Genomic DNA, 61,679 nt, shown 5'->3' with positions numbered 1-61,679 from the left:
GAACCTCTACAACAAGAGTATGCAAGTAATTTTTATTTTTTATATAAAACATTAACGTGATGATATTATATGATACATGAGTGTGTCTTTCGATGAAAATACATGGAGTCTCACAGACAACGTGGGTGAGAGCAACTCAAATATATGGAGAGAAAGTGTTACAACAAGCCTGAATGAAGACCCTTTTGGAGAACTTGTGTAGGCTTGTGTATGTATGCAGTCTGTACCTATTTCTGGGGTCTATCTTGTTCTTGTTTGTATGTATGTTCTTGTTTGTGGGGCTCATGTATGTATGTAACAATGTAACAATGTAAAGGGTCTGTGTGAGTGGTCTAAGCCATCATCTTGTTCTTGGTGTGAGGTCTCTGTGTGTGAGGGTTTTAAACCATCTTGTTCTTAGTGGTATGTAAAAAATCTCAAGTCCAGACGATCTACTTCATCTGGTAGCAAAGCTCAAAGCCAAATTGGAAGGAGTCGCAGCAGCGGCTAGGTCATGCTAGTCTCGAAATTTTTTGGCACGTTGTCAAGTACCCTTTTTTTACCTCCTTATTAATTCTCATTTTTTTTGTCTATCTTCAGGTTAGTTTTAGAACTCTCTCTCATCTATTCTAGTCATTTTGTAGATGATGGACTAATATCTGAAGGTGCTGTTATTTGTGCAGGGCTCACAAGGCCATCTGAGGTATATCCTCCATACTATTACTTTCAATGGGTCCTAGGCCGCTATGTCTAGGCCATAGGCCCGAGCCCACGGTCAATCAAACCATATAGGTTCATTGACCCTAGAGGCCCGGGGCCTAGCCCCCTAGTAACCCATACAAGCAAGGTAACCATGGATCCTAAGGGTTTATTCAATATAATATTACTATATTAGGCCTAGATCTTTTAGTTTCGTGTTGAACCTCACAATTTTCATTGGCACAGAGTGCGGTGTAACCACCATTGGTACAAGCATGGTTTATCCATGTATTGTAGACAAGCCCCACAGAGAGATCTGTTCATTTCATATTATGTGAACATATTGTGAGTCCAAAACCAAATATTGGACTCAAAAGTAAACGTAAATTTAAGTCCAATAATTGGTTCTTGGGATCCTAATCGGTTGAAAAAACATGTCCTTACTCTTCTCGACGTGAATAGGCACACATGTTATACTTCCAACATAAATACATGCCCAACAAAAAACATGTAAAGTGTGGTCCTCACCAATAGGCCTCGTCCCAAAATTCCATCTCCATATGATGATTCAAACCCTCAAAATATATTTCATGTCACATAGACGACTTAAAAAGTTCAAAATAACAACATAAAAGTCTACAAAAATAAAAAAAATGACAACATAAAAACATTCACAAATCATCTTAAAGAGAAGATTTTTGGGATATGACCTATCGATAACGGGGGAATGCGTAATCTTTTATTTTTTGTCTATTATTCTATTGTTTGATAAGTGGCAAGTTTATATGATACATCAGTATACTTACAAAAGTAAAGTGGCGCCTCATATTTAGATGCGATTCATTTGTTTGTCCCCACCCTACGTAGGCAATGCCCAAAAATCTTTTTAAATTGATCTAAACCCTTAGATAAAGATGGCTTAGAAAGTTTTAAAAAATGACAATAAAAACCTCAAAAAAATTAAAAAAATACAACTTAAAAGCCTCCACAAAGCAAAGGGTTAGAATCTTCCTTTGGAAAAGATTTTTGGACACGAGAAATATTTAATTTTTATCTACTATATTGTTCTATAAGTGATGATTTTATATGATACTTGGATGTGTAATGATATTTTATGATGCGTGAGTGTGTATTTCGACATAAATACATGGACTCAAAAACAAAGGTCGGTAGATGGGTGAGAGCAAATCAATTAATTACAAAGAGACTTGGGCAGCTGAGGTAATGTACAGTAATTCATTTTATATCAAATTTTCTGACATCCAGAAAAGTTTTACTTATTAGATGGGATCCAGATTTGTGGCAATTAGTGACAGACTTGGCAATGGAGAAAAATTGTAGAACAAGCTTGAATGGAGACCTTAAAAAGCACCCCACACTAGGTTCTTTTGAGACCCAACTTATGTATGTGTTTGTGGATTTGTGTATTTGTGGGGGGCTGTATGTTCTATGAGTCACAACTTATGTAGCAAAGGTCTGTGTGAGTGGTCTAAAGTCTAAACCATTTTTTTCTTAGTGTGAGTGGTTTATGTATATAAATGTTGTAAGAGTCACAGCTTATGTAACACTGTGTAATAAGGTCTATGTGAATGTTTTAAACCATCAGCTTATGTAACACAGTAGTTCCAGCTGAAGATTTCTTCACTTCTCTGCGACTGAGAGTAAACTGAAAGTGGTTTGCAAAAAGTCCAGACTATTGTGTGCGGTTTCCATTGCTTTCTGCTGCAGCAAAGCTCACAGCTGAATTGGAAGGAGTCACAGCAGCAACAAAAGATAATGCTCGGTCTGTTGAGGTCATTTGATTCTTAATCTTTAAATTTATTTGGCTCATTTTCATGTACCCTTTTTACCTCCTTATTAATTCTCCTTTTTGTCATTTATTTTCAGGAATTCTCGCTCACAACTTCTTGAATAGAGTAAAACTGAAAAAGTGGCTATTAAGGTCAGTTTAAGAACCTTCTATTGATTTGAAGGTTTTATCTCTAAGGTATATATGTACAATGGGTCCGGACCCTAACCCAAGAAAGGCACTATATAAGGTAGGGACCGGACCCTAACCCAAGAAAGGCAGGTACAATGGGTCTAGACCCTAACCCAAGAAAGGCACTATACAAGCAGAGTAACCAATCCTAGGAATGTAACCCATGAAAGGCAGCCAATCTCCATGGGGTGTAACCACCATTGATGGTGTTTTCCATTGGATTGGCTAGGCCCTACTAGCTCCAGGCTTTACTAGCTCCAGGCTTGAGGCCGTACCTGCGTAGGGTTAGATGCGATTCATTTGTTTGTCCCACCATAAGTGGCAGTGCCCAAAAATCTTTTTAAATTGATGATCAGCCCTTTGATATATTTCAATTTAATATAAACAACTTGGAAAGATGAAAACAATGACAAAATAAAAACCTCCAAAAAATTAAAAAACAAAATTACAACTTAAAAGCCTCCACAAATCAAAGGGTTAGAATCATCATATGGAATAGATTTTTGGGCGCAACCTATCTATAGGAGGGTATGTAAGTAATCTCTATTTTTTATCTACTACTTTATTGTTTTATAAGTGGTTTATATAATATGGATGTGTATTTTAATATTTAGCCGCGCCCCAAAAATAAAAATTAAAAGTGTGGGGTCCCCATATTTAGATGTCATTCATTTGTTGGTCATCAAATATATGATGATTCAAACCCTCAAATATATTTCATTGTCACATAGACGACTTAAAAAGTTCAAAATAACAACATAATAATCTACAAAAATTTTTAAAAAAATGACAACATTAAAACATCCACAAATCATCTTAAAGAGAAGGTTTTTGGGACATGACCTATCGATAACGGAGCCCCTAGATAAATTTAAATGTAACAAAGACGGCTTAGAAAGTTTCAAATATGTTTAGATGTTATTTCATTTGTGGGGTCCCCATATTTTAGGCCCAGGGAAGAAAAGAGGGACTAATATTTAGATGTCGCTCATTTGTGGGGTGCCCATATTTTAGATGTGTATTGAGTTAGAGCCAACCCCCTCTAGTGTATTAGTTACTACTCTCTATTTACACCACAAGGGAGTGGCCCAGGGAATAAAATAGGGACTAATATATATTGCTCCTGATATTTGCACTTCAAATGTCTTTGCGTTTTTAATTGGCTTAGCTTTTTATGAAACTGTAAAAACCTTTGACAGCTGTTTAATTTATCAAAACATGGTAGTGCCAACATCAGTAGCCTTCACCTTTTCAAGAAATTAATTCAAAATCACCCCAACCGGCTACAAGTCTAAAAAGAACTTTCTAGCCCTTAGATCATCTCAAAATTAAACCATCCAAATTCAAACAAAGTTGACCGTTTGGTCAAGAAAAAATTCATAAAAATTCAAAATACCCTACAATTTCCAAAGGTGTTTTCTAGCCGTTAGCTTCTAAATATCGGATGGTCAAAATTCAAAGGAAATTGACCGTTGGCCTCTCCTTGTTTTTAATTTAAAAGGCTGGAAGAAGTTGAAATCGGTCTTGAGCCTTGATTTCATGGTGTCAAGGACAAGAGGTACTTTCTCTCACATTTCCTTTATTTTGACAACAAGTTCTAACATTTTGTTTTACATGTTTCTAAACCCAATTAACACTTTAGTTTATGATGTTTCTGTGGTTCTTCTGAAATCTTTTAAGCCTGCTAGCCCTTCGAATTCTCATTGGTTTTCTCTGTTGATGGGTTTTCTTTCTGTAACCTTTTTTAGTTTTTTTCTTCTTCTAGAATGTGTATGTGTTTTACCAGAGCTTCTGGGGGCTTTCAGGAAACCCTTTTATTCTAGGATATTATAAAATGAGAGCTGAGATGAAGACCCTAGCTCTGAACTCTCTAAATTGAAATCCATTTTATATATGCATTCCCTCTCTTTGCATCTAATTTCTTTCTTGAAATTTTATTCAGCTTACGAATAATATCGGTTCCTTTTGTCCATAGTCTCCCTTTTCACTCTCTTAGTCTGAGTTACGTTTTCAGACATTTTTGCACTTAACTTGCAAATGCCTATCTAAAATTGTTGTGGCTAAGAAGTTTAATTTTAAGACATCCTGGACTACAATTTTCAGATGTTTATGGTTTGGAACAAAAATATCATGCTACTAATATGCCCATCTTCTTCTTGTATTGGGCATCCAATGTGCATAAATCAGTTGTAGGAAAGGGTGTACATTGTGTACCCAAACAATGTACACATTGTTTCTTTGTTTGCAGGCAAATTTTCATACTGGAATTTTGCAGTGCAGGCAAATTCTCTCTCTCTCTCTCTCTCTATTGATAAATGATGTAAAAATCCTTAATGCAGAATTCGAATTGGATTCATAACTACGTGACATGGACTCACAGACAAAGGCCAATACGTGGGTGAGAAGCAAATCAAATACAGGGAGATATTTGGGCCGCTGAGGTAAACGTATAGTAATTCATTTTATATCAAATTTTCTGACACCCAGAGAAATTTTATTTATTAGGTGGGATTATTTGTGGTAATTCTAGATCATTGACGGACTCTGCAGCAGAGAAAAAGTTAAAGAACAAGCTTGAATGGAGAAACCCCTAAAGCACTACAGTAGGTTCTTTTGAGTAACAACTTATGTATGTTTGTGTGGGCTTGTGTATGTATCAATGGATGCATGTTCTATGAGTCACAACTTATGTAACAGTGTGATGGTCTGTGTGAGTGGTTTCTGTATGTATGAGGCACAACTTATGTAACACACTGTATAAGGTCAAACCATCTTGTCCTTAGTGGGGGGGGGGGGAACTGAAATTTATTTGGCGTAAAACTCACAGCCGAATTGTAAGGAATGTCGCAGCAGCGGCAAAATCATGCTTGGGCATGTTGAGGACATTTGATTCTTAGTCTTGAAATTTATTTGGCGCATTGTCAAGTACCCCTTTACCTCCTTATTAATTCTCCTTTTTCATCTATCTTCAGGAATTCTCTCTCACAACTTCTTGAAAGCAGCTGAGAGTAAAAACTAAGGTTAGTTTACGAACTAGATCATCTTTTTTAGTGATTTTGCAGATGATAGAAAGGGTTGTGCAAAGGAAGAGGAATGTTAGCACCGTTTGACGCCATGTATTCTCCAGCACAAAAGAGAGCTCTGACTAATATCTGAAGGTTTTTTCTCTGATATGTAGGGTAGTGCGGTTATTTGTCACTAAAAGCTCACAAGCTCGAACTTTATTGCTCATCTTTTTTAGTGATTTTGCAGATGATAGGCTAATATCTGAAGGTTTTTTCTCTGATGTGTAGGGTAGTTGCGGTTATTTGTCACTTAAAAGCTCACAAGCTCTGAGGTATGTGGAATGTATACCTCAACATGAATACATGCCCAACAAAAAAGGAAGTGTGCCCTCACATTAAAATGCCATTCATTTGTTGTTCCTCACCATATATAGGTTGTGTCCCAAAAATCATCTCCCTGTGATGATTCGAAACCTCAAATTTCATGTCACACAGACGACTTAAAAGGCTCAAAATAACAACAACATAAAAATCTCCACACAAAAAAATGACAACATAAAAATATCCACAAATCAAAGGGAAAATCATCTTAAAGAGAAGATTTTTGGGACATGACCTATCGATAACGGGGAATGCAAGTAATCTTTATTTTTTTTCTATTATTTTATAAGTGGCGATTTTATATGATACATTTGTTTGTCCGTAGGCAGTGCCAAAAAATCTTTTTAAATTGATGATCCAAGCCCTTAGATAAATTTAAATGTAACAAAGACGGCTTAGAAAGCTCAAAAAATGACAATAAAAACCTCAAAAAAATTGAAAAAATACAACTTAAAAGCCTCCACAAAAATCTTTTAAATTGATGATCCAATAGATAAATTTAAATGTAACAAAGATGGCTTAGAAAGTTTATAAAAATGAAAATAAAAACCTCAAAAAATTAAGAAAAATACAACTTAAAAGCCTCTACAAATCAAAGGGTCATCCTTTGGAAAAGATTTTTGGGCATACGACCTATATGGTGTGTAAGGCAAGTAATCTTTAGTTTTTATCTACTATATTGTTCTATAAGTGAAGAGGACATTTGATTGGAAGGAGTCGCAGCAACAGCTAGATCATGCTTGGTGTGTAGAGGACATTTGATTCTTAGTCTTGTAATTTATTTGGCACATTATCAAGTACCCTTTTTACCTCCTTATTAATTCTCATTTTTTTTGTCTTCAGGAATTTTCGCTCACAACTTCTTGAATAGGTTCAAGCAACTGAGAGTAAAACTGAAAGTGGCTAACCAATCCCTTAGCAGCCCCCCATACAAGCAGGGTAACCATCCTAGGGGATTAGTGAAGATAATATTAGGCATAGTTCTTTTAGTTTCACATTGAACCTCACAAGTTTCATTGGTAGGGGTGGGGTTCTCCACAAGATCAGCTAGGCCCTACTAGCCCTAGGTTTCAGAGGCCCTGGCCATGCAGGGTAACTATACAAGCATGGTTTATTCAAGGTAGAATTATCCATGCATTGTAGCCAGGCTGCCCGGAGGTCTGTTCGTTTGAGACTATGTCATCCTATTATGAGTCCAATAATTCGTTCTTGGGCTCACAATCGTTTGGCATAATCTTAAAAGGTTCAAAATAACAACATAAAAATCTCCAAAAATAAAAAAATGACAACATAAAAACCTCCCACAAATAAAAGGGTTAGAATAATCTTATAGAGAAATAAATCTTAATTTTATTTATACAAAACATTATTTATTTACAAGTGATGATATCATATGATACATGAGTATGTATTTCGACGTAAATACATGCCAACAAAATGTAAAGTGGGGCCCTTATATTTTTTAGATTTCATAAAATTTTGGTCCTCAGCATATAGGAAGCACATGCCCCAAAAATCATCTCCCTAAGATGATTCAAATTACCCTCTGATCTATGTAACATTGACGACTTAGAAAGTTTAAAAAAATAAAAATGACAGCATAAAACCAACCAGAAATAGTAACATAAACCCCTCCACAAATCAAAGGGCGAAGATATTTTCAGTCCCCCCACAGTACGCATGCGCCCCCCTTATAATGTGAACAGTGGGCAACTTTAACGCTTTTTGATGTCCGATCACGTTAAAAGGGGAGCGTATGCGTACTGCAGGGGGAGTGAAAATATCATTGCCCAAATCAAATGTTTAAACTCGACAACGAGTGAATGCAACTGATCTTAATTTTTTATCTACTACTTTATTGTTTATAAGTGGCAATTTTATGTGACAGTTTGTATTTCAACATTTATAAATACATGCCTACAGAAAAAAGTAAAGTGGGGCCTTCATTTGTCTGTCCCCACGGTGCCCAAAAATCTTATTAAATTGATGTTCCAAACCCTCAAATATCTAGTGTAACATAAAAAGTAGGGCTGCAACTCGAGCCGGGTTTTACCCGACCCGCATCGACCCGACCCGAAAATAGCCTGGGTTGGGTTCCGGTTTCATGGTTTCGGGTCGAGCCGGGTTGAGCATCCAAAAGCCAGCATGAATCTCAGGTCGAGCCGGGTTTGAAGGGGCCCGACCCGACCCGACCCGACCCGAGTTACATAAGTTATATAGTATGTACTTTTTTTTCTTCTATTGTTAGTTAAAAGTTAAAAGTGAAAACCCACGCACCCACTGTTATAGTATGTGAGTGCAATTTCTGCTTCTATGAGTTGAGTTGATTCAAGTGTTTGATTCAGCATTGTTTGATTGTCATTACAACATTGTTTGATTCAAGTGTAATGTGAGTGTAATTACATCATTGTTTGATTCAAGTGTAATGTGAGTGTAATTTCTGCTTCTATGAATTGAGTTGCTTTGCCAAACAAGAGTTTTCCTTAGAAAATTGCGTCAACGTGAAAAAACTCGACCCGACCCGAGATTTATCATGGGTAGGGCCGGGTTTGAGAATCGTGGGTTTTCCGAAAAAAAAACCCGACCCGACCCGACCCGAGATATTTCTCGGGTAGGGTTGGGTTCTCCAAAACCCGACCCACCCGACCCGAGTTGCAGCCCTAAAAAGCCTCCACAAATCAAAGGGGTAGACTATTCATATGGAAAAGATTTGTGGGGACGACATCTTTATTTCTATCTATTATTACTTTATTATTGTACAACTGAAAGTTTAATATGATACATACATGGATGAGAATTTTAGTACAATTATATGCATACAGAAAAAAAAAATGAAAAAGAAAAGTGGGGTCCTCATATTTAGATGGTCCCCACCGTAGGTAGGCCATGCCCCAAAAATATTCTCCAGATGATGATCCAAACCCTCGATCGGATATAAAACATGATCGGTACAACATTGATGACCTAGAAAGTTCAAAAAGTGACAACCTAAAAACCGCCACAAATCTAATCTAATCTAATCTAATCTAACTACTGTATATAAAGGCGGAATCGTGGGTTAAGTTCTTCCACCCTTTGCCGTTATTTCCACTTGTGTTCCACTGCCATAATTTCAATTGTATCCCACATGTAAGGGCATTTGTGTCATTTACCGTTATTTCCGCTTGTGTCACACCTTTTTACCCACACGTCAGCATTACTCTTTTACCATTAACCCCTTTGCTGATATCTAACATCTCTAGAAATTATTTGAGGGTAATATCGTAATCTACATACGAAAAGTACTGACACGGGTACCTGTCTATGACAATTACGGCAAAAAACTACCAAGAAGAGGTAAAGACATATGACAATGACGAAAGAACTGCTTTATATTACGCATGCAGGACACTTGCAAAATATTAATGGATTCCGGGCACCTTAAGAGGAACAACAATTATGGAAACCCCTATCGATTGGAGGACTAGGATCAACCTATGGAAATGGTTTTACGGGCACAACCGATTGATGTTGTGTTCCATCACATGGACGATTTAGATCAACCTATAACCATGGTTTAAAATTTCGGTTTCGGTAACCGTTTCGGACCCCACCCAAAACCAAAATTTAGGTCCAAAATTTGGTAATTTGGTTCGAAATTCCAGACCGAATTTTCGGACCGAAATTCCTATGGAAAAGATTTGTGGGGACGACATCTTTATTTCTATCTATTATTACTTTATTATTGTACAACTGAAAGTTTAATATGATACATACATGGATGAGAATTTTAGTACAATTATATATGCATACAGAAAAAAAAAATGAAAAAGAAAAGTGGGGTCCTCATATTTAGATGGTCCCCACCGTAGGTAGGCCATGCCCTAAAAATATTCTCCAGATGATGATCCAAACCCTCGATCGGATATATAACATGATCAGTACAACATTGATGACCTAGAAAGTTCAAAAAATGACAATCTTTCTTTCGTCCATGATATTATATCCAATTTGATCTCAGAAGAGCAATATGGTTCTAGTGTTGATCATTTCCTTGAAACACTGCCATTTCGTTCAACCCAAAGGTTCCATATGATTGCATGTACGGGATGGAGTTCCACAATGATTGGTCGAGCCTTCCATGGAATGCTCCCCCCAATTCGTGATAACCTTAGAGATGCTCCTCTGCATTACCCAAGTTATTCTGAAGAATCTTAAAGTTTTCATCCATATTGCGTGAAAGTACGGACAGTGGATGAATAGACAGCCGAGAGTTCACACTAGCTTGCCATGTGGATAGATCTTCTCTTCAAGCGATCAAGCATTCATGTGAAACTGTCCAAGCAAAAGTCATGATTCGATGGGGAATCATTGCTCTCCATATGCGAGACCAGTTTGAGGGCCTTCCATTGCTACTGTTTATCTCCCGAAAGAAAGATTTCACAGAGAATTCTCGCTCGGGTCCGGGGTCCATATACATCAGTTGGACACCTGCTCAAATAGATATAATGTGGCTGTAGTGTGGAGTAAAGTCACAAGAGAATTAAATCTCATCTTCTTCCTTTAGATTCCTACGAAGTCTAATATCCTAGAACATGTTCCCATGGCCACCTCATCTCACTAGATTGTCCGCCACCGTGGATTCGGGGTTATCTGCTAGTCTGAAAAGTTAGGGTGGGAATCACATAGGCATCTCTCCCCCAACTATAGGTCCTTCCATAATCTAACATTGTCTCCCCGTCCCGCCTTGAATCTGATGTAATTTAAAAAGAAAGGCCTCGCGTATGAAATCAACTTCCAGGCGCCGGATCCCTTCCTCCTAGGTGGGTCTCTGCACATTCAGTCGCCCCATCCCCTTCCGTATTTTCCGCATATGATGGTGTGCCACAAAGCCGAATTTTCAACCCCAAATCTCCATAACCACTTCCCCAACATTGATATATTACGAAGTTTGATTCCTCCAATCCCAAGCCCTCCGTTCTTTTTAGAGATGCATACCTTTTTCCACTTGAGCAGATGCTTGAGACTCCCCCCCCCCACCTCTTGCAGGAACTCCCTTTGTAATTTTTCAATTCGGTTTGCAATCTTGACAGGTATCTTGAACAGTGACATGAAGTACATGGGTATATTGGACATGGCTTAATGATGGTAATTCTGCCCCCGAACGATAGGTATTTTCTTCTTCCATGATGCTAGTTTTCATTCGATCCTCTCCACGATCATGTCCCATTGTGCCTGTTTGGGGATCCCATATCCCAAGGGGAGGCCCAAGTAAGTTACTGGTAATGTACTCTCCGTACATCCTAGAATTTGGGCGTATTTGCCGATTAAATGGTCTTCCAAGTTTATGCCTGCAATTCCACTTTTGAAGAAATTTATCTTTAGACCCGTTGTCATCTCGAACCACCTGAATAACCGTCTGAGATTTACGACCCGTGATTCCTCGTCCTTCAAAAGTAACAATGTATCGTTAGCGAACTGCGGATGAGAGACCGTCTCGGAATTACGATATGCTTTAAGCCCAGTGATGAGCTTCTATTAGGAAAAACCATAAATACAATATAGTTACGAAAGGTGACTTCTAGAGTGAAAATTTTACTTAGGCAATAGCTTGGAAATACATATAAAGAATGGAAACGAACAAATTGAGTTAGAGAAGAATTTCTAGCAATTGAACAAATTGATTGACATCATTCACACAAAATAAGGGAGCTTTTGTAGGTCTTGTTGGTTTGACTAACTATTCTTGATAGGGAACTTTTGGAATTTAGTGATGATGGTTTGTGATTTCAAAAGAAATAAAATTAGTAATTTATAGGTGTGTGTCAGCTTGTTTCGCTTTTGAGGTAGCGATTCGGGTTTTAGGGTTTTGAAAAAAGGAAAAAAAAAATTCATATCTAAAAATTTGCCCCAAATCCGGGTCATTACACACCTTGAGTAGGGGACTGTGAAACTGGATTTTCATGTCTAGTGGGAGCTGTGAAACTAAATACGACCTTCACCAGTAGGGGTTGTGAAACTGCCTATGACTACGTTGGACCGATCACCAACCTATTGCCAGTAGTAAACTTCCCTACCTTGCATGTAACAATCTATTGTCCCTACCTCACATGTAACAATCTATTGTCCAGCCATGGTTTTAAATTTTGGTTTCGGTCCCAATTCCGACCTTGGCTGAAACCGAAATCCAGTAATAGGAAAAAAAAAGTAATATTTTATTACATCCGAAATTTCCGCCAAAATTACTCAAATTTCAGAATAATACTATTTTTAAAAAAAAATGAATTTCCTGAAATTTAGATTCAAATTTTCGAAATTTGGAACCAGCCCCAATGTCTAGGTGAGTGTCCTATCTTCCGGAGCAAGCCGAATTAGAGAGAAAGAGAGAGGGTGGCAATATCAAAAGAAGAGGATGTGCTATTTTCTATTTGCACAAAGGTGTGCCAAAGACGCCCATATGCTTCGATGAAAAGGCACAAAGAGTACATTTCGAAATCGAGAAGGAAAGCAAGGAAGAACAAGATTCATCCATGGCGAGTCTTTCAAGCCTTGTTCACGAGCTTCGTGAACGCATAGCAGCTTCTTCTTCCTCTCCTTATGAGCCAGGATCCTCAGATTTCGACCCTTCAGAAACCCGATTTCGCACTGTACTTCCTAACCTCCTCCAAGCCTACGTCCTCTCTCTCTCTCTCTCTCTCTCTCTCTCTCTCTCTCTCTATATATATATATATATATATATATATATATATATATATATATACTCTTTAAATTTCCCCTCTTGTCTTCAACTTCTAAACAAAACTTTTACAGCGTTGAAGCTTTTATCTCACACCGCGAGGAATTTCCCCGGAGTTTTCTATCATGGGAAGGCTAGTGCTATTCTCCCCATCATCGGTCGAATCTTGCCTTTCTTTTCGGAGCCCGCTTTCCGGTCAGTCTCTGTATTTTTCTCTCTATATATATTCATCTATCTTTATCTCTCTAACCTAGGTAATTTCTCTAATAAAGAAGGGAACTCATAAGATTTCTTCAAAATAATGGAATCTCCAAAAACCCCCAAAACATAAAACAAAAAAAAATGTTTTGGAACACTTAATAGAACAGTTCATTTATTATGTCAATTGATTAAGCTATGCAGGATTAAGACAATGAGTAGTAAAAGTTAGAATAGAAATACACATAGAGGCTTAGGAAAACATAAAACGAAAGAATAGAAGAATTTCATCATAATAAGGATATAAGTAAATATCTATTTGGAAGAGGAGATGGCTCAAGAATTTCATCATAATAAGGATATAAGTAAGTATCTATTTGGAAGAGGAGATGGCTCAAGGCTTGGATGGAATCTTGGGATGCAGAATAAACTCCTTTCACCCACCTCTTATCGTGGGCTACCTCTAGGGGGCAGTAGGCCTAATAAGGCGAGTTGTGGCCATATAGTAGAGAGGGTAGAAAGAAGACTGGATACATGGAAAAGGAATTTAGTCTCGAGAGGAGGTAGAGTCACTCTCATAAAAGCAGTTCTAGCAAACATTCCTATTTATCAAATGTCGGCATTCAAATGCCCAATGAATGAGGGGCTCAGATGATAAGAGTAGCATTCCTTTGGTGAAGTGGGAGTAAGCGTGTAAACCCCTTAAAAGCGGGGGCCTTGGCATTAGGAGAATAAAGGAAACAAATATTGCCCTATTAAGAAAATGTCTGTGGAGGTTTGGTAAGAAAGAGAATCATCTCTGGGTTAGAGACTTAGAGTTATTGAAGGTAAATATGGTGCTTCACCGGGACATTGGGTTACAAGAGTGACATTATGGAGAGATATCTTGAAATTTAGTCACCTGTTTGCAGCTGGTGTAAGATTCAAAGTCTATGCAGGGGATAGAGTTCGATTCTGGTTAGATAAATGATGTTATGATTGACCCCTAAAAGATATGTTCCCGGATTTGTATGTGATAGCATTGTTCAAATTTGGTTTTGTTAAGGATCATTTGGAAAGAAGGGAAGATAGCGTGGTTTGGAATCCGAGGTTCAAGAGGAAATTCTTTGATAGAGAACTTGCATCCATTGCTAGGCTATTGACAGTACTTAAATAGGGATACATTAAGCAAGATGGGGAGGATAAATGGGTTTGGATCTGGAATACATCTGGTGAGTCCTCGGTTAAGTCGTCTTATCATCATTTAGTGGCTTGTCCTAAGGTTTCCAAGGTAGCTAGAGTGTGGACATTCCAAGCCCCCTTAGAATGTGCACCTTTGGGTGGGTGGCCTTACGTCAGAGAATTCAAGCGGTGGACTTTCTTCGCAAGAGGGAGATGCTAATTGTGGACCACTATGGCTTATGCATTGAGGCGGGAGAAATAGCGGACCACCTTCTCATTCATTGCAAGCTAGCTCGGGAGGTGTGGATCAAACTCCTAAGTAGATTTGGTATCAATTGGGTGTTCCTAGAAAAACTCGTTGATCTCCTTCAATGTTGGTCATTAGTCCCTTGGAAGAAGAAAGGAAAAATCTTATGGAATGTGTATTTCTTAGCTGCTGTTTGGGTGCTATGGAAAGAAAGGAATTCAAGAGTTTTTAAGGGGGTCTCAAAAAGTCCGGCCTTCCTGACGATTTCCTGGGTGAAATCTCTTCCAAGTTTCAAATTTGTATCAGCCTATGACCTATGGGAAGGATGGAAAGGAGTATGTTGTAGAGTGGAAATTAAGCAAAAGATTGTTCAAGAATGGGTTCCCCCCACTCCTAGCTTTTTAAAGTTGAACTTTGATGGCTCTAGTTTGGGAAACACCGGTCTGGCGGGAAATGGAGGCATTCTTAGAAATGATCTGGGGAGGTGCTTTGGGCATTTGCGGGTCCCATAGGGGAGGCGGACGCATCCAAGGCCGAGGTGCAGGTGGTGCACCAAGGCTTAAAGTTGTTGGTAAGAGATCGCTTGGACAATGTGGTGGTATAAGGGGCACCCTAAATGTCATTCCGTGGCTCAATGGTTCACAAAATCAATTTTGATGGTTCGAAAGATTCTTTGATGAGATGCAAGATTGGGTGGCCTTTTTCTCATCGATAGTGTTTCATCATGTTCGTCAATCCGCTAATAAGGTGGCGGATAGCCTAGCTAGAGAAGGAGTTTCAAAAGAAGCCCTAGCGTTGTTTGATTCCTTTCCTCCCTGACTTCATATGTAGTTGCTATGTGATTTGCCCTCATTTGTATTGTGCATATTTTGTACTTTGACCATCTCGGTTTTTTTAGCAATAAAATTGGCTGCCATTAAAAAAAGGATATAAATAAGATAAATGTAAAGGAAATAATGGTTATCTCTTCTCTTGACATGTTACTTTTATCATTTTTTTATTAATCACTCTTATAAACCTGCCTAAATTCTTCCAATTTTTCTTTCTTTCCAACAGTGGCAGTCTAGACAGTAGTTGGGAGCTGATGGTTTGCATTTTTTATTAGTCACTCTTAGAATTCTTCCAAAAAATGTTTTTTTTTCCTTTCCCACAGGGGCCACAGTGGCAGTCTAGACAGTAGTTAGGAGCTGATGGTTTGCAATAACAGCTGCAAGTAGATTAATTGACTTGAACTGATAATGGTGAAGATCATTTGAAGTAGGAACTCATGAAGCTATTTTGGGCTGTGACTGCTTTAAGCCATACTTTTATCGCCGGCATTGCCTTTCAACTGCAGATTCTGTGATCTGGATTTTGGTTGCTTGGCATTTGAGAAACTTCTCTTGAGTGGGCCCATACTAATTGGATCATAGTTTTAAAACTCCCCATGTCATCATGGACTCCTCCGATGTAACTCCCTTTTACCTTGGTCGTGTTCCACTCTTTGCCGCTGCATTCCACAGTTTGCCCTAGAGAGTCAATAAAAACTCCCTTGACTCTCCCGAGTTATGACTGTGTGAACCGAGTACTCAGCCACGCCAACCAAGTACTAGACCGGGTTGTGCCGAGTCGACTAGGATTTTCTTCGACCGCGTTTTGACCCGCATCCGTCTTTTGAAACACTGCATTGGATAAAGTGCTTTTACTGTTGATTATTGTTATGAGATCATCATCCTTTTAGAAATTGTAGTTGATGCCCTTGTCCCGCAATAAAATGCTTTTCTGCTATGATTTGTGGACACAGACACGAGTGTCGCGTGTCAACACGGACACAGAGTGTCGGACACGGCGAACCGACACCCCTAAAATAGAAAGTACATAATCATGGTTTGTGGACACGGATTTGTGTGCCGAGTTGTACACAGATGAGGTATGTAACATGGCAACCCCTAAAAATCTAGAAATAGTGTCACACTCATACACATACATACATATAAAGTTACTAACACTTCTAACAGTATACTTAAAAAGTGTCTAAAGGAATGTCGACACGTGTGGACACGGGTGTTGTGTCGGACACGACACAACACGTGTGCCGGCCTTAAATTCAAAGTGTCAGCCAAATCATAGCTTTTCTGTCACATAGTGCTGGTATTCTGAGGGCATCTTAGATAGGTATATGCCGTTGTTAAATTATTTTCTTCTCATTATGTGTTGCATGCCTTGATGCCTGTTAGTTTTTTTAGCATTTTGATATTGTTTGTGTCAATTTTGACATCGTTCCTTCTGCAACATGTCGGTTGGTGGACGGTATTGTTTGAACTTTCAGCTCTCGTCACGGGGTGATTTTTGAGACAATTGCATCACTTCTATCCTTGCTCCGTACAGGAGAACGAGAAGCATATCGCCAGTTTTTCTTAGATGCCATGTTGGTTGTTGAAGGTATCATTCCTCAGTAGTCATTCACCTTTGAAAAATATATTATGGTATGGCATATCATATACTTGCACATACATATGTGTGTGTTACATGTATATATTTATACTTTACATCTCCATTAGCATTTATTTTCTCACATTTAGTCTATTCATGAGATGTGTGGGGACCATGGTTTTAAATTTCAACCAAAATGCCGAAAAATTTCTGGAAATTTCAGATTTTGTCCGGGACCTAGACCACATTTCTTAAAATTTCGGCCAAAATTTTAAAATTTACACCGAATTTTTAAAAATTTCCACCGAAATTTCGGTTTCAGAAACCTTGGTCAGGACTCAGGACTTGAGCTCTGTAAAAAAAAACTGACATGATCTTCTTTTCATACAGATCTTTTATATGTGGCATCACTGTATGCAGACAAATCAAATGTCGCCGGTTCCACTAAAGTGTCATTGAAGTGTTTCCACGCGTCATTCGCTTTAATATCTAGTGCCCCGGCTCTTCTTAGTCACCTCCCAGCATGTTGCAGACCCACAGATGGCCCTGGTGTTCTGATTGATCTCACAGATAAGCCAAGGTGGCAACCTTTTGCCACTTGGACTATTAAGCTTCTTAGTAAATGTCTTACTGAAGGAACTCTTTATGTGGAAGGACTCATCAATGCATCTTTCGTGACTGCTGCGTGTACTCTATTATGTTATGGGGATTCTGCTTTGCATATGGTAAGTAGCATCTCAGATATGGTGTTGGGCATTATTAGTTATTTAGTTGAATTCTGAGATGAGCTTAAACCAATAGTTTTTAATTTGCTGATTCTTTACATTCTAAGGCATGCTTTGACTTCACGCGCATTACAACATCAGTGATAGATGCAGATATTGTTCCCAGTGAAAAACTTATTCGATCAATATCGTCCATTTTGAGCCAAGATAAAAAGGAAATAATGTTCAGGTATGCCTTCATTTTTTTTTTGAATAATTCAGGTATGCCTTCAGCTATCATAAAATCCCTGCCAACTTGTCTCTGTCTAGCTTGAATTGTATGCCTTTAACGTGCTACCATAATTCAAAAACTTATGAAACAGTATTGGGCTTAGTACATATATTGATACATACATATTTTGTTTTTGAAAGATATCTATAGATACATACATATGTAAGTACGTATATGTATGGATGTGTATTATATGTATGGATGTATATATAACACATATATACGTATTGATGTGTATTATATACGCATGCCTATGTGACGCTGTGAGGGTCATATCCATTAGATCCTTGATAGCCATATCCATTAGGTCTATCATTGATCTTCCCACAATATGTGGATTAATTGATTAATTGTTGCTGCTCCCTCTCAACTGTAGCTATGTTGGCACTCATTGTTTTCATCTTTGGGCGAAGATCAGAATGGAGATCCCAACAAATATCTTTTGCATCTCCTCTTTTCTTGCAATGAACGCATTTCATTTTGTCTCTATCATCCGTCAGTGTCCCTACACATGGTTGGCTTCTTCCACAATTGTTTCCACCTCCTTTATTGCCTTCAGTATAATCTGCTACAAGAGTTGAATGCTCTACTTTTGTAGCTGAACGAGGACCATAAAGGTTGCCTTTCGATTGCTACTTGGATATAACTATAGATGGATTCAAGAGGAGGTATCTCATCTTTCCCAAGCACCTGAACCCGTTGGAATTCTAGATCTTGGTTCAAGCTTGCTAGAAATTAAAACATCTTGCGTTGCTTGGTTTGTTCTTTATATCTTAGAGACTAGGGGCTATTGGCAGAGAATGATCTAGTTCCAATCCCCATATGCAGCTGGTAAATTCAGGATACATCCTTCCTTTAAGAATAGGTTTGTGCTACTGTTTCCCATATATCCTAGGCAGTCCTAAAAAATAGTAGATTTCTACAAATACTTGTCTCCATTGAATGTGAGAGCCAAGCCATCATTGTGGGATTCTCACCTTCCCAATCATCATGGGATGGATCTTTTCTTTGGGTTCTTTAATCTTCTCGGTTATTTAACACAACTTACTTCGGCTACCGGTAAACATCCTATCCGATTATACCCATTCCAAATAGTTTCTTCCATTAAGTAATCCTGGGTGCTCATTGTTATCATTAATCCTGGGTTGCCATTATGAATTTATGACTACTTCAGTTGATTACTGGTTGTTTAACGTCAGACACCTTATTCAATGCTTCTTCCATAGGCAATATATCAAATCAAGATCTCACCCAAATAGAACATCGATAGAAAGAGATTAAGGATAGATTTATATGTTCTCAGAATGTCTTGCTCAGAAAATCTTCCTATTATGTTTTTAAAGGTAATATTTTTTGGACAAATAGAAAAATGACAAACCATTGAAGTGGGTTTGGATTTCACATGATTTGTCTTAACAAGATGGAATTAAGTTACGCGAAAGGATTAATTTTTTTAGGTTGTTATACTATTTTTATGTCTTCCTATCGTGCTTCAAGTTCTGGTTAGTATAGGCTGAAATTTTTGTCTTTGTTTTTTATCAATTTTGAGAGAAATGTAATAATCTGTGCGGCAGAAGCTAGTCTATTCAGAAGTTATTCTGAAAGTTCATGGGTACAAATTCAGAATATGGATAGTAGAGTTTCCCACGGCCCTATATTGTGGTCATATCTTGCAATGTCAAAAGTTTATTTTCTCTCTTTTGGGGAGGTAAATTGGAGTTTTGGGTGACCCCTGCCAGTTTTTTTTTTTTGAATGGTACCCCTGCCAGTTTATTAATTAATAAAAGAAAGTATTAGCATTACGTCTGAGTCAACTAGTTTTTGGATCTCAAACCAGAGGCTGTGCAGGAGACTCCAAACCCTCCATAAACAGAGAATGTTATTGATATGAGTAATGGGAGAAAAAAAGATGACAATCATCTATAATCTGACTCCCATTTCTAGAATAACCAAGCATCATTTTGTGCCGTGGTTAAAGGTTTCTCATTGGTGACGGTACAAACATGTGGCTGAAATCTTTAATGTGTCTAAGCTCAAGAACCTGCATGTGCTTTGAGTTTCATTTTGATTTTTTAGTTAATTGAGCCCTAATTTCTTGATTACCATTTCTCTATTAAGTTGTCACTGAAAGATTTCCGTTCCAGAAATGCAGTGTATGATTCATCCATGGGTGCTTGCCTCCATGTACTTCACTCTAGCTGTCAGGATGATGTTGTTCAGGTCACTGCCGGTGACTTAGTTAGTGTTTTTCCTCAATCAATACGGAGCACAGATAGCCCAGAACTGGAGGTTAATATTTCTGCCCTTTTGTTCTTATGTAAACACACATGGCTATTCTTGTTTTACAAGTTTTACCCATTTCTTGGTAGCTGGTACCTATGTCACAAATATCTCCAATATTTTCAAAATATCGCATTTTTATTGCGACATTTTGATAACCAGAACTTGAAATATCACGATATTATCCTGATATTTTCACGATATTTTTATTTTATATTTTTTCTTTAATTTTATGTATTTTTATATTTATATAATTTTATTTTTATTGTTTTTCCTGATATAAACCCTACAAAATAAAAAAAATTAATATACTTGCCGAGAAATTCCCGAGAACGATATTTGTGACATAGGCTGGTACTTGGTATGAATTTGAAGGGTTAATACTATTGATTGGAGGGGATATTTCCATATCCATTTCAGGTTGCTTTATGCAGTGCATACATAAGAATTGCTAAAATCTGCCCCCTACATATCTGGAGGCCAGGGATCCTCATCAATATGCTCTGTTCTTTAAAACCTCCCTTGCAATTAATTGATTGCATTAGAGTGGCCTTTAGGTATAATTGGCCCAGATCGTATGGGAGAGAAAGTCATCAATGTAGACATCAGAGGTGGCGAAGGATTTGAGAACTCTATAGTTGGAGAGAAGCGCCCGGCTCAGAATGTGGTCAATTTAGCAAGTAAACGCCAAAAGATAGAGACGGAGAGATTGCTTTCTAATACTAATGCCCGACTGGGCGGTGAGGGTGCTTGTGTGTCTACATGTGAACGAGACAAAGAGTATGCTAATTACATGGGTGAATTACTTCATTCTTTTGTTGGCATTTTGAGTCCAAGTGATTCTAAAGCTGCTACTTTGACTCAGAAAACTGCTTTGATGGCTCTTAGCATGCTTTGCATTGTATTCTGTAACTATCCTCAGACCAATTTGTCTCTTACCATTTTTCAACATGTGATTTGTTGGATACCTCAGATATGTGAGCAGGTATGTGGAAATTGTTAAAAGCACTAGCAATTGGTTTCTAGAATACCGCCCTTTTATTTTTTTCTCTTCTCCCCCCTCGTATTATTCTAGTTAAGATTGCTTCTTGCAGGCAAAAGAAAGCAATTCACTCACATTTGATTTATCCATCTATTTGGAAGCAATTCACAGCATACTACTTCTGCAAGGTACGTCAGTTGACTGTCTTTTCCCAACTTTCACATCACATAATTAGACAGAATAGCTAATTCTTAGCACCTTTTCAGGCTACCATGGTTTTGAATTTCGGCCGAAATACCGATATTTCGGCTGAAATTTTGGATTTCGGTTGGGACCGAAATTGCAATCACCAAAATCTGAAATTTCGGCCAGAGAAAATGTGATTTTTTAAAGTTTTTTCCCCAAAATATCGGCCAAAATTTCAGTTTCGGCTGTCAGAAACCGAACCCAAAACCAAAATTTAAATCCTTGCAGACTACTATGTCAACCTTGAGACCTATTCACTCTTCCCGAGCTTGCAAGTCTGTTTCCGATTCTGCCTCATCATTTTATATCTTGTCTATTCTGTTGTGCAGGTTCTCTTCCTTTGGGAATGAGGCCTTTTAAAGATGAGGATAATGGGTGGATGAATTGCACAGGGACCTCAAGTTATGACCATCCCAGATATGAAAATTTAATAAATTTTGTGTTAAAACTTCCTTGGACTCATTCTCTCCAAGTTACCCAAGCTCATCCTCTCTGGAAAACGAGATGTCTCTCTCTTCAAATTCTTTCCAAGATCGGAGTTAAAGTAAAATCTGAAGGCGATCTTGAAGTCCTGGACTTGGCTCTTCATGATGAAGATGAAAAGGTTAGAGCTGAAGCTGTTATTTGTATGCCTGTGATTGTCTTGTGCTCTGGCGGTAGTCTACTACAACCTATCTTTGAAAGACTGGAGTAAGTCAATTATAACTTTTTTAACATATTTACATATGCAAGTTATGATTTGTTTAATTTCACAATTTCAGTGAAAATAATGTATGGGGTTCAGGATACCACTATGATGTGGACCGGTCCCGGCCGAAGAGTACAAGGGCCTAGTGTAGTAGGTGTGTCAATTATAACTTTTGGAAGAATTGCTAAAATCTGCCCCTACAAGAGATTGTGGTTCTGTAATCTTTGTACTTTCCTTTTCAGTACGCCTAGTTTTAGGTACCTGCAACAAGTAGGGATGGCAACTTGTGACCCAAGCAACCTTTGTCCAGCAATCAAACAAGCAAACACATTGTAAACATAGATATTGTATTGCCCATTTCTGTTTTCAAGCAGTACTGATCTTAAAGTCCCCTTGGCTATGCCCCTCACGATCTTTTTTTTTTATATGGCATGCCCCTCATGATCCATATATTTTATTTTATTTTATACTATAAAACTTGTCTTATTCACCAAAAAGATTGAATGTTTTTGAAGTTTAATGAACTTCACGCAGAATGTATACACGGTCCTCTAAGTTATTTTATTAACTTTTATTTATTTGTTGCTCAATTTTAGGTTACTGGGGAAAGATAAGTGTGACCAAGTAAATAAAATTGTTCCCTCTTCTCTTGGCGACTTGTCATGCCTTTATGGATGTTCTAATGCCATTGGTGATCTAAACGGAAATTATTGCAAAGTTTTCCCAAATAACTACCACAAGGGGAAGATTCAGACATTGGATTTTCTTTTGAGAGGATTTTGGTGTCCACAGTGTGACAAAAGGGTTCTGCATGATCAAGAACAAAATTCTGAAGTTCTAAATCTATGCCAGGTGCAAAGCATGGAGGCCGGTTTTGACTTTGATTTTCTTACTCTACAGCTCTTTTTTTCACACTTCTATTTGATGAGTCATCAGAAGAGGTTCAACTTGCGTGCATTGGGATCATCTCTAGAGTTCTCCAACATGGGCCTCAAGATATCCTGCTTAAAACAAGATTTCAATGGACACACTGTATTGAATATTTGCTTCTTCACAGAAAGAAAGCTATAAGGGAAGCATTTTGTACACAGATTAGCTGCTTCCTTGAAAGACATGCTTTGGATTGTTTATTTATTGATGGGGAGACATGCGGCAAAACAAAAGACCAAAAATTTCTGGACAAGTTGAAACATGCTTTGGCAGAAACTGATGATCCCCAGATTTTAGAGACTTTGTTGGAATCTACGGCTGAGATTATGAATACTGTTGATGTACATGGGCAGATTTTCCTTTTTTCGCTTATTTTATTGGTTGACCAGCTTGATAATCGTCACGTGACTGTAAGAATGACATCATCAAGATTAATACATAGATCATGCTATTTCCATCTTAAAGGAGGATTAGAATTAATCCTTTCTAAGCTTGTTCAAATCCGGGATGAGTTGTTTAATTATCTTTGTGCAAGACTTGTGAACCGCCCTGCTATGATCCGAGAGTTTGCAGAGGCTGTTGTTGGTATTCAAACTGAGGAACTTATTAGGAGAATGGTTCCTATCATTCTTCCAAAACTTGTGGTTTCTCAGCAGGATAATGACCAAGCTGTGATGACCTTAAATGAGCTGGTGAAATCTTTGAACACGGATTTAGTACCGTTGATTGTTAATTGGTTACCCAAAGTGCTTGCTTTTGCACTTCTTCGAGCTGAAGGGCGGGAGTTATTCTCTGCTTTGAAGTTTTATCATATGCAAACTGGGTCCGATAACAAAGAAATATTCGCAGCTGCTTTACCGGCACTTCTTGATGAACTTATATGCTTTCTGGGTGATGGTGATTCAGATGAGACTAACAGAAGGTATTTCCCTCTCTAGAAATTCCACATTATTTTGACAAAAAAATTGCATGTATTCTGTTTCATACCTATGTCACAAATATCGTTCTCAGGAATTTCTCGGCAAGGGAAAATCTCGGGATATTTTTTTTTTTTCAGGTTTTACCGGAAAAAAACTGAAAATATATAAATTGAAATAACATAAAATAAAATATATAGTAAAAATATAGAGGACGAGCCTTGGCGCAATGGTAAGGTTGCTCCATTGTGACATGGTGGTCACGGGTTCGAGTCACGGAAACAGCCTCTCTACAAAGCAGGGGTAAGGCTGCGTACATCTAGCCCTCCCAGACCCCGCAATGGCGAGAGCTTCGTGCACTAGGCCGCCCTTTTTATAGTAAAAATATCGTTAAAATATTGTTAAAATATCGTGTTATTATAGTAAAATTATCGCGGTAAATGAAAATATCGCTATTTTTTTAAATTCTCGAGATTATCTCAGGATTTTGTCGTTTTATCAAAACACTGTGATAAAATCGCTATATTTTGAAAATATCAGAGATATTTGTGACATAGTTTCACTCATTTGTGGACTTGAATACCATATATTGTTGTTAATTCCCTTGCTAATTACAGGACCACAAGAATTCCTCAGATGATAAAAGAGGTTGCTATAATCCTCACAGGTTCTGATGATCTGTCAGGATTTTTGAAGAATCACTTTGTTGGTCTTCTTAACAGCATCGATAGGAAAATGCTTCATGCTGAGGATCTATCACTGCAGAAGCAAGCCTTGAATCGCATAGAAAAGCTGATTGAAATGATGGGCACTCACCTTAGTACATATGTTCCTAAAATTATGGTTCTTCTAATGCACGCCGTTGATAAAGAAACACTTCAAAATTTTATGCCAACGCTTCAAGATGGAATGCTCGGATGATGATATTATTTTTGAGTTGATACACAAGCATCTTGCTAGAGCATTTAGAGCTGCCTCTGATACTATAGTCCAAGACTCAGCTGCATTGGCTATACAGGAGCTGCTTAAGCTCGCCGGTTGCCAGACATCACTGGACGAAAATGTTGCAGTTTGTAATGGAAAGGAGTCAATAACGATTGGGAGTGTCATTACCGATAATTGCAATGAGATTAATAATAGGGGTCAGAGGTTATGGGATCGTTTCTCGAACTATGTTAAAGAAATAATTGCACCATGCTTGACCTCGAGATTTCAACTTCCAAACGTGGCCGATTCAACATCTGTGGGATCCATTTACAGGCCTTCCATGTCGCTCAGGAGATGGATATTCTTTTGGATTAGAAAGTTGACGGTACATGCAACTGGGTCCCGTGCAAGTATTTTCAATGCATGTCGTGCTATAGTAAGGCATGATATGCAAACAGCAATGTATTTACTACCATATTTAGTTCTGAATGCTGTTTGTCATGGTACTGCCGAGGCATGTCAGAGTATAACAGAGGAGATACTATCAGTTCTCAATGCCGCAGCTGCGGAGAACAGTGGGGCCGCAGTTCATGGAATTGCCGGGGGACAGAGTGAGGTTTGCATTCAAGCTATATTCACTTTACTTGATAATCTAGGGCAATGGGTAGATGATCTCAAACAAGAGGTCGCTCTTTCCCAGTCACTTCAAAAGCAATCATCTAAAGCTAAGGAGCCTCTATCTGATTTTGATCAACAACTTATACAGTGTAACAATGTATCTGAGCTTTTAGATGCCATTCCAAAAGTTACCCTAGCTAGGGCTTCGTTCCGTTGTCGGGCTTAGCTCTTTGCTTTACTTTGAGTCACGTGCAGACTAAATCAGGGTCTTTTAACCCAGCAGCTGAGAAGAGTGGCATCTTTGCGGATGAAGATGTGTCATTTCTCATGGAAATATATAGTGGTTTGGATGAACCCGATGGTCTCTCTGGATTGGCGCATCTATGGAGATCGTCGAGCCTACATGATCAACTGTTAATCAACGAAAAAGCAGGTAATTGGGCTGAAGTTTTAACCTCATGTGAGCAAGCTTTGCAGATGGAGCCGAATTCAGTTCAGAGACATTCAGGTGTTCTTAACTGTTTGCTAAACATGTGCCACTTGCAGGCCATGGTCACTCATGTAGATGGGTTAATTTCTAGGGTGCCCCAATACAAGAAGACTTGGTGCATGCAAGGTGTACAGGCAGCGTGGAGGCTTGGACGATGGAATTTAATGGATGAGTACCTTTTGGGTGCCGATAAAGAAGGCCTTATCTGTGGTAACTCTGAGAGTAATGCGTCCTTTGATATGAATCTTGCGAAGATTCTCCAGGCAATGATGAAAAAAGACCAGTTCATGGTTGCCGAAAAAATTGCCCAGACAAGACAAGCTTTGCTTGTTCCTCTAGCTGCTGGCGGCATGGACTCTTATATGCGTGCGTACCCATTTATTGTAAAGCTTCACATGCTACGTGAATTGGAATACTTTCATGCTCTTTTGACCGATAACTCGTTCTTAGAAAAATCATTTCATTTGGATGATTTGAGATTCTTGAAAGTAGGGCTGCAACTCGAGCCGGGTTTTACCCGACCCGACCCGAAAATAGCTTGGGTCGGGTTCAGGTTTCATGGGTTTCGGGTCGAGCCGGGTTCAGCATTCAAAAGCCCGCATGAATCTCGGGTCGAGCCGGGTTTGAAGGGGCCCGACCCGAGTTACATAAGTTATAGTATGTACATTTTTTTCTATTGTTAGTTAAAAGTTAAAGGGATAATTACATTTACACCCCCTCTAGTTTCTGACACATCCACTTCCACCCCTATAGTTTAAAACGTGACAAATACACCCTTGTAGTTTCAATTTGTTTAAGGTAGGTCCCCTCAGCTGAAGGTTCGTCCATAGATTGAAGGGTTAGGATGATCCGATGGAGCTGATTTTTTGGGCACACCTTATCTATGTCAGGACCCATCAAATGAACGCTTTGGATCATCCAAACAATGTATGTGAGTGTAATTTCTGCTTTTATGAGTTGAGTTGATTCAAGTGTTTGATTCAGCATTGTTTGATTGTAATTACAACATTGTTTGATTACAGCATTGTTTGATTCAAGTGTGATGTAAGTGTAATTACATCATTGTTTGATTCAAGTGTAATGTGAGTGTAATTTCTACTTCTATGAGTTGAGTTGCCTTGCCAAACAAGAATTTTCCTTAAAAATTTGCGTCCACGTGAAAAAACCCGACCCGACCCGAGATTTATCATGGGTAGGGCCGGGTTTGGGAATCGTGGGTTTTCCGAAAAAAAACCCGGCCCGACCTGAGTTGCAGCCCTACTTGAAAGTAATTAACGACTGTGATAATTGACTTAAATTTACGCAACCTTCATTGTGGGCAAGGGAGCCATTGTTGGCTTTCCGAAGGTTGGTTTTCAGTGCTAGTAATCTTGGTGCTCAAGTTGGGAATTGTTGGCTTCAATATGCAAAGCTTTGTCGTTCGGCCGGCCACTATGAGACCGCGAGTCGGGCAATTTTAGAAGCCCAAGCTTCTGGTGCGCCAAATGTTTACATGGAGAAGGCTAAGCTTATGTGGAGTACTAGAAAATCGGATTGTGCCATAGAAGAACTGCAACAATCACTTTTAAACATGCCTGTGGAAGTTCTGGGTACAGCCGCTATGTCATCCCTTACCAGTCTATCACTTGTTACACCCAATGCACCTTCTCTATGTGCTATTGAGGCATCGAGCGAGAACAAAGACATGGCTAAAACCCTTCTTCTTTATACCAGATGGATCCATTATATTGGTCAGAAGCAAAAGGAAGATGTGATAAGTCTCTATTCCAGAGTGAGGGAAATCCAACCCAAATGGGGGAAGGGATACTTTTTTTTGGCTAAGTATTTCGATGATTTGCTTGCTGATGCCAGGAAACGTCAAGAGGACAACCTAGACGGGATAATGGACGCACGTTCCCGGCCCAGGAGCGTGCCATCTGGCGCTGGTGGTTCTGTAAATCCAACTGCTGAAGAGAAGCCTTGGTGGTCCTACCTTCCAGATGTATTGTTATTTTATGCAAAGGGACTTCACAGGGGTCATAAGTATCTTTTTTAGGCACTGCCAAGGTTGTTAACCCTCTGGTTTGAATTTTGGAGCAAATACCAAAAAGATGTTTTATCATCCAATAAAGCACTGAAAACTGTTCATGGAAGGGTTGGTAATTTGTCTCAAGCATTTTTTTTTTCTGTCACAAATATCTCTGATATTTTCGAAAGATCGCATTTTTATCGTGACATTTTGATAAAACGACAAAATCCCGAAATAATCCCGAGATTTAAAATTATAGCGATATTTTCATTTTTATCATAAATATTACAATAATATCCTGATATTATCCATATATTTTTATTTTATTTTTTCTTAAATTATATATATTCATATATTTTTAAAATAATTTTATTTTAAACATTTTTTCCCGATATAAACCCCAAAAAATTAAAAAAATTAATATATCCCAAGATTTTTCCTTGCCGAGAGATTCCCAAGAACGATATTTGTGACAAATTTTTTTCCCCCGTCCTTTAATCACTTTCAATATCCTGATTTTTCTGTTCTTTCAGGTCATGGGTGTCATGCGAGGCTGTCTAAAGGATTTACCTGCATATCAGTGGCTAACAGCCCTCTCTCAGTTGGTTTCTAGAATCTGCCACCAGAATGAAGAAATTGTTCGGCTAGTCAAACACATAATAACATCTGCTTTACAGGAATACCCACAACAAGCTCTTTGGATAATGGCTGCAGTTTCGAAGTCTACAGTTGCTGCACGGCGTGATGCGGCAGCTGAGATCATACAAGCTGCACGGAAAGGGTCCCGCCATGGAAGTGATATCAATGGCTTATTTGTTCAGTTCGCCAGCCTCATTGATCATCTTATTAGGCTGTGCTTTCACGCAGGACAGCCAAAGGCAAGGACAATCAATATCTCAACGGAGTTCGGTGCCTTGAAACGAATGATGCCACTGGGAATCATAATGCCCATTCAACAAGCCCTTACTGTCACCTTACCCTCGTATGATACAAGTATAACTGATTCTAAATTTGATATTTTCTCAGCCGCAGACCATGCTACTATATCAGGAATTGCAGATGAGGCTGAAATCCTTTCATCTCTTCAGAGACCAAAGAAAGTATGTACATAGTTGTCAAACTCGTAAGATTTATATGAGTCAACTCCCGAGTCGAGTTGAGTCGCATGGGTGACTCGCATAGCTGTCAAACTCTTATGAGTCGTATGAGTCAACTCCCGAGTCGAGTCGAGTCGATGTGCTTTCGAGGCGAGTCACATGGGTGACTTGCCTCTGTTGAAGACTTGTCTAAGTCGTTTGGTGACTCGAATGAGTCGCTGGGAGTCGACTCGAAAAAAAAAAAAAAAAGACTCCTACGAGTCAAGTCGCTGGGCCTGGGCTTTCTTATTTTGATGGTTGAAAACTTGGAAGTTGGAACTTAGAACTTAATTATTTTTGTGCATGCAACTTACAAGCATATAGTTATTTATAATTTTGTCTAGTGCTTTATCTATGTGCTATTGTGTTATATATTTTGCATGCTTCATCTTTTGATATATAATTATATTTTTTCCATCTAAATTTCTATTCTTGTCAAAAACTCTACGAGTCACTAGTCATAAAATTAAGAAATCGAGTCACGGGTCGAGTCACAGGTTGACAACTATGGTTGCTATAATGAAAATTTCCCCCTTTGGGCTGGTCTACGCTTTGGAATTCATCTTTTTAGTAATAACTGTACATGTGCTGGATTTTTCAGGTTATTTTTCACGGTAGTGGTGGTATTGATCGTCCCTTTCTTTGCAAACCAAAGGACGACCTCAGGAAAGATGCACGCATGATGGAGTTCACAGCGATGATCAACCGTCTATTATCCAAATACCATGAAAGTCGCAGGAGAAAGCTCTATATTCGTACCTTTGCTGTGATTCCACTCACAGAGGATTGTGGAATGGTAGAATGGGTGCCTCACACTCGTGGGCTACGGCATATTCTTCAAGACATATACATTACTTGTGGAAAGTTTGATAGGCAAAAGACTAATCCTTGCATTAAGCGTATATATGATCAGTGTCAGGGTAAGATACCTGAGGATGAGATGTTGAAAACGAAAATCCTTCCAATGTTTCCTCCTGTTTTCCACAAATGGTTCTTAACTACATTCTCTGAGCCGGCTGCTTGGTTTAGGGCTCGGGTTGCATATGCCCACACTACTGCGGTTTGGTCCATGGTTGGCCATATTGTAGGTCTGGGTGATAGGCATGGGGAGAACATCCTCTTTGATTCCACCACAGGTGATTGTGTACATGTTGATTTCAGTTGTTTGTTTGACAAGGGTTTACAACTTGAGAAGCCTGAATTGGTGCCTTTCAGACTGACCCAGGTAAAAGAACTCATCCTACAATTGTAGTGCCTATACCAGCAAGACTTGTCCTAAATATTGTTAAATTGGACATGCAGAACATGATTTGTCCTAAATATTGTTTAATTGAACATGCAGAACATGATAGATGGTTTAGGCATTACTGGGTATGAGGGCATTTTTTTGAGGGTCTGCGAAATCACACTTTCGGTTCTGAGGACACACAGGGAGACTCTACTGAGCGTTCTTGAAACTTTCATCCACGACCCTCTTGTCGAGTGGACAAAATCTCACAAGTCAAGTGGAGTAGAAGTTCAGAATCCCCATGCACAGGTACGAATCATCATCATCGTCTTCGTCGTCGTCGTCGTCGTCGCCATCATCACCATCATCATCGTAGATGTCATTAATCATTATTATCACGACACCACCCTTTGTTTTAACCCGGAATTTATCTAGGAACACGGGGTGGCACCTTAAATTTTATTAATAAGATAAAAAATAGTTAGCCTCTAACAAATCAAGATTCAAGAAGAGGAAAAACAAAACCCCTTTACAAAAAAAAAAAAACACAGCAATATTTGTTTAGTGCGAATATAAGGGATACATAATTGGTCGCATCTAACAGCTCTAGAATTTTTGGGGAGAGTAGCAATCTCAGTACGACACCACCCTTATTATTACTGCCAAATGTAGCACAAGCAAGGCCTTGATTGATTATTATCTAAATGTTTTTCTGTCTGAAAATTTTAGAGGGCCATCAGCAACATTGAATCAAGGCTACAAGGAGTTGTAGTTGGTGTCGGAGCAGCACCATCTTTGCCACTAGCTGTAGAAAGCAAGCTCATCGCTTGATTGCTGAAGCAGTATCACACAAAAACCTAGAGAAGATGTATATATGGTGGATGCCTTGGTTTTAATAGCAATGGCAGGGGTCTTTGGATACATCAAATCAGCAATGGATATTTTGTATCATTCCTCCTCTTTTCTCTGGTTTGCCTGGCCATGTATCATTACCAGGGATGGGTATTTTGTGTCATTTCCCTCCTTTTTCTCTGGTTTGTCTGGCTATGGCAGATTTTTCATTCATTTATGCAAGTAAAAGAACCTATGAATGTTGCCATGGACCATCTGCAGGGATTTTGGTTGTAGCCTTGTTAATGGGGGTGGGGGAATGGGATAAATTTTGTATTTTGGGTGATTCTATGTATATAGATCATTGAGAAGAGGAGATAGGTGCAAATGAAATTGTTGGAAATGCATCATCAGTGTTGAAATTGAAACTTTGAGTTATGCTTATGTGAGGCTTAATGGGTGTTCATACTTCAAAATAAAATCTGAATATGTTCACTTTACCTTTCTAAAAATGTTTGAAAGAAAAAAGGAAGTGAAAATATCAGAATGTAGAGCAGATAGGAATATTGGGATGACAAGAATATAAATTATAATAATTTTTATGATCTCTAGTAATGGGATTTTTCCTGTGTAGAAGCTACATTTTGAAACTGGGTGTATGAACTTTCTCTACATTTCAGTCAGTAAACATGCCCAAGACCATCCAATTTGGATTGGTTGCCCAAAGTGCAAGGGCAAAAAGGTTATGAAGCTGATGGGATGTCTGGGAGTTTTTGCAATTTCTGAGATGAGTATCTTTGTATCAATACCTATATATAATATGAATTGTTCCATTTATTTTTTCTATCTATGCTGTTTTTTTTCTTTAATAATTATTCTGATAGTGTGGCAATTCATTTTTCAAGTACAGTTTTTTTTTCCAGGTAATTCATGAAAATTTTCTAAAGGATTCATTAGCCGACCCCAACTAGTTTGGGACAAAGGCTTAGTTGAGTTTTTTTGTTTCCAGGTAAAATTATTAGAAATACATTATTTAAAGAAAAAAGTGCTATATTTTCTAGGGCTGGCAATTTCACCCGAAAAAGCGGGGATCCGCCCCGCCCCGCCCCGTTTGGGGAGGGGATTCCCCGATTTGAAAGGGGAAGGGGAAGGGGAAGGGGAATATAAAAATTCCCCGGTGCGGGGAGGGGAAGGGGAAGGGGATGGAGTTGTCCCCGCCCCGCCCCGCTAATCAATGCCATTTTTTGTAAATTTTTAAGTGTTTTTTTTAAGGAAAACTACTAGAAGCTCTGTGGATCGGCTACAAGATTCCCCCAAACATAAACTTAGCTTGTCTTTTCCTTTTAATTAGCTTTTGAGAGCATTTTGGGAACTATAATAACCTTTTCACAGATGTTGAAATAATAAAGACAAGCTGAGAGCCTGAGACGCTGAGTGTATGCAATTATCAAAAAATCGTAGTGCCAACAGAATTTTAGGGTTGGATTGCAGGTTTTAATTTTCAACAAGAAAAATTTAGCTACTAGAAATTTGTTTCATGTCAGCACTAGACTGAATTGCAGTTAAAGAAATAAGTCATTTGTTGATTTTGTTCTCTTCTCCATTCTCATTTCTCATGCTCATCTGAGGGTTAACATGCTATACAGAATGAACTAATGAACATTATTTTGCGTGTGTGAGCGCCCACTTATGGACTTTTAAAGTTCATTGTGACTACTGAAATAGTTACTTTTTGCACATTGGCTGCCTGTTAATGAAGGTAATCCTGGTGCTCATTTCCTATTTATCATTCCATAATTTATGCAGAAAATTGCTGAAAGATGAGGTGGTCCTGTTGTTATTTATGTTTGTTGTCTCATCCATGCATTTCTTATTTTGTCTATCTGTTTGTTGATCACATGAATAGAATCATAGCATTCATCACAATATTGTCTGTAATGGACGTAGAAGAAAGAAGCTCTGTTTGCTGGTTTGGTTGGGTTCCAAAGAAGGGGCGGGGCGGGGATTTTGTCCCCGAAGGATGCGGGGAGGGGAAGGGGAAGGGGATTAGATATTCCCCGCGGGGAGGGGAGGGGGATTCCCCACCATCCCCGCAGAGGGGAAGGGGAAGGGGAGGGGGAAAATTCCCCGCAGAGGGGAAGGGGAAGGGGACCCCAACATCCGGCCCCGCCCCGCCCCGTTGCCACCCCTAATATTTTCTAAGGTGCAGTTTTTTTTTTTTTTTTTTTCGGGAAAAATTTAAGGTGCAGTTTCTTGAAAAATATTTGTTTTTTATTCTGGGAAAATTTTCACTAGAAAAATAAAAGTCTGGCCTTCTTTGGATATCTGCAAAAACTATCTGCATATAATCTAGAGTGTGTTTGGATTGCAAGAATCAAAGCTGGAATGAAGTTTTTAGATTAAAATTTTAATTTTTTTCCATTCCGTTTCCAATAGGATACTGATTCTAGTTGCTGATTCTGGCAGTCCAACACCTGTCCTAACATTTCTACTCTCTTTTGGTTTGTATTTTCATAAAAATTGGGGGGGAGGGGGGGGGGGTGTGGTGGTTTAAAATGTCAGATAAGGTGGAGATCTTAAAGGCTGTTTTCATATAAGAGTTATTATATGGTGTCCCCGCCTTTTTGTTTTTTTTTTGTGTGTCCGCACTTTATATAATTATATGCATGTATTTTAAAAAATTACAATGGGCCCACTCTATTTGATGATCCAACCCATTCATTTATTGGGACCCGCGTAATAGGACATACCCCGAAAACCACCTCTATAGGATGATCCTAACCCTCGAAGACCTGTAGAGGTTTCCATAATGTGCCGTCCCTCTACAAATTGGAGGGTTAAGATCATCTTATGGATGCGATTTTTGGGGCATTACCTACTTACATATAGAGATGAGAGAGGCAAGACAAGTTCCACAGCTCTCTTTAAAGTTTTTTTAGCTCTTGTTTGCTGCCTTGCTCTCACCATGGCCTTTTTTAGAGCGGTTGGGTCAAGCAGCAAGAGCCTGGAGGCTGTTCTGAGCGGGCCTCCGGGTCAAAGGAAAGGAGGTTTCTAGCCCCATGAAGGACCCCAAACAAGGGGTCATTCCCCTGAAGTATTCAAAAGCCAACATCTAAGATCTAAGAGGAAGAAGACTTATAATTGGCAGAATCCCAAGTGTCAGTTTATGACCCCAAGGGCGAGCTGGACTCAAATTAAAAGGTCCATGCAGTGTGGGTGAAGTCTTGCCAGGAAATGACAGGCTTGTTATGTTATTCAATCCATCATAAATAAGACGCTAGAGTTTAAAGGCCCCTTTATATGTACTGGATTTAGAAGTAGTGGTGGGGCTCATGGAGAAGTGGAACCATTGGCTCGCCAATGTTGGACCCTTCTATGCAGTCAAGTGCAACCCGAGCCCCGTCCGGATCCAATTTCAATGGCATATGCACTCACCTTTGCTACTCTAACCCAAGCTAAGAAAATCACATACACAAAAACAACCATGTTTAGCCAAGTAGACATCAGTTGCATTCTGTCTGTTGTAAGTAGGAAAGATCAGAGCAAATGGAGTTACATCTTTTCTTTCCAAATATATCCCAATTTTTATTGTTTTCCTCAAATGTTCTTTAATTTGCTGGGGTCACACAACGAATTTTCATTGTACATGTTACACACTGGAACATTCATTCATCACCATGTTCCTATCTGAGCCAAAAAAAAAACATTTTTTTTTTTTAACTTTTTTTCCACCTTTGCCTTCTCTAGGCCTCATTCCATTCTATGCACGAAAAACTGAAACAAGAGAAGATTTAAGGCCCTGTTTGTTTTGAATTTTGAGAAACGATTGTGAGTCCAAAACTAATTATTGGGCCTAAGGGGTTAAGTTGGTTTAAATGGTTAAGCATGATTGAGAATTGGAATCTATTATGTTCAGATTTCTGGAAGAGCAGCAGGTATTTTTGGAGAATATAAGGTTTTGGAGACACAACACTATTTCCACATCCCATTGAACTACAGCTGCAAAGAGAGAGAGAGAGAGAGATTACAGGCAATCTTCTTGGAGGATTCCCCAATTTCAGCAAAAATTGTTGGAAATTTTTGTTGATACAGAAACCTCAACTCAACTCAACTAAGCCTTTGTCCCAAACTAGTTGGGAAGAAACCTCATTACAGATAAAAAAACAGAAATTACCAACTCGATGAAAACACCCATCAACGTTGAGCTTATTTGTGTGAGAAGGTGACTCACACCCATTATTTCATTGAAAATGTTCAGTGTTGTCAGAATTGCCATAGAACTTCGGGCAAAATCAATGTGGCAAATGCTATCAGAATGTCATGGGAAGCTAACTTTCCGGGAATAAATTCAACTGATCATTTAATTAATCTTTAGATCCTAATGATGTCATCTAGTTAAGTCGGATAGACATTAGTCTTTAATTTGTTTGCCATTTTTCTCTTAACTTTCCATTTCATTGAAGAAAAAGATGCATTGAGGAAAAGTCTTCAAAGGGTTAGTGTTGGTTTTTCCATGGGACTTGACTTACATTCAAGTGTAGGGTGCCCAACCAGCTTTAATCTTCATTTACTCATTTGAAAGTTGACTTCACATTTTAGAAGCTGAAATAAAAATTCTCAGCAAGTTAAGAGTTAATCCTTTGCTTTTTTAGGGTTTCATGTTCTCTTTTAAATTAAGCTTGATCAAGCAATTGGGTTTCCATATTATAAACTCCCTAACCCTTGGATACTAATTGAAGAGAAGAAAAGGTGAATTAATTTGTTAAAGGAACGTTCCCTTGTTTCTTGTGATCTTTCCTTAATAGGCATTCAACTTTCTTTCAGTTTATAGTTTTTTGTACTAGAATGTAATGGTTGCAGGCTATTCCAGTTTCACTTTTTTTTTTCTGAAAGGTAACTTTATTAATCCAATGCAGAAAAGAAGATGGGGACAAAATGTCCCCTACACAGAAAAGGCCCTTCAGCCAGAGTAGATGTGAGGAGCTGTACAAGGTCCCTTGCTTCGAAAATGTAATTGTCGAGTCTCCAAGGCACCTTTGATTTGCCATTCGCCCAGGCAATAGCATATGTTGAGTCTCCCTCGACGATTAAAGGCTTGGAGAGATTTGAAGCATACCATTTGATCCCAAACAGTAGAGCCCTAATTTCAGCCTCATTCGCGTCGCATTCTCCAATTGGGCCGGAGTACGACATGATCATCCGTCCCTCGTCATCCCTGATAATTCCACCAATTCCAGCCAGACCGGGGTTGCCCTTAGCGCTGCCATCAAAATTCAATTTTATCCACCCTTCCGGATGTGCCGTCCATTTCGGTGAAATTTTCTCAACCATCTTCCGTTCAAATATGATTGTGTTCCAATGCTTTAATATCAAGCCTGTATCATGAGTGAGTCCTCTGATGCTTTTGGCCCATGAAATGAGTAGCGCTTTAACTTCAATGGTGATTCTGTCTATAGATTGATCTTGGTACCAAATATACGTTCATTCCTTTCTTGCCATATGGATCAAATAATAGCAAGAGGGAACAGTTTCCAGAATCTTTGTCCCACCTCACCAAAAGCTCCTCCCGTCCACCCAATAAGCACTCCGCGGATTGACCTTTGTAGCACCCATTTTACCCCAAACGATCTAATCATCCTGGTCCATAGTCGGTACGAAAATGGGCAGTGAATTAGTAAATGGTCGATCGATTCTTCCGCGTTGTTGCACAAGACACACCTACTGGCCAAGTGAATTCTTCTTCTCTTTAGCTGGTCACAGGTGTTTATACTTTTGTGGTGGACTGTCCATGTGAATGCGATCACCCTTGGGGGTGCTTTGGATCTCCAAATGCAATCAGTGCTAGATGCCTCTTTTCAGCCGTTGTTCAAGGCTAAAAAAAATGATTTAACCGAGAACTCACCATTCTCAGCAGGTGTCCAAATGTGCTGGTCATATACATTCCTGCAATATTGTGCTTCAATTAACTTCAGGAGGGCAGCCAAGTAGCTGATTTCTTTGTCCTTCAAGTTTCTACGAAGCCTGATGTCCCAAGAGACTCGTCTCCCTTCGCTGTTCCTATTCATATAATCCGATACAAGTGCATCCTTCTTTGACGCCACTAAGAACAGTTCGGGGAAGGCCTCCTTCAGAATTTTATCTCCCATCAATAATAAATCCCACCAGAAACCAACATCATCCCCATTTCCGACGCGAAATCGTATTAAAGCCGCCTCAAATTCCACCTTGCACGATGTTATTGATCTCCAAGCTCCAGATCCCATGCCGGCTCTAGGTGTCCTTGAATTCCATTCGCCCACATCCCTTCCGTATTTATCTTTAATGACAGAATGCCATAAAGCATTTCTGTCATTCCCGTATCTCCAGAGCCATGATCCCAAAAGAGATTTGTTTCGAAGCCTAATTTTTCCAATTCCAATCCCCCCCATGTTTCTTCAGCTTGGTAACATTCTTCCAATTGATCAAATGTTTCAACCTTTTTGAGCTTTCATTTCCCTCCCACAAGAAGTCCCGCTGTAATTTCTCAATTTTTTGAGCAATTTTAGATGGAACTCGGAATAATGACAAGTAATATACGGGCATATTAGCTAAAGCAACTTTGATCAAAGTGATCCTACCCCCCAAAGAAATGTATTTTTTCTTCCACGTGGCAAGCTTTCTCTCAATTCTTTCCACAACTGGGTCCCATTGAGCAACGGGTGGGATCCCAAAGCCCAAAGGGAGGCCCAAATACGTTACAGGAAGGGTTCCAGAGTTACACCCAATAATTCTCGCATACCGGTTAATGCTACCCTCATCGATATTGACACCGGCCAGCATGCTTTTGCTGAAGTTTATCTTCAGCCCCGATACAGACTCGAACCATCTGAATATTCTTTTTACATTTCGAACAGCTTCTTCGTCCCCCTCGATCAGTACCAACATGTCATCAGCAAATTGAAGGTGAGTGATGGTTTCCGAGTTGTTGCTAGCCTTGATTCCTTTGATGTATCCCTTTTCCTCGGCCTTTTTTATCATTTGACTGAGGATTTCCACCACCATGATAAAAAGATATGAGGATAGCGGGTCACCTTGCCTTAATCCCCTGCTGCTTTTGAAGAACCCTTCAGGCACTCCACTCACCAAAACAAAGAAAGAGTCCGTAGATATAGAAGATTGCATCCATCCCCTCCATTTCTCCCCAAATCCAATTTTCCGCATGATGAACAGCAGAGCTTCCCAATCCATGTGGTCATAGGCTTTCTCAATATCGAAAGTTTAGTGCAGATATTGGGCAGATCTGCAGATATTGTCTCAGTAGCTGGATAGCCAGTTGGTGTCGATTTGCCTTTGGAAGGTTCCAGATTCACCAGGGCAAACAATCAAGAATCCTTGGTGAAGTGATTTTAGTGCAGATTGCATCCATCCCCTCCATTTCTCCCCGTTTAGTGCAGATATTGTTTTTTAATTGTGTGGAGATTCTTTCTTATGCTCTTCTGAACTCTTTGTTAGGTTCTTGATATGTATGTGAATTTCGAATAGCTACACTTTTTAAGACTTGGGGGTGCTAGAGGACCTATGTATCAGAAATCTTCACCTCCCTTGACAGCAAGGGGCATGTGCAGCTACCTATCCAAACCCCAGAAGGTTGTGTGTATCCAAACCCAAGAAGGTTGTTTGTATTTCAAAACAAAGAAGTAGAAGAGATAATCAAACAGGAAACAACTCAAGTGGATCTACTTTGGGTTCAGGTGCTCTTTGTTTTTTTTTTTTTTTTGAATGGCAAATGCCCCCATTGTTTAGAAACTAGAACTGTGGCCAATTTTCAAAAAGAGTTGGATCTTAGTCAATGCCATAAAGTTTGCATTGACATTATAAGTCCAGAAAGGAATAGAAATCTGTATAGTTTTCTCTATATATATATATATAAGCATGCATTTGCTACGCTCGAGCACAGAAACAGGGTGGGGCCACATTTTGGGTGGGATCCAAATAGGGTTGCAACTTGGGTCGGGTTTTACCCGGCCCGAAAAAGGCATGGGTCGGGTTCAAAATGGTCGGGCCTCGGGTAGGGCCGGGTTTAAGTTTCGAAAGCCCGTATGATTCTCGGGTAGGGCCGGGTTCAAAGCGAAAAAACCCGACCCGCATTCCTTGCCCGCTTTTTCGTTTTTTAAAGTTAATAAACATTTCTTTCCAATCTTGTCCTCAAATTCCACCCACGTCATGTTAATGTTTTGGTTGTTCTTCCCACCTCTTCAACTTGATTGGGTTACTTTCGCCATTTCCTTGCATTTCCTACCCGTACATATCTGTCAAAAAAATCATACTAGCTGTCAGCTCTCAACAGTGCTAGCTGTCTCTCTCATACTTCACCTTTTTCCCAAAGAACTTGCTACCTGTTGCTCTCCTCGTTGTCTACCTTTTCCCCCAAATTATGTTTGTCGGCTTAAAATTCGTCCTTCTAAGGTAGTGCATTGTTCCAGAACCCAACTTCCCTTCATGAAGCACCATCTCCTCACAAGTCACATCCCTTCCACATACATGAAGTGTAAACATTGATTAAGAGGATAAAAAAAGCTACGAGGGTTAGAGAAGAGGATCAAAAACTAGAGAAGAGGATCAAAAACTCTTTCTTTTCTTTTGTTTTCTCTGAAATTGGTCTTTTTATTTTTCTTCGACATGTTTTTTAAATTTTAATGTTTGAGTACATAAGCACCATCGCACATGTCTCAATTCACATTTTAGCATTTCTTTTACTAAAGCAATTTTTGAAGTTGATGATTGAGTGTTTGAGGTGCTTTCCGCTCCCATTTGTATAAATTCATGGTTGGTGGCCTTCTCATTCCCATTCATGGAGAAAATGACATTTACAAGCATGGTAAAGGCGATAATGTAAAAAAACCCGACCCGGCCCGAGAAACTATATCGGGTAGGGCCGGGTTTAAGAATCATGGGTTTTCCAAAAAAAAACCCGACCCGACCCGACCCGGGATAGTTCCTCGGGTAGGGTAGGGTTCTTGAAAACCCGACCCGCCCGACCCGAGTTGCAACCCTAGATCCAAAGCATTCATTTGATGGGCCCTTTCATGGGTAGGGTGTCCACCAAAAATCAGCTCCATTGGATCACCTTAGGGTGTCCATTTGTGGGGCCAAAAATGGACAGATTTGTGGACAAACAGTATCTGTCCATTTTTGGCCCCACAAATGGACACCCATTGGTGATCCAATGGAGCTGATTTTTTGTAGGCCCCCCATCCATGATGGGGCCTTCCAAATGAATGCTTCGGATCACCCCCCCCAAAGACCCCACCTCCCTGTTTATGTGCTTGAGCGCAGCAACCCTTTTCTCTCTCCCAAAGACCCACGCCCCTGTTTCTGTGCTCGAGCGCAGCAACCCTTCTCTCTCTCTCTCTCTCTCTCTCTCTCTCTCTCTCTCTCTCTCTCTCTCTATATATATATATATATATATATATATATATATATATATATATATATGAGGAATATGTTGCGCACCATTTTTTTGGTGCGCTTAAGTGGTTATAACGTCTCCCATTCGTTTAAATGTTTGGGTCCCGCTTAAGCGAACCAATGGGAGGCGTTATAACCACTTAAGCGCACCAAAAAAATGGTGCGCCAACACTTCTATATATATAGAGGAATGGTTTGTGTGCAGCTGCACAGATAAGCTATCTGTGCATGGCTACACAAACCATGGGGGGGCACATTTTTTGGGGGATCCAAAGCATTCATTTAGAAGGCCCTTCCATGGATAGGGTGTGTATGAAAAATCAGCCCTTTAGGATCATCCTAACCCTGCCATTTGTGGACGGAAAAAATGGGCAGAAACAGCGTCTGTCCATTTTCCCCTCCAACTTTGATTGGGTTAGGATGATCCTATAGGGCTGATTTTTGGTGCACACCCTATCCGTGGAAGGGCTTTCCAAATGAATGCTTTGGATCCCCCAAAAAATGTGGCCCCCACCATGGTTTGTGCAGCCATGCACATATAGCTTCTCTGTGCAGCTGCACACAAACCGTTTCCTCATATATATATATATATATATATATATATATATATATATATATATATATGAGGAAAATGATTGTGAGCTTGAAGCTCATATAGCTTATATGAACTTGAGAGCCCAAACACATAGGTCCTACATTTTTTGTGGTGATCCAAACCATTCATTTGCAAGGCCCCACCATAGATAGGGGGTGTACCAAAAATCAGCTCCATTGGATCATCCTAACCCCTCCAAAATCGGAGGGCAAAAATGGGTAGATTTGTGGCAGACGGTGTTTGTCCATTTTGCCCTCCACTTTTGGATGGGTTAGTATGATCCTATGGAGCTGATTTTTTGTACACACCCTATCTATGTAAGGGCCTTTCAAATGAATGCTTTGGATCATCCTAACAATGTGGGCCACATGTGTTTGGGCCTTGCAAATGAATAGTTTGGATCACCACAAAAAATGTGGAACACATGTGTTTGGGCCCTCAAGCTCATATAAGCTATATGAGCTTCACCCATCATAGATAGGGTGTGTACCAAAAGTCAGCTCCATTGGATCATCCTAACCCCTCGAAAAGAGGAGGGCAAAAATGGACAGATTTGTGGTAAACGGTGTCTGTCCATTTTGCCATCCACTTTTGGATGGGTTAAGATGATCCAATGGAGCTGATTTTTTGTACACACCCTATCTATGTAAGGGCCTGTCAAATGAATGCTTTGGATCATCATAACAATGTGGGCCCACATGTATTTGGCCCTCAAGCTCATATAAGCTATATGAGCTTCAAGCTCACAATTATTTTCCTCTCTCTCTCTCTCTCTCTCTCTCTCTCTCTATATATATATATATATATATATATATATATATATATATATAAAGTGGGCCCCCATGTGATTGGGCAAGCTAGCTCACCAACAGTTTCCTCATATATATATATATATATATATATATATATATATGCATGCATTTTCATTTCCTTCAAGTGACATGGTAAAATTTGAAGTTCATGATATGTTTTTTTTTTTGTATTACATCAACAATTTCATTGTGATCCCAAGTAATATATGACCAGATATTCGATCAAATTGGTATTATAGACGTGTCCCTAAGCTGAGAATATATGAGGAAATTTGGTTTAAGATGTGTCATTTTTCACTATAGAAGTTCATTGTTGAGTTTACAAGGATATCTTCTGCTCGATTTTCTTTATAGCATTGATAAACGGCTGTTTCCAACCATAATATACTCATTTGAATGGGAATAATTAGAGATCTTCATTAAATATCCACTAAGTGTTCTCAATATACCAATAGTAGGAATAAATATCATATTTTTTGTCTTTAGTACTTTAACATCAACATTCATAACTTTATATTTCAATATTCCCTTTTTCTAATCTTTGGAAATTAATTTGTCAAACTATTAAGAAAGATCAGCTATCTCATGTCATTTGTTCTGTAGTGGTTATAATGAAGTTTAGTTGGTATAGGAGGCTGTTTTCTTTTTTGCTCTACTTCTCCGTCTTTTCCTCACAATACCCTAATAGACAATATGTGTGTGTGTGTGTGAGCATGGTTTAAATACTGTGGACCCCGATCCGAGAGAGAGGTGGGGGACGAGCCCCCAGCGGCCTCTAGGATCATCCACGCGTGAAGGAGAGCTCTACCAAGGAACTCTCGAAACGGTGTCACTCTCATAGAATAGCACAAGTGGCGATATAAAAAGAAAGATATACGTCTTGATCCAGAGCCAAGGCTCGAAACCAAGATGCACCTCAAATAACTCAATGGATAGGCCATGGAACCCCAAAATCAAATCCTCTGTGCAATAGATAACCAGAAATATATATGGGCTCGTGCCTGATTACGAATGGGGAAGGCCCGAAGAGCATCCCCAATTAGTCCGAGTGCAAGCACTTGGTCTCTTATGCCATTTATTATTAACTTTGAAGAGTTTTAGGCGAAAATTAAGTAAAATGGGAACAAATATCCCCCAGTGGACGTCTACCTAAACATGCATGATCCGAGGATAAAATAATAAGAATGCACAGAATAAAAGGAAGAAGTGTTACCTAAGCATTGCTAGGTTATGAGTGACATGCCTAATGGGTGTCTAAGTTCTGGTGGACAAACACATGCATGCTACAGCTAAAGGTATAAGGTCTATACAAGAAAGTAAGAAAACACAACAAAACATACAATATGACTCGATACCACACACGACGCAACACAACAAATCCTAAGACTCTAATGATTAAACCCGAGTCCTTGGATGAGCTGATGTTCATCCAAAGAAGCCTACGTATCCCCGCCTCCTCAAGAATCAGAGTCACGTAGTTCTTCGCACCTATTCTAAACTATGACGCCTAAGACATCTAGACCTCTATCCTAGACTCGATCTAAAAGACCAGACTAGTTATTACAGCTTCTTGTGCGATTATTTAAATTCCAATGGTTTGTAGATTTTAGGACACCCTATATGCCTTAACTAAATGCAGGTTAGCCCTAAGCTAATGCAGGTGGTTCCTACAACCTATGTGTAACTAGGCTGTGTGTCATAAGGAAAACCATGGGATTACTAACGCATCCTAGATCTAGTCATCAGTCGGCGATGTGGATCGCTAACTGACCGGACGGAGGGGTAACAAACTCCTAACTCTAACACAAACACAAACAAAACACATAGCACATCAAAGACAAACTCCTAACTCTAAAACTCTCTATCTATGACAAAATCTAAACTCTAGAGAAAGATCTTTTCGAAAAATAATATTTTGTAAGATTTTTATATTTTTAAAAGGTTTAAAAGATTTATTTATTTACAAAGTTTGGCTGGACTTAGGATACAGATCACAAGTTGCACTACGTACCTCGTGGAAGAGGATCAAGCCAACGTAGTTCGGAACGAACTCTCCTAACTAAACCTAACAGTCCAAATGGTTTAAAGCTTTTAATGTTTTCAAAAAAAAATTATGTTTTAAATTTCTGATGCTTTTGAGTTTTCAAATATTCCAATGTTTTTGGATTTCAAAGCTTTTCCAATGTTTTTGATATTTTTAAAATGTTTTAGATGTTTCTGGATTTTTAAATGGTTCAGATGTTTTTTGGATTTTTAAGTGGTTTTCACCCTTTTGGTCAAAGACCTTAGGGAATACACAAAGCAACACTCTAGGGCCAGACCCTAGGGCTAACAGGGGAAACCCTTAAACCTAGTAAGATAATGCCAAAGACAAGGAAACGATCTACGATCTCAAAAGACAAAGCTCTAATGAGCCTGAGCTAGTCTCTAAAGAAGAGTGAAAACAACATTAAGGAGAAACTCCTAACTAATAATACTAAAGAAGGGGTGTAAATGAGTCAAAGACTCTCTAATAACACTATCAAAAGTGGAGGTAAATGAGTCAGAGACTCTCTAATCACGCTACCAAAGTATGGGAACAAATAAGCTAAGGACTCACTACAGAGGAAGAGATTTCTCTAATATGAGGCTAGGTAAGCCTCCTAAAGGGGAAACCCTCTAAATGAGACAAGGCTTGTCTCCAAATAGGGGCCCTATAAATGAGGCAAGGCATGCGTCCTATACACAAAGGTGGGCTCCAAGCATCCCCATCATTGCCCTTGTAATGATAAAAAAGGTGGTCTAAAATCTAAGGGTGCTCAAAGACTAAAAGGGTCTACTAAATAAAAGAGGGGGGGGGGGGGGGGGGGGGGCGCTGCTAGGACTGAGCAAGTCCCCTAATGATGGGCTTGGGCTATCGCCTTCATTGCCCTGGCGTGAAAAAGGCTACTAACATGTAAAGGTATCTAAAATGACTGGAAAAATCTCCTAAAAGAGAAAAGGAAATACTATTGGGACTTGACAAGTACCCTAAATGATGGGCTTGGGCTAACGCCCTCATCGCCTAAACCCGAGAAAGATGACGAAGAGTCTCCAAAATCGATGGAATCTCGAAACTCGAAAGGATCCCAAGGAACGTGTAAAGAATAATCTTGAAAAGAAAGGAAACCCCTCAAACCCTGTGAAGACCCTAAGATAGGAAAAATGATAGGAAGGGTAAGGGGTTGGCTCAAGAAATATTCCGTCATTGCCTAAACCCGACGATGAATTCTTGACAATCGATATAAATGACAAACACCTATGACAACCCAAAATCCTAATGAAAGTCCCGAAAATAAGAAAAAATTCTAAAGAACCAAAAGGGAATCTGAACATCGACCTTGCACCCGAAGAGAAGAGAGCAGAAGAGATAAGGAAGGGCTCTGAGTAGTAGGCTAGGGGAACAACCCGCGAAACGAGAAGATGTAACCTAGGATGCTGAAACTAGAGGATAACCTAACCATTTTAAGACATATCAACGGAAGAATATCCTCGTCAGGCTCTCCCAAAGGTAGTGCGGATATCATAGGCATCGGTACCTCCATCTCCCAACTGACTTGGGATAAACAACCGGGTAGCAAATTCTATCCAACAAGACAGCACTATTTAATTAAGGGTATTAGATGGGGCATGGCTATTGACCATGTTGTTGTTGAATACCCAAGGCCTACATGGGACTTTGTATTCTCAAGAACAAACAAATTAGAAATTACCAAGCCACTGTACTAAAACAAATTGTAGTTGCTCATGGAACACAAGAAAGAGAAAGTACTCAATACACTCATGGACAAGAAAATGGCGTCTAAAATTTCCATAGAAGAAGCATCGCAATTTTCAAAACATGGTAGCTCGGATATCATGAGCAAATACGATTTCAAGCATGCACAAGAAGCATAGCCACCTGATATCTGCAGGGATGAATTAGTGCAAGTACACACGGCATCAAATTGTACATAACTCCAAAATGGGGACTCTATATGCATCAACTACAATTAAGTCTTGTCTACATCAAATAAGATTTTTGAGAACTTTAACAGGTGCTCCATGGACAATTAGATATGGGCACTAGAGAATATGGGAACTTATGATGGTAGCAATAGTATAGCATTCGAACCCAAATCCCCAACAATCAAGACTGTAAAAGAAAATATCTATTCAAAGTGTATGACAATCCCAAGATTTTCACGAGCCAAACAACTGAACCCTACCACAACAATGACTACCATATATTGCTTACTCGAAGAAATACATGTAGCTCATAGCAAATTCCTGACATGGGAACCCTAATGGACCAAATGAAGACAAGGTTAAAATACCTAGACTTAACCATGCAATCTTACCAGTTCACAAACAAAGACCCAAAGAAACATGGTATTACACTGAGTTGTATCCTTTTGATCTACACCCTAAGAAGCCATAGGATCAGAATAAATTTTGTGGAGAGGTTTTGCAGAATATACCCTATTTGATTCAGGGGCCAACAAATGAATTACTTGGTCACTCCAATAATACAAACCCTACTGTATTTTGGGCCACACTTGTACAGTGCTACTCTACTAGATCCAAATAGTGGACTTTTTCTACCACCATCAAACAGGCTACCAATGATCAAAACATCACCCAATTTCATAAACCATGAAAATAAAATGATGGAAATTGTAAGAAGATTATTACCTAAGATTGAAGATGGCTGGCACGGATCGAGGGTTCGGCCCTTCAAAAATCCTCTTAGCTTCTTCTTCTGTTTTGCAAGCAAAAGGTCCAGATTTCCACAAATTCTCCAACACTCCAAATCCTGATGGAATTGTCGGATTCCAGTGGGGTTGTTGGAGTTGCGGTGGGCCGCAACTTGAGGTGCTAGGACAAAGGTAAGGATGGTCGGATCTGGGGCTTGTGATGGAGGAGATGGGTTTAATGAGAAAATGGAATTGGGCAGGTGGAGATGGATGGTCGGATTCCGGGTTTTAACGGGTAGGGTTTGAGAGGTAGTAGATGAGATGGAGATTGGAATGGGTTTTAACAAAGTGATGGTGGTGGCTGTGACGTAGATGAGTAGCGTGGATCCAATTGGGGTTAGGGATTAGTGAAATAGAGGGTTAGGGTCTTTGGTAACTGTGAGAGCAAGCTGATGGTGGTGGGGATAGTGGTGGTGGTGAAAAATCAAAGGAGAAAATGTTGAAGAACAAGATGGCTGAGATGGAGGAGGGTGATGGTGTAGATGGAGGTGAAGGTGATTGGACGGTGGGTCTCTGAAAATTAGTTTAGGGTTTTAATGGGCAGGGGTTTTGAGGGAGAAGATGATGGTGTAATGGGGGTGATAGGTGGAGGCTAGGTTTGGATGGTAATGGAGGTGGGTTTGCCGGATTCCGGCAAGGACGGCCGGAGAAGATGGTGAAGGTGGGTGTTAGAAAAGGGGGTTTGGTGGAGAAGGAATGGCAGAGAGGGTTTACCGAAACAGGGGTTGTTGGTGATGGTAGAATGGAGAGGAAGATGAGGGTGGAGATGGTCACATGGAGTGGGGGAGAAGGCCGGCGGTTCCCTCTTCTCTGCAATCCCTCTCTCTCTACAATCCCTTGTGGCTGCGAAAACGAGCACCCTCCTCAAACCCTAATTCGCTGGGTATTTAAAAGGGGAAATCATAAATTCACACCCCCCCTATTCATTACTTGGACAGCCCCCTCCCTAGTGTATTTTTTTTACTCTTATTCTACAAAGGGGTGGCCCAAGTAGAAAAGGGAAATGATATATTCGCACCCTCTACTTTCCATGGACAGCCCCCTCTGGTGCAATTTTCCATTCTTGCTTGTTGTATAGGGGGTGTCCCAGGTAAGAGTAGGGGTGGGATAAATGATTTCTTTTTGAAATGCCATTGCCACCGTTATGCTTAGATAAGCGCACCAACTGATCTCGCCTATTTGGTTCAAAAAGGCTTGTGAGAGCTTCTTAGGAAATGTAATGACCTTTGATAAACACTGAAAGACAAGATGGGTTGGTGAAAATGTCATTTAGAGCTTAACGGTACAAATGGAGGAGTGCTAATACTAAAAACTCAGGGATATTTTGTGATCTTTGCAAACTTCAGGAACATGGGTATGGGGATCAAGGCTCACGATTCCAGGGTTCAAATATTGATTTCGAGATCGGAATTCAGGAATTTTATTCGATTTCGAGGTTCTTATTCGATTTTGGGATTTTGGGGAGCCGGTCAAAATGGGGTGTCTACAAATACCAGTTTCGGTACCGATTTTTATCCCTGGGAAAACCGAAATTTCGGTCGAAATTTGGTAAGAAATTAAAAAGAGTATTTAATTAATTTCAAAATTTCGGCTGAAATTTTGTAACAATTTTTTTTATAAAAAAATGTCCTAAAACGAAATTTCGAACCGAAATTCCGAAATTTTGGTCGAAATTTGGTATTTAGTGAAAAATGGGATTTTGGGAAATTTCGGTTTCGGTCCAAAATTTCGAATTTCGGTTGAAATTTAAAACCATGTGTGTGAGGAATTCTAAACTCACAAGAGCCCTTGTAGAAAAGAGCTACAAGGGCCGCACCATTGGATCCAAGTCACGTGAATGCATTTATTATGGCACTGATGACCGTTATAGGAATGACGTGGATCCAATGGAGCTGCCCTTGGTGCCCTTTTCTACGAGGGCTCCTTTGAATTTATCATCTCTCTCTCTCTCTCTCTCTCTCTCTCTCTCTCTCTCTCTCTCTCTCTCTACACACACACACATTGTTAGATTGGTTGTAAAACCCCGAGAAAAATCGCTACACGTTGCGGAAAAATAAACCATCTAGAACAAAAAATTTGCTCTAACTTAGGATTCCTAGGGACTAATTGATTTTACTGTGATTTAATAAACATAAATATAAATACCTTTATGTAGAAAAGAACTCGTCTGCTTGATCTATTCCTCGAAAATTCGCCGACAATCTAATCGACGCGAAATCGCAAGTTGAATCGATGGATTCCTTTTGTTGCGTAAATGATCTTATGTACAACTCTTTGTTCACTTTATAATCTGATCTAAATCAGATTATAATATGAGAACATGTATTTAGATCAATGGAGCTTGGTTGGATGTTTGTCTTTGATCTAGAAAAGACAAAACTAGTTGATGGAATTAAAGGAGAAGAAGAAGAGAAAGACTTTGGGCTGTCTCTACCAATTTCTAGCACATGGAATTATAGAAGAGCTTATGAAAACTTCAGCCATATGTCTTATATTTATAGAGTTCTCAATTTACATATGCACAGTCCAAAGTTTCTAGAGAAAATTTCACAAAACATAAAAACTAGTCACAATTGGAAGCACCAAATGGGCAAGGCAAGCAAACCCCATAATGGAAACCCTTATGGGACGTCCACCAAGGGCTTACTTGCTTTGCAAGCAACCCTTAGTCGCCCATGTGGTTCCCAAGTTTCTAATTTGGTTTGTTTCTTCTTTCTTTCTCTCTCTCTCTTTCCAATTTCACATGTGTTACTTTAATTTGAGTAATTAAATCAAGCAATAATATTATAAATATTATTTGAATTCCAAATCGATAATGGCACACCACATGGGGCGTGTGGCAATGGGTCCCACCCAAATTCGTCCCATGTGGGTCCACTTATCCAATTCAAATGTCCATTGCATTTTACATTTAATTCCCAATTAAATAATGCAATTCAATCATATCCAATATGATTAAAGCTCCAATATAATTTATGATATTTCCAAAATACCCTTATGTATAATACTTAACCATTTTGGTATTCCCAATGTATCCCATAGTGCATATACACTATATACATTGTGTATATCCTTTAAATGCATCCAATGCCACGAAACTAGTTCGCATAAGTAGCTACATAAATACGGGACCTCTATCTAATAGATTATAATAGGTCAATCGAGTAGTGAGTGGGATCGTAGCAGGGATTCAACGTTAGATCCTGCAGAACCCATAAGTGGGCCCCACTGCGATTATTGCTCTGTAGCCAATGCTACAATCGCATTGAGTCAGTCGCCTCCATCGAGATGTAACCCTGAAGACAACCGTTAAATCATCATACCCCTAATTACATCAAATGTGCAAGTCATTTCTCCAAGTTCACATATACCGAGTTGAGTCCTACTTGGAGTGGACATTAATTACCCCCTGGGCTCACTCACGGTATACCTTTCAGTCAAGCAGTGTTGGCCCGCAAATGCATTTGCTAAAGCCATTTCAAAACTTATTTTGTGAAATCCTTTTGATATACACTTTATCAAATCCACCTGGCAAGGTATTTTTCTAGGCCTACTGCTCTGACCAAAACTGTAGATGTTATCCTATAAAATAGGTCGAAATTCCATGTCAGGTATCACTATTGACCTTGAAGGTTTGTCTAACACTCTAGTACTACCCTCTAGTGACTTCAAGAGAATCACGATTAGATAAACCAAAAATGAGAGACTCGCCAACAGACCAATATGACCCCTAAGGTCAAAGGACATGTAAAGGGTCCTGTCTAGTAGAATAATCCAATTGTCTCCTGTCCACAAGCTATTCTAATGTGATCATGTTCAGTGCGCAATCTCATTGACGTATCCATTCTATCTTGCTTAGGGTCCACTACCCGAGTGATTGAGATAAGTCACTCCACATCTCGTGCATCTTAGCAAGATAGATGTTAGTTGTATACAGGAGAAGGTGTCCGACCTCAATGCCAACTAGGAACTATTAAGGTCTGCAAAGAACCGGAATCCCATATCTCCTTGCTCCCTAGGATCTGTGAATCCATGAGCATGGGTTTCCTACTTTGCTATCTAAGGACAAATATGTGTAAATAACAAGTAGCATGTCACACATATTTAACTTTTAGTACCCATAAATTGTCATGAAAAGAAACTTTTATTGATTAACATACGAAATATACGGGGTTTCAGGGCACCAACTCTAACAGTCTCTCACTTGCCCTCAAAGCCAGTTATGCATATATCTCAGACCCATCCCCTCAACATGCTTGTCAAACACCTTTTGACTAAGAGGCTTGGTAAAAGGGTCTGCCACGTTATCCCTGAGGCAACCTTTACAATAACCACATCTCCTCTGTCAATGATTTCCCGTATCACATGATATTTTCGAAGTACATGCTTGAACTTCTGATGAGACCTTGGTTCCTTTACTTGAGCAATCGCTCTGCTGTTATCACAGTACAGCGTAATAGGTCTCTCAACAGAGGGCAAGACTCCAAGGTCGTCCAAAAACTTTCACAGCCATACCACCTCTTTCGCTGCTTCACTCGCGTTGTACTTAGCCTTAGTCGTGGAATCTACCGTAGTGTCTTGCTTGCAACTTTTCCATGACACTGCCTCATTTGCTAAGGTGAACACAAAACCCGATGATGATTTCATGTCATCAACGTCAGTATGTTTAACTGCTGTCCAATGCTGTAGACGTGGGTCCGACTGATATTCGCTAACCACACTTATAGAGTGACAGATATCTGGCCTTGTACATAACATAGCATACATAAGACTTTCCACAACCGAAGCGTAGGGAATGTTGTTCATAACCTGCTTATCCTCAGGTGTCTTAGGAGACATCTTCTTGGATAACCCAATTCCACACCTGAAAGGAACTAATCCTTTCTTGGAATCTGTCATGTTGTACCTTCCCAATATCTTATTTATGTAAGTTTCTTGTGATAGCCCAAGCTTCCTCTTCTTACGGTCCCTAAATAATTTAAGTCCTAGAATGTATGAAGCTTCTCCCAGATCTTTCATAGTAAACGTGCTTGAAAGCCACAACTTTGTATTTGATAATATTCCTACATCATTCCCAATTAGTAGGATGCCATCTACATAAAGAACCAAGAACGTAACCGCGCTTCCACTGACCTTCTTGTAAACACAAGCCTCGTCTACGTTTTGATAAATACCAAACTCTTTGGCTACTTGATCAAAACGAAGGTTCCAACTACGAGAAGCCTGCTTCAATCCATAGATGGATCTCTGCAACTTGTGCACCTTTTGATTACCCTCTCCAGCAGCCTCAAACCCTCTGGCAGGACCATGTAAATAACTTCCTGAATGTTCTCATTCAAGAAGACAGTTTTGACGTCCATTTGGCAGATTTCGTAATCATAATGTGCAGAGATAGCTAGTAAATTCCTAATGGACTTTAGCATGGCTATTGGTGAGAAGGTTTCCTCATAGTCAATACCAGCCTTTTGACTATATCTCTTTGCCACTAGCCTAGCCTTATAGGTATTTCAAAACTTATTTTGTGAAATCCTTTTGATACAGACTTTATCAAATCTACCTGGCCAGATATTTTTCTAGGCCTACTGCTCTGACCAAAACCATAGATGTTATCCTATAAAATAGGTGGAAAATTCCATGTCAGGTATCACTATTGACCTCAAAGGTTTGTCCAACACTCCAGTACTACCCTCTGGTGACCCCAAGAGAATCACGGTTAGATAGACCAAAAATGAGAGACTCGCCAACAGACAAATATGATCCCTCAGGTCAAAGGACATGTAAAGGGTCTTGTCTAGTAGAATAGCTCAAATGTCTCATGTCCACAAGCTATTATAGTGTGATCCTGTTAAGTACGCAATCTCATTGTCGTATCCATTTTATCTTGCTTAGGGTCCACTACCCGAGTGATTGAGATAAGTCACTCCACATCTCGTGCATGTTGGCGAGATAGATGCTAGTTGCATACAGGGGGGGGAGGTGTGCAACCTCAACCTCAACCCCAACTAGGAACTATTAAGGTGTGCAAAGAATCGGAATCTCATATCTCCTTGCTCCCTAGGATCTGTGAATCCATGAGCGTGGGTTTCCTAATTTGCTACCTAATGACAAATACGTGTCAATAACAAGTAGCATGTCACACATATTTAACTTTTAGTACCCATAAATTGTCATGAAAAGAAACTTTTATTGATTAAAATGCAAAATATACTGTGTTTTAGGGCACCAACTTTTATTGATTAACATGTTCTCTGTGTTTTTTCTATCTTAACAGTTTATATGTGTCCATATGCTTTATAACAATCACTTTGGTTTAATTTAATAGATTTGCCAACCACAATGGTTTGGTTTAAGTGATTTGCTTTTCTTTGTGGGTTTCTTCCCCTTTTGTAATCCAACGATATTTGCTTATCTATTTTTTCAATAACATCATCGCTCAATTTAATTGGTGAAGGAAATTCGATTCTTCACAGGTTTTCAATAGTTGATTCAATTGTAAAAATGTATGCCAGTGCATTAAGGATGACAATAAAGAATAACCATACTCCCCTTTTCCTCTCCGAGATTGTAAATAACTAAATTGCAAGATCCTTTTACAAATGACGAACCATGTGATGGCTCAATCTCTCTAAATGGGCTCATAGCCATTGATACATGAATTTAGAAAATATTTTCTCAAGGTAAACACAGAAAGACAAAAGAGGTCCATCAACGAACAAATGAACGAGATAGAAATAACTCCTAGCATATGTTAAAAAGACAAAAATGCTCTTGCTGGGAAAATGTCTTGTATCCCACACTTAAGTAGGAAACCAAAAATGGAAACAAGCCCTTTTGGTTTTTTTAGAAAAAAAAAACTAGGTATAAAACCCATTTTTCTTCAATGTGAAAGAAGTGTGGAGGTTGCGTAGAGACGTGGACATGAGAGAGAAAAGGAGAGAGAGAGAGAGAGAGAGAGAGAGACGAGTTTCCTCTTAGTTTTTCCTTTGGTTCTACTCATGATTTCTTGTGTACGGTCTTGACTTTGAGCAAGGGAAGGGTTCTAGTTTGCGGGTTTGTGGATTGATCCAATTGTAATTGTTAGAGTATATGCTCCGAAAAAGCCAGCAGAATGACATTTATTAATTAATAAAGATTTATTTCATGTCATGAATGGGTAATTATATTAATGAATGTGTGTGATGTGCTTGTTTATTCATACATGTTCGTCCTTAGGTAGCATAGTAGAAATGCAATGCTCAAAGGATTCACAGATCCAAGGGAGTAAGAGGATATGACATCTCGGTTCTATGCAAGCCTTAATAATTTCTAGTTGGGAAAGAGACTTGACATCTCTTTTTGTATACAACAAGCACCAGTCTTGACTATATGCACGTGTCATGAGGTGACTTATCTTGGTCATCCGGGTACCTTAAGCAAGAAGAGTGGGTGTGACGATTGAATCGTGCAACCGAATCAGATCAAATAAAGAACGACTTTTGGACAAGAGAGTATAAAGTTGTTCTTCCAGATAAGACCCTTCAATTGCCTTTAGACCTGATGGATCTTATTGGTCTGCTGGCCCGTTCTAGGGTCTTAGTATATCTTATAGTGATTCTATTTTAGAGTCACATTCGGATAGAGCTATATCCTAGAGCAAACCTACGAGACCAATAGTGATACTCAACAAAGAATTCTTCGCCCTAAAATTTAGGGATCGACATATACAGTTTTGTCAGAGCGGTAGGCATATTAAATAGCCTGTCTAGGCAGATTTTATAAAATGTTTATTGAAAAGTTTTATGAAATATTACAAAGTTTTCAAAGGATTTTACAAATGCATTTGGAGGCCAAACACCGCTTGACCAAAATGGTATACCAAGAGTGGGCCAAGGGGGTAAATGGTGTCCACCTCTCGTATGACTCAACTCAGTAGATGTAGTTACGAAGAAAGGACTTGCACTTACATGATGGTGGGTAAGATGATTTGACGGTCATCTTCAGGATTACGACTTGATGGAGGCCACTGACCTAATGCGAGTATAGTTTAACTATAGAGCGAGATCATAGTGGGGCCCAACATATAGTTCTGCAGGATCGACCATCGGATCCTTATGATGATCCCACTCATAACTCGAATGACCCGATAACATCCAAACGGATCAGGGCTATGCATTTTATGTAATTGCACGGACGGATATGATCCGTTAGATCAATGTGGATATTAATTAAGTAAATATATATATATATATATATATGTAATGAAGATATATGTATATATACATGTCTTTGTTAAGTAAGTACCAAGAGACAATAAGAGAATTTTTCGAAGACAAATTGGGCCCGAAATAACTCTTATTGGATGTGAGTTATTGATTAGTTAATTTATTAATTAATTATTTAATTATTATACATTATTATGTATTATTAATTTGATTAATAATAAGTATAATAATGTGCAATCCAATTGAGGATAGCTATTCCAAAATCAGTTTTGCAAAAGTTACAGAATTGGAATGGAATTGGGAATTGGGATAGGACTACACATTTAGATAAGGTTTGAGGGGCCCACCACGCTCCAAATTAGTTGGAGAGCTGGGAAAAAGAGTTTCAATTGCTCAAGGACTTTGAGTTGCACTCAAACTCCTTGTTGGATAAGAATTGCTAAATTGTAGGATCTACAAAGCATGCAATTTGTTTCCAATACCAACTCTTATGAGATAAGGCAACAAGGGCTGGAGAGAAACTTCATACACGTTCTCCCATGTATCTTAGGTTTTCCCACATAGCCTTGGACGTTTGGGAGAGTCCTAATGGCTCGAGGAGTCTCAATTCAAGTGGGTTTCTCAATTGGATAAGAATTGGGAGAGAGAAACAAGAATTTATCAAACCAAAACTCTATTTTCTATAAAGGAACAACAGATGAACGAATTTTTTAGAGCAATTCATCTTGTAAATTCGTTCCCAATTGCTTCCCCCCTTGGAAAATCGTTTTCCATCTCTCTCTCTCTCTCTCTCTCTCTCTCTCTCTCTCTCTCTCTCCCAATTGAAAAAAATTAAAGAGAAAGGCTTCCAATCAATTTCTCTCTTCTCTACAATAAAGGTAATGATTAGATCATACCTTAAAGAGGTGAATACGAGTTATTCACATCCACAATAGTCCGAGCAAAGAAAAAGAATCCATCGGTTCAACTTGCGGGGTTCGCGGCGTTGAGAACGATCGCAACCGTTTGAGGAGTAGATCAAGCAACGTGGTTCCTTGATTTCTTCTTCAAAGAGGTATTTCTTTATGTTTAATTAACATAATTAACTAATCTAGAATCTAGGATCTTGGACAATAGCAAGATCGAAAAGAAGATTTTAAACTTCTATGCGATTTTTGTCCCGCTGTGCATAATGATCTTGCCGTAATCCCTATAATTTTGATGTCTTGTTGTGGGAAATTGCATTTTGCACGTGGTCGTAGGCTTCTTGGCCAACTTGTAAAATATCGGTGTTCATCTTGTTGTTTGCTTTTATTTATATATTTCTGTTTGTTTGTGTAGGATCGGATCAGACTTGACAGTCAGAATTTCTCAACAAGTGGTATTAGAGTTGTGGTTGGAGCAATTGTTGAGTTACAAGTGGAGCGATTGTGGGTGTCGTTGTTAGATCCCACTTAGAGTGATTGTGAGATGTAAAAAGTTTGTTTGAGAGTTTCTCGTCTGAGGTTGAGCTTCACAACGATGATGATCTGATATGGTGGTACCGTCAACTTCTACCTGGTTCAACAATGATATTTTTTACAAAAATGGAAGTTTTTGTTGGATAAACAATCGTACTCAAATGAAATTTTCATTGATATATATATATATATATATATATATATATATATATATATATATATAAGTGTTACAAAAATAAAAATGAAGCTTCCATTATGCCTCTTGGGCTTACATCGCACGTTATTACATTCCCAAATGAGTAATAAAATGCTAAAAATCAAACTACTCCTATTTGGTCATATACCTTCATCTGGGTTAATGGTCGCCTCCCAGCCCTTTGGCTCGAACATCCATTCGTCGAATCTTGCACTGGAACCCGTCCTTCACTTACAATAGATCTTCTACTTGGATCCATTAGTTAAATCAGGTACAAATAAATATAAATATGTATGCAAGAAAAACTTTGTGCATGAAAGCACCTTCTACGTTCAGCCACGAGCAATTCGCATGCTCCCACCTATTTGGCCTTGAACTGGGCTAATAACAGCGTCGCTTGTGAGACACATAGGAAGAGACAGCCAGTTAGGACTTTACTCTCAACATGGGATCCTCTAAGCAATTCGAGGCTATTTCAAAGAGACCAATAACATAATAGAGACACACACTGGATTGTTGCAAAATAATTGAGGATCCTCTAAGTCTCACATGATCTCTCTCTCTCTCTCTCTCTCTCTCTCTCTCTCTCTCTCTCTCTCTCTCTCTCTCTCTCTTACCTGTTTATGAGGCTCTTTGAGTTGTATCGAACATGTGGAATGAGGGTCCTTTTATAGGCTTTAAATGAGCATGTGCTTGGTCACCAAACAACGTACATGCGCTTAATAAGTTTAATGCTTGTAGGGAAAAAACAATGAACACATTTATATTTGCATTCTCCCTTAAGTGCATGTGGTGAAATGCATTCACTCACCAACAATGTATATGCACGTACTTGGTGAAATGCATATGTTAAAAGTATTTAATCACCAAGCAACATTTAACCACCAAGCAACATATATGCACGCACTTGGTGAGATGTTTGTGGAAAGAATATTTACTCACTAAGCAACGTACATGCATACACTTGGAGAGATGCACATGGAAATAAGCATTCACTCCACTTTAAAATGAGTATCCGTATGACAATAAGTATGCACATGGAAATATGTATCTATATTAAGCGACCAACCTATTTCCCTATGAAATGCCATTTATGTCCAGTTCCCTATTAAACCACAAGCTTGCCCTTTTGCCTTAACTTTTAAAATTCAACTTATTTAAAAATAATAAATTAGATACCATATGATTTATGTTTTAATTTATAACATAGGATAATTATAAATTATTTATATTAATAAGACTTTTAGTTAGGGCATGCCTTAATAAATCCATTTGACATGGAGAATCACCCCGGCTACTCAATTCTTACAGCAACATCCAATAGTGTTTCAATGTCTAGCCCATATTATGCACAGGAGTGCACCAGATGCATGGAAGCATATAGGCAACCATGTTCGTACATTCCCTGTCATTAGCCACAAAGGTGTTGAGCCCAACACTCCCATATGCCTGAGCTCTTTTAGGACTCCTCACCTAGTGTGCCCACATACTGACCTGGATGGCAACATCATGTGGTAGGCGCTCCATGGACTTGTAGCATGCTCACACAGCTACTACAATCTTAAACTGTCTTCGAGTATCTCTATATACTTGAATAGAACATGTCCATTATATTTGCCACATTCAATCAGGATACAAGAGCTGCGTAAGGCCATCATTTCAACAACCTCCCACCTGGCCTTACTCAATTCATATGCCTTTATTCATTACATTATTACAACATTATAACAAACTAAGTCCCATAAAACTTATGTGAGCATATAATACACATGTGCTCAAAACTTTCTTGAAAGGATCAACTAAGTTCTCTTTCATATCAACTCTTACCACTTCAACCAACCCTTCCTTTATGGCATCTCGAATATAATGATATCTCCCTGTTATGTGTTTGGCCTTTGAATTTTTTTAGGATTATGGGAGATAGAGATGGCCACATTGTTATCACATAAAACTTTTATGGGCCTCTCAACACAATTAACTATCCTTAGCTGCCTTAGGATATATTTCAAATAAACAGCCTCCTTGCAGCTTGATTAACCGCGACATATTCAGTTTCCATTGTTGATTGAGCTACACATTCATCTTTCTTGCTTTTCCATGATACAACACCACCACATAATAGAAAGACAAATCCTGAAGTGGACTTGAACGTGTCTAAATAACCCTAATAGTAAGAATCAGAATATCCAACTAACTCTAAATGGTCTGCCTGATAAGTTAGGGTACTCTTCTTGGTGCTTTCCAAATATCTCAGGAGCCACTAGACTCCTCTCCAACGGTTAAAACTCGGGCTGGACTGATATCTACTTAATAAACCTACAATGTATGCCAGATCAGGACGAGTGCATAACATTGCATACATAAGGCTTCCAATGGTAGATGCATACATGTGTTTTGCTTGATTCAATCTCTCATTCATGGACTTTCTGAACTTGACGCTTGGATTGTAAGGTATGGTGTTTTCAAGACCATACAACATATTAACGTTTCAGGACAGTGTCACTATTTTTTTCTTGTGACAAGATCACTTTCCTCATGTTTCTATCTCTAAAGATTTTTATATCAAATATATATGATGCTTCACCCAAGTCTTTCATATCAAACATTCGGAACAACCAATGCTTGGTTTCCATTAGTAAGCATGCATCATTCCCAACTAAAAGGATGTCATCAACATAGAGTACTAGAATGACAATTTTCACTCCCACCATTTTCAGGTATACACAAGGTTCATGCTCATTTTGGACAAATCCAATTTGGCCTATGGTCTCATGGAATCTTATGTTCCATTTCCTTGAGGCTTGTTTCATCCCACAGATCGATCTGATCAGCTTGCAAACTTTTCTATCATCTTGTACATACCTTCTGGCTGTGTCATATAGATATCCTCTTCTAAGTATCCATTTAAAAATGTTGTTTTGACATCCATTTGATTATTCTCAAAGTCAAAATTCACAACTAAGGCTAAGATGGCCCTTATTGTTTGGATTCTTGCTACCGGTGAAAACGTCTCATCATAATCAACTCCAAATTGTTGAGTATAACCCTTAGCCACGAGGCGAGCCTTATATTTTTCAATTTTACCTTCAGAGTTCATGTTACGCTTGAACAACCATTTACATCCTAATGGCTTCACATCGGGCGGTGCATCAACAAGTGTCCACACATCATTTTTCATCATGGAACTCATCTCTTCATTCATTGCTTCTTTCCACAAAGTCACATCTTTACTTTCAAGAGCTTCTTTAACACTAGTGGGATCTTCCATTTCATCATCTATCTTAACCATCGCATAGATTTCTCCGAGACATGTATAGTAATCAAGAACAAATTCGGTTCTTGTGTTTCTCCTAAGAGGGACAGGATTATATTTCCTTGGAGATAGTTCTTGGGAAGTGGAAGGAAGGTTTTCTAGTGTTTCTCCTAAGGGTTGTTTGTTTCCTTCAACCTCCTCATCTATATCGAATCTATCTTCTAAAAATCTTGCATTGTGACTTTCAATAATCGTTCTATCTTTGGGATCATAGAACCTACATCCTTTCGAGTTATCTGCATACCCAACGAAAATGTACTTCTTGCTTCTTGGCAACAACTTACTAAGGTTTGGTTTTTAGTCTAGAACAAATGCAACACAGCCCCAAACTCGGAAATGAGAAAGACTCGGCTGTCGATTTTTGAACATCTTGTATGGGGTTAAGGCAAGGGTTTTGGATGGAAGGTGATTTAGGACACGGACGATAGTGTAAAGGGCTTCTATCCAGAAAGATGTGGGTAGGTTATTAAGAGACATCATGGATCTTACCATGTCGAGTAAAGTTCTATCCCATCTATCAGCTACACTGTTTTGTTCAGCTATTCTTGGGGTGGATGTTTGGTGAATGATACCGTGTTGGTCACAAAATTCTCTAAAAGGCCAGGGCAGTACTCTCCTCCTCTATTGGTTCTCAACAATTTAATTTTCTTCTACCTTCAATTTGAACTGTTTGAAAACATCTAAGGCTTTAGATTCCTATGAAGAAGGTAAATTGATCCATATCTCGACTTATCATCAATGAAAGTAATGAAATACTCTTCACCATTTTTGGTTTTGGTACTCATATGTCCACAAATGTCGTAATGGACTACCTCCAACACCTCCTTACTTCTCTAGGCTTTAGAAGGTTTGTTTGGTCATTTTTCTAGATAAACATGCCTCACAATCTGGAAAATTTTCAAGACTTGTGTCTTTAAGGATTCCTATATCAATCAATCTTCCTATTCGTTCAGGGTTTGCGTGACATAGTCTTAGGTGCCACAGGTAGGTGGGGTTTGGTTTAGGTTTCTCAACATTCAACACGACATCACCATTCAACTTAATTTTGTACATATCATCCATTCTGAAGCCATTCAAAACGATCTCACCTTTTAAGGACATAACAAATTCCCATTGCCAAAATAAAATTCAAGACTCCTCTTCTCAGTTTAGAAACAGACAACAAGTTTCTCCTTGTTGTAGGACAATAGAAACACTCGTCAAGAATAAATTCTCTGTCTCCAGAAAGCTATAGAACAAATTCTCATTTTCTTTTTATTGGAGCTTTATCATTGTTGCCCATGTTGTGAACCCCGATCAGAGAGAGGCGGGGGACGAGCCCCCGGAAGTCTTTAGATCATCCATATGAATGGAGAGCTCTACCAAGGAACTCTAAAAAATGTGCCGCTCACAGCATGAGTGACGATGTAAAGTGAGATACCTCTCGATTCGGGGACTAGCCTGGACTCTAGACGTACCTTAAACAAAGAAGAGTCGCCATCCAAGGAAGTAGGCCCTGGATCCCATACTATGCTCTATTGCAATAGATAACCAGAGATATAAAAGAAGGTTTGTGCCTGGTTACGAATTTAGAAGGTCTGAAGAGCACCTCATCCGCCCAAGTGCAAACACCTGGTCTCTTATGCCATTTATTTATTGATTTTGAAGAGTTTTGGGCGAAAGTCATGTGAAATGGGAACATATATCTCCGAGAAGATGTCTACCTAATCATGCATGTCTCGAAGATGAATAAGACGCGCACGCAAAATAAATGAGAGAAGTGTCACCTGAGGATAGCTAGGTTATGAGTGTCATACCTAATTGGTGTCTAAGTTCTGGTGTGCAAACACATGCATGCTACAGCTAAAGGTATAAGGTCTGCACAAGA

At 39.1% G+C, this 61,679-nt stretch overlaps 1 long non-coding RNA gene and 1 pseudogene across 2 annotated transcripts; both read left to right on the top strand.

Moving 5' to 3' along the window:
• Positions 1-4,962: 4,962 nt before the first annotated feature.
• On the top strand, positions 4,963-6,195 carry LOC143887462 (uncharacterized). Its single transcript, XR_013254193.1, has 3 exons — positions 4,963-5,100; positions 5,632-5,679; positions 5,953-6,195. It is a non-coding gene; the product is annotated as an uncharacterized LOC143887462 (long non-coding RNA).
• Positions 6,196-12,448: 6,253 nt separating this feature from the next.
• Positions 12,449-31,475, top strand: LOC143887553 (serine/threonine-protein kinase ATR-like; annotated as a pseudogene). The gene is made up of 16 exons (XR_013254240.1): positions 12,449-12,702; positions 12,796-12,955; positions 16,675-16,787; positions 17,169-17,503; positions 17,611-17,732; positions 19,919-20,063; positions 20,475-21,039; positions 21,149-21,224; positions 21,612-21,972; positions 22,567-23,822; positions 24,435-26,340; positions 27,108-27,986; positions 28,394-28,960; positions 29,598-30,221; positions 30,339-30,533; positions 30,954-31,475. The product of XR_013254240.1 is annotated as a serine/threonine-protein kinase ATR-like (transcript).
• Positions 31,476-61,679: the final 30,204 nt, after the last annotated feature.

The sequence above is a fragment of the Tasmannia lanceolata genome, unplaced genomic scaffold (genome assembly GCF_043159265.1).
Source record: "Tasmannia lanceolata isolate RefF3 unplaced genomic scaffold, GAP_Taslan_0.1 ptg000012l, whole genome shotgun sequence".
In the NCBI taxonomy this organism is placed as follows: Eukaryota; Viridiplantae; Streptophyta; class Magnoliopsida; order Canellales; family Winteraceae; genus Tasmannia; species Tasmannia lanceolata.
The sequence above is the reverse complement of the archived record's forward strand: the minus strand, read 5'-3'. Positions and strand labels throughout refer to the sequence as shown.